A 72,089-nucleotide genomic window follows, 5' to 3' on the forward strand; every position below is an offset into this window, starting at 1 on the left:
CACACAGTACACACACAGTGTACACACACACAGTGTACACACACACAGTGTACACACAGTGTAAACACACACAGTGTACACACACACAGTGTAAACACAGTGTACACACACACAGTACACACACAGTGTATACACACACAGTGTACACACACAGTGTACACACACACAGTGTACACACACAGTGTATACACACAGTGTACACACACAGTGTACACACACACAGTGTACACACACAGTGTATACACACATTGTACACACACAGTATACACACACACAGTGTATACACACAGTGTACACACACACAGTGTACACACACACACACAGTGTACACACACAGTGTACACACAGTGTAAACACACAGTGTACACACACACAGTGTAAACACAGTGTACACACACACAGTACACACACAGTGTATACACACACAGTGTACACACACAGTGTACACACACACACAGTGTAAACACAGTGTACACACACACAGTGTATACACACACACAGTGTATACACACACAGCGTACACACACACAGTGTACACACACGCACAGTGTACACACACACAGTACACACACAATGTATACACACAGTGTACACACACACACAGTGTACACACACACAGTGTACACACAGTGTAAAAACACACAGTGCACACACACAGTGTAAACACAGTGTACACACACACAGTGTACACACACACACACAGTGTACACACAGAGTGTACACACACACAGTGTACACACACACAGTGTATACACACAGTGTACACACACACAGTGTATACACACAGTGTACACACACACACAGTGTATACACACATTGTACACACACAGTGTACACACACACAGTGTATACACACAGTGTACACACACACACACAGTGTACACACACAGTGTATACACACATTGTACACACACAGTATACACACACACAGTGTATACACACAGTGTACACACACACACAGTGTACACACACACAGTGTACACACACAGTGTATACACACAGTGTACACACACAGTGTACACACACACACAGTGTACAAACACACAGTGTAAACACACACAGTGTACACACACACACAGTGTACACACACAGTGTACACACACACAGTGTACAAACAGTGTACACACACAGTGTACACACACAAACTGTATACACACAGTGTACACACATAGTGTACACACACAAACTGTATACACACAGAGTGTACACACACACAGTGTACACACACACACAGTGTATACACACAGTGTACACACACACACAGTGTACACACACACTGTACACATACAGTGTATACACACAGTGTACACACACACAGTGTACACACACACAGTGTACACACACACACATTGTGTACACACATTGTGTACACACACACAGTGTACACACAATAATGTCCACGTTGTTGTAGCTGAGCCCACGCACCCAAGGGAGGGAGCAATGAAAATGAATCTAAATCAACTTAAACTCCAATCCCGCTCTGTGACGTCACCACTCAGCATTACTTCATTGGCGTGAAACGCCAGGGGGAGGTGTACCTCGATAGTGACGTCATGTCACCAAGGTATTCCACCGCGCTCTTGAGCGTGACGTCACCTCCGCTTGGGTTACTGCCGATTGCGTTTCAATTGCCAATCCTTATTTGGGCAAAGCTACGCCCAGTGACTGGTGGCTCATTAACATAATGTATTCGTTAAAGCCGTCGCGAGTTTATTGCGACGGGTTCAGCACCCACGACATAACGGGAGGTAACATTATCACAAATTATTAATTATTTAATTCATTCAGCTACGGAGCCGCTCATTGTGGGAGGGGCGTGTCTCGTACCCCGGATGGACGTCATGTCACCTTCTGCCGCGTGACGTCACGACGTAACAGGAAGCTATCGCTTCCTGCACTAAAATCCGAGGTGAGAAATTCTCATTGCGATTGTGGTTGTTGTGGTGGTGGTGGTTGTTGTTGTTTACCAAGGTAGAGCCTCTCTCTCGTAGGGATGTCAGTTGAGTAGCAGCGAGCATGGGAATCGATGTCCAGGTTGGAACTTTACAACGCGGGGCCTAGCCACGCGGGGCCTTGCCTCCTGCCCTCGCCTGATTACATTCACTTTAATTATCTCGCTTAAGTTTAATTTGTCTTCACCCGGCTCGCCACTTTGTAACTTTGTTTTATTGTAAATATTCACGCAGTTTTTATTTTCTTTTGTTAGCAGGCCAAGCCCGCTTGAGCTGCTATACCGCTCTTGTTATCAGAAGCGACCTGCCCACAACAACACAAGGTGAGGCTTTGTCAACGTGTGTGAATGTTTTGACTTAAAACTTTGGTGACTGCAGGAATTAATATTCTTGGTTTATTCGGTAAAGTCACGTAGATAGAAAATTTAATGAAAATAACAGCTAATAAAAATAATTGTAAATAAAGCAAAAAAACTCACGTTTTGATCGCAACACAAGTGGTCTTTATTTAATGTAATTGTATTATCTGTTATTGTTATTTTCTATCTACGTAACTTTACCGAAAGAAACAAGAATACGTGTGTCAATGTCTATCGGTCAAAGACGCTAAACGGAGAGACGCGCAAACTCCAAATATACAGCAGGCGTCAGGGTCGGGATCGAACCCACGACTTCCTGTACACCAGGTGAGGTAGTTAACATCTCACCACGGAGAGAGGCACGCAAACTCCAGTTAGCCTCGGATATGTTCGTTGATCCTCAATTAATTACTTGGTGGAGTGAGAAAGCATTCATGCCAAGCAGATGAAGGTGGCCAGGCATGATTCTAGACACGCCACCGCCTGTTTACCCAGTGACAGCATACAGTTTGTGTTTGCAGTAAAGTCTATTAACTCTGTTGAACACGAAGGTTATATCAAAGCAATAGTTTGTTTTTGTTTTCCTCTGGAACTCTTTATAAGAATGGAAACTGGAGGTGAACACAGCACACACATTCAGCTGAAGTCGGAACTGTTCATCCCAGCATTTAAGGACATCTGAGCCTGGATTCACACCTCTAAGTTGCGATTGAACATTAATTTCTGCATAACACAAATGGTATTGTTTTCAACACCCTTTGCTATGTCAGCCGAATTGAGCTTTCATAAATATTCCTTTTGTAGTCAGACAGCCGAAATTGTGTGCTTAGAGTTTTGAGTTAACATTCATGTTGAAGATATGAAGGCTCTCAGGCATATTTATGACATTTTCCCTCTCATTGTGTGCCATAGCAGCCCGTGGAGAGAAACCCTTCAGGTGCACTCTGTACGTGAAGGCGTTTGCACAGTCACCACATCTTAAAGTACACCAGAGAACACACACGGGAGATAAACCCTTCAAGTTGCAGTGTGTGCGTGAAGGCATTTGCACGTTCATCAAATCTGATGAATTTGGGAAACTTTTTCACATCATATATTAATATATTAATAAGTATAGACGTGTAAGTCACGTGTGCATTCCTCTGTACCTGACGTGTAGATGGTGTGGATATTCTTTTTTTATGTCTGCAGCTGACGCTTCCTCTGCAGAATTGGTCTGATGGAGCAAAGGCACTCAGCGCAGCTCGGTACGACAAGTCAACAATGCGACCAGCGTGCATACAGCATGGACCGGACTGGAAATTTGACACGGCACCAGAGAACTCACACGGGAGAGAAACCCTTCAAATGTACTGTGTGTAACAAGGCATTTGCATGGCCATCAGTTTTTCAGAACCACCAGAGAACACACACGGGAGAGAAACCCTTCATGTGCACGATGTGCGGGATGGCGTTTACACAGTCATGTAATCTTGTAACACACCAGAGAACACACATGGGAGAGAAACCCTTCAAGTGCAGTGTTTGTGGGAAGACATTTTCTGGTTCATTTGTTCTTAAAACACACCAGAGAACACACACGGGAGAGAAACCCTTCAAGTGCAGTGTGTGTGGGAAGGCATTTTCATGGTCATCTGCTCTTAAAAAGCACCAGAGAACACACACAGGAGAGAAACCCTTCAAGTGCAGTGTGTGTGGAAAGGCATTTTCAAATTCATCTCATCTTCAAAGACACCAGAGAACACGCACGGGAGAGAAACCCTTCAAGTGCAGTGTGTGTGGGAAGACATTTTCAGATTCATTTGCTCTTAAAACACACCAGAGAACACACACAGGAGAGAAACCCTTCAAGTGCAGTGTGTGTGGAAAGGCATTTTCCAATTCATCTGCTCTTAAAACACACCAGAGAACACACACGGGAGAGAAACCCTTCAAGTGCACTGTGTGTGGGAAGGCATTTGCACAGTCATCTGCTCTTAAAAAACACCAGAGAACACACACGGGCGAGAAACCCTTCAAGTGCACTGTGTGTGGGAAGGCATTTGCACAGTCATGTAATCTTGTAACACACCAGAGAACACACACAGGAGAGAAACCCTTAAATTGCACTGTGTGTGGGAAGACATTTTCATATTCATCTCATCTTCAAAGACACCATAGAACACACACGGGAGAGAAACCCTTCAAGTGCAGTGTGTGTGGGAAGACATTTGCAGATTCATTTGCTCTTAAAACACACCAGAGAACACACACAGGAGAGAAACCCTTCAAGTGCAGTGTGTGTGGAAAGGCATTTTCACATTTATCTACTCTTAAAAAACACGAGAGAACACACACAGGAGAGAAACCCTTCAAGTGCAGTGTGTGTGGGAAGACATTTTCAGATTTATCTACTCTTAAAAAACACCAGAGAACACACACGGGAGAGAAACCCTTCAAGTGCAGTGTGTGCGTGAAGGCATTTGCACAGTCATCTGATCTTGTAAAACACCAGAGAACACACACGGGAGAGAAACCCTTCAGGTGCAGTGTGTGTCGGAAGACATTTTCAGGTTCATTTGCTCTTAAAACACACCATAGAACACACACAGGAGAGAAACCCTTCAAGTGCAGTGTGTGTGGAAAGGCATTTTCAGATTCATCTCATCTTCAAAGACACCAGAGAACACGCACGGGAGAGAAACCCTTCAAGTGCAGTGTGTGTGGGAAGACATTTTCAGATTCATTTGCTCTTAAAACACACCAGAGAACACACACAGGAGAGAAACCCTTCAAGTGCAGTGTGTGTGGAAAGGCATTTTCAAATTCATCTGCTCTTAAAACACACCAGAGAACACACACAGGAGAGAAACCCTTCAAGTGCACTGTGTGTGGGAAGGCATTTGCACAGTCATCTGCTCTTAAAAAACACCAGAGAACACACACGGGCGAGAAACCCTTCAAGTGCACTGTGTGTGGGAAGGCATTTGCACATTCATTAAATCTTCAAGTACACCAGAGAACACAGAAGCATCACAAGATCCACAAGGAGTGGAGTCTGAAATCAGCTTGTGAAAGTCAAAGTTCCGCAATGAGCCCATCCCTCATGAAACAAGAACCGGACGAAAATCCCAGCTTGGACACTTTTAAAGGTATCGAGGTGAAATATGAAGAGGTGATGGTGAAGAGGGAAGAAGTGATGGTGAAGAGGGAAGAAGTGATGGTGAAGAGGGAAGAGGTGATGGTGAAGAGTGAAGAAGTGAAGGTGAAATGTGAAGATGAAGATGAAACTCCAAAATGGGACCTTGACATCGATGGAGGCAACGTGAAGCAGGAGGAGAATTCTGACTGTGAGGCAGAGCGAGGCAACTCCCAGCAGTTTGTGGAAGTGGAGGTGTGGGTGGACTTCCTAGACAATACAAAGTCAAGTGGAGACCCGGTAGATGTGTAAGCCAGAGACAATGTCGCTACAATAGATGCACCTTTGTGATAGGCCTTTAATGACAAGAATGTGAAGTTGAACACTCAACTCCTTGGTTCATCCTGCAGAGTAAGAGCGGCCAGTCTTTGTGGACCTGTGGGTTGGGTCAATCTCTCACCAGGAGCGAGAGACAATAAGCTCCCAAGCATTCACTATGTTATAATATTTGCATTTACATGGTGCTTGCTTAACCGCCTCAGCAACACGGAGATTTGTGTCGTACCTCGTCTGAAACACTCGAAGAGCATCCCCAAGTAGCAGCTGCCTCTGTGTGGCACAAGGTGGTGGCCCTGCACCGGCCTGCATGTGGACAAGAGCCTGTCAGTAGGGGGCGATGATTGATGCGTCATCTCAGTTATGTAGTTTGTAGGTAATCTTGATTCGAAGCTTTCGTGACTGCAGGAATCCACACTCTTGAGTTCTTTCGGTAAAGTCACCACGTGGGTAGAAACATAACAGATCACGGCGTTTAGATCGCAACACAAGCAATCGTCATCAGGTGGGACAACCACAGCAAGAGAAACTGCTGAAGTAGTAGGCGCCTACTCCAGCAGTTTCTTATTGCAGCTGTGCTTGTCCCACCTGATGACGATTGCTTGTGTTGCCATCGAAGCGCCCTCATCTATTATTTGTAGTGTAATGTTTAGAATTTGCTACATTTTGACCCAGGCGCCAGCATGCAACGGCCTACTCGTTTTGAATGACGCAATAGTATGTTTTACATACACTGTGAAGCAGACGGTGCGTATTTGTAAAATAACGTCTTGTTAATACGATGTAACGTGATGCAGTCAATTTCGCTGCAGTAATTCAATGTTAATATGCCCGTCAATGATTTAGAATTAATACTTGTCTGATTGTGCGCGTGCATGTAACATTTTGTATGAGGAACAAACATTGAATAAGTGATGTTAGGACAAAGTGTGTGTGTGTTTGGAAGTAACCTGTACAGAGAACTCAGGTGAGACCCGTTGTTCTTGTGATACAGGTCAAAGGGTACTTTTGTGTTTCACGAAGCGTCTGCCTCTGGAGCAACTCATCGTCTTTGAAATAGGGAGCACGCTCGGATCATTCATCAGTTACAAGGCATACCACTTAAAAGTTACACGTATAGGAGGAGGTACATTCTCTACAACACGAATTGTAGTTTTGTCTTACGTGTTGACGTAGATTTTGTCTAAGACTATAAATGCTCCTTGCTGATTGACGTCTGGATGTTCGTTACCTATCGGTTGAAGCAAACCCCACTGCTGTTGTTGAGACGCTGTGCACCATTTAATGGTCTAACACATTGACGGCCTTCAGGCCAGGAAAGTCACAACATTTGCACACGAAGGACGCATTCACGCAAGCACCCCATGCTCCGTTTTGAAGCTTTAAAATGAAACATCTTTGAATTGTGTTGTGTTTTCAATTAGATTATTTTATTTCCTCATTAAAAGCTTGTATCAATTTACATCTGGAAGACTTCATTGAAAAGGACATTTCGTGTGAATTTTCTCTCGTCATTAAGTGGATGGCCTTGCCGGGGGTTCGGTTCAATGCGGACACACAGTGTACACACACACACAGTGTACACACAGTGTAGACACACACAGTGTACACACAGTGTAGACACACAGTGTACACACAGTGTACACACACACACAGTGTACACATAGTGTACACACACAGTGTACACACAGTGTACACACACACAGTGTACACACACACAGTGTACACACAGTGTACACACACTGTACACACACAATGTACACATACAATGTACACACACACAGTGTAGACACACAGTGTACACACACACAGTGTGCACACACAGTGTATACACTGTACACACACAGTTTACACACAGTGTATACACACTGTACACACACAGTGTACACACAGGGTACACACAGTGACACAGTGACACACACAATGACATAGTGACACAACAACAACTGCCATTCGCCACTAAGTGGTGGTGACGTCACGATGCTTGTGCCAGGCACAGTGACACACAGTGACACAGTGACACACACAGCGACACAGTGACACACACAGTGTACACACACACACTGTATACACAATAATGTCCACGTTGTTGCTGAGCTCACACACCCAAGGGAGGGAGCAATGGAAAATGAATCTAAATCAACTTAAACTCCAACTCTGTGACGTCACCACTCTGCATTACCTCATCGGCGTGAAACACCAGGGTGAGGTGTACCTCCCTAGTGACGTCAGGTCACCAAGGTATTCACCCCTCGCCCGTCCACCGCGCGCTTGAGCGTGACGTCACCTCCGCTTGGGTCACTGCCGATATCGTTCCAGTGGCAATCCTTATTTGGGCAAAGCTACGCCCAGTGACTGGTGGCTCATTAATATAATGTGTCCGTTAAAGCCGTCGCAAGTTTATTGCGACGGGTTCGGCGCTCACGCTCCCATCCCTCGCAGTTTGGGCCGGCTCATTAACATAATTTATTCAATTTTGATTTAAAGCTTTCGTGACTGCAGTAATTCATATTCATATTCTCGGTAAAGTCACGTTGAAGAGAAACAACAAAATAATAAAAAATATATATTATTTTATTATTTTGTTGTTTCTCTTCAACGTGACTTTACCGAAAAAACTAAGCATATAATTTATTCAGTTAGAGAGCCGCTCGTGGGAGGGAAGTGACGTCATACTACTTCCTGCTGTCGCGAGGCAACGGGAAGCTGCCGTGTGCGCGCTTGCACTGAAATCCGAGGTGAGAAATTCTCATCGTTGTGGTGGTGGTCGTTGTGGTGGTTGTTGTTGTTGTTTACCAAGGTAGAGCCTCGCTCTCTCTCGTTGGGATGTCAGTTGAGTAGCAGCGAGCATGGGAATCGATGTCCAGGTTGGAACTTTACAACGCGGGGCCTAGCCACCCGGGGCCTTGCCTCCTGCCCTCGCCTGATTTGCATTCACTTTAATTATCTCGCTTAAGTTTAATTTGTCTTCACTCGGCTCGCCACTTTGTAACTTTGTTTTATTGTAAATATTCACGCAGTTTTTACTTTCGTTCTTTTGTTAGCAGGCCAAGCCCGCTTGAGCTGCTATACTGCTCTTGTTATCAGAAGCGACCTGCCCACAACAACACAAGGTGAGGCTTTGTCAACGTGTGTGAATGTTTTGACTTAAAACTTTGGTGACTGCAGGAATTAATATTCTTGGTTCTTTCGGTAAAGTCACGTAGATAGAAAATTAAATGAAAATAACAAGAAAAATAAATAAATGTAAATAAAGCAAAAAAACTCACGTCGTTTTGATCGCAACACAAGTGGTCTTTATTTAATGTAATTGTATTATCAATTATTGTTATTTTCTATCTACGTAACTTTACTGAAAGAAACAAGAATACGTGTGTCAATGTCTATCGGCCTGGTATACTTCCTGTATACCAGGTGAGGTAGTTAACATCTCACCACGGAGAGAGACACGCAAACTCCAGTTAGCCTCGGCTATGTTCGTTGATCCTCAATTATTTGGTGGAGTGAGGAAGCATTCATGCCAAGCAGATGAAGGTGGCCAGGCATGATTCTAGACACGCCACTGCCTGTTTACCCAGTGACAGTGTACAGTTTGTGTTTGCAGTAACGTCTATTAACTCTGTTGAACACGGAGGTTATATCATAACAATAGTTATTTTTTGTTTTCCTCTGGAACTCTTTATAAGAATGGAACAGGAAGTTAACACAGCACGCACATGCAGCTGAAGTCAGAACTGTTCATCCCAGCATTTAAGGACATCTGAGCCTGGATTCACACCTCTAAGTTGCGATTGAACATTAATTTATGCATTTCTGCCTAACACAAATAGTATTGTTTTCAACACCCTTTGCTATGTCAGCTGAATTTAGCTCTCATAAATATTCCTTTTGTAGCCAGACAGCTGAAATTGTGTGCTCGGAGTTTTGGGTGAACATTCATTTTGAAGATACGAGGGCTTCCAGGCATGTTTATAACCATTTGCCCTCTCATTGTGTGCCATAACAGCCCGTGTGATGAATTTGGGACACTTTTCCACTATATCATGAATATATGAATAAGTATAGACGTGTAAGTCACGTGTTACTGTGTATATATGCTTTCCTCTGTGCATCGATACTGACGTGTAGATGGTGTGGATATTATTTTTTTCTGTCTGCAGCTGACGCTTCCTCTGACGCTTCCTCTGCAGAATTGGTCTGATGGAGCAAAGGCACTCAGCGCAGCTCGGTAGGACAAGGCTCCAATGCGACCGGTGTGCATACAGCACAGATCGTACTGGAGATTTCACACGGCACGAGAGAACTCACACGGGAGAGAAACCCTTCAAGTGCAGTGTGTGTGGGAAGGCGTTTGCACGTTCATCTCATCTTGTAGAACACCAGAGAACACACACGGGAGAGAAACCTTTTAGGTGCACTCTGTGCGGGATGGCGTTTGCACAGTCACCACATCTTAAACTACACCAGAGAACACACACGGGAGAGAAACCCTTCAGGTGCACGATGTGCGGGATGGCGTTTACACAGTCATGTAATCTTGTAAAACACCAGAGAACACACACGGGAGAGAAACCCTACAAGTGCAGTGTGTGCGTGAAGGCATTTGCACAGTCATCTGATCTTGTAAAACACCAGAGAACACACACGGGAGAGAAACCCTTCAAATGCAGTGTTTGTGGGAAGGCATTTTCACAGTCATCTGCTCTTAAAAAACACCAGAGAACACACACGGGAGAGAAACCCTTCAAGTGCAGTGTTTGTGGGAAAGCATTTTCACAGTCACCTGCTCTTGTAATACACCAGAGAACACACACAGGAGAGAAACCCTTCAAGTGCACTCTGTGCAGGAAGGCGTTTGCACAGTCACCACATCTTAAAGTACACCAGAGAACACAGAAGCATCAGAAGATCCACAAGGAGTGGAGTCTGAAATCAGCTTGTGAAAGTCAAAGTGCCGCAATGAGCCCATCCTTCATGAAACACGAACCGGAAAAAAATCCCAGCTTGGACACTTTTAAAGTTATCGAGGTGAAATATGAAGAGGTGATGGTGAAGAGGGAAGAAGTGATGGTGAAGAGTGAAGAAGTGATGGTGAAGAGGGAAGAAGTGAAGGTGAAGAGGGAAGAAGTGATGGTGAAGAGGGAAGAAGTGAAGGTAAAATGTGAAGATGAAGATTCAACTCCAAAATGGGACCTTTACATCGTGAAGCAGGAGGAGAATTCTGACTGTGAGGCAGGGCGAGGCAACTCCCAGCAGTTTGTGCAAGTGGAGGTGTGGGTGGACTTCCTCCGAGACAATCCAAAGTCAAGTGGAGACCCGGTAGATGTGTAAGCTTGAGACGATGTCGCTCCAATAGATGCACCTTTGTCACAGGCCTTTAATGACAAGAACGTGAAGTTGAACACTCTGTTCCTAGGTTCAACCTGCAGAGTAAGGGCGGCCAGTCTTTGTGGATCTGTGGGTTGGGTAGATCTCTAACCAGGAGCGAGGTACAATAAGCCCCCAAGCATTCACTATGTTATCATGATAATTGTATTTACACGTTGCTTGCTTAACCGCCTCAGCAACTCGGATTTTTGTGTTGTACCTCGTCTGAAACACTCGGAAGAGCATCCCCAAGTAGCAGCTGCCCCTGTGTGGCACAAGGTGGTGGCCCTGCACCGGCCTGCATGTGGACAAGAGCCTGTCAATAGGGGGCGATGATTGATGCGTCATCTCAGTTGTGTAGTTTGTAGGCAATCTTGATTCGAAGCTTTCGTGACTACAGGAATCCACACTCTTGAGTTCTTTCGGTAAAGTCACCACGTGGGTAGAAACAATAGATCACGGCGTTTCGATCGCAACACAAGCAATCGTCATCAGGTGGGACAACCACAGCAAGAGAAACTGCTGAAGTAGTAGGCGCCTACTCCAGCAGTTTCTTCTTATTGCTGCTGTGCTTGTCCCACCTGATGACGATTGCTTGTGTTGCCATCGAAACGCCGTGATCTATTATTTGTAGCGTAATGTTTAGAATTTGCTACATTTTGACCCAGACGCCAACATGCAACGGCCTACTCGTTTTGAATGACGCAACAATAGTACGTTGTACATACACTGTTAAGCAGACGGTGCGTATTCGTAAAATAGCTTATTGTTAACACGATGTAACGTGATGCAGTCAATTTCGCTGCAGTAATCAATGTTAATTAGAATTAATACTTGTCTGATTGTGCGCGTACATGTAACATTTTGTCTGAGGGTCAAACATTGAATAAGTGATGTTAGGACAAAGTGTGTGTGTGTGTGTTTGGAAGTAACCTGTACAGAGAACTCAGGTGAGACCCGTTGTTCTTGTGATACAGGTCAAAGGGTACTTTTGTGTTTCACGAAGCATCTGGAGCAACTCATTGTCTTTGAAATAGGGAGCACGCTCGGATCATTCATCAGTTACAAGGCATACCACTTGAAAGTTACACGTATAGGAGGAGGTACATTCTCTACAACACGAATTGTAGTTTTGTCTTACGTGTTTACTTAGGTTTTGTCTAACTGGGACTACAAATGCTCCTTGCTGATTCACGTCTGGATGTTCGTAACCATCGGTTGAAGCAAACCCCACTGCTGTTGTTGAGACGCTGTGCACCAATAATGGTCCAACACATTGACGGCTTTCAGGCCAGTAAAGTCACAACATTTGCACACGAAGGACGCATTCACGCAAGTACCCCATGCTCCGTTTTGAAGTTTTAAAATGAAACATAATTGTGTTGTGTTTTGAATTAGATGATTTTATTTCCTCATTAAAAGCTTGTATCAATTTACATCTGGAAGACTTCATTGCAAAGGACATTTCGTGTGAATTTTCTCTCGTCATTAAGTAGATGGCCTTGCCGGGGGTTCGGTTCAATGCGGACACACACAGTGTACACACACACAGTGTACACATAGTGTACACATACACAGTGTACACACACAGTGTACACACACTGTGTACATACACAGTGTACACACACACTATACACAATGTACACACACAGTGTACACACACAATGTACACACACAATGTACACACATTGTACACACACACAATATGTACACACAGTGTACAGAGACAGTGTACACACACAGTGTACACACATAAGTGTACACAGAGTGTACACACACTGTATACACAGTGTACACACACAGTGCGTATACACAGTGTACCCACACAGTGTACACACAGTGTATACACAGTGTACACAGTGTACACACACACAGTGTACACACACACAGTGGGTACACAGTGTACACAAACAGTGTACACACAGGGTATACACAGTGTACACACACACAGTGTACACACAGTGTACATACAGTGTATACACAGTGTACACACACAATGTACACACACACAGTTTACACATACAGTGTACACACACAGTGTACACACACAATGTACACATACAGTGTACACACAGTGTACACACACAGTGTACACACACTGTACATACAGTGTTCACACACTACACACACACAGTGTATACACAGTGTACACACACACACAATGTACACACACACAGTGTACACATACACAGTGTAGACACACACAGTGTACACACAGTTTACACACACAATGTACACACATAGTGTACACACACAGTGACGAGTGTCGCTGTCTTCCTGCTGTCTCCACAGCTGCCGTGACGAGTGTCGCTGTCTTCTTGCTGTCTCACAGCTGCCGTGACGAGTGTCGCTGTCTTTCTGCTGTCTCACAGCTGCCGTGACGAGTGTCGCTGTCTTCCTGCTGTCTCACAGCTGCGGTGACGAGTGTCGCTGTCTTCGCGCTGTCTCCACAGCTACCGTGACGAGTGTCACTGTCTTCCTGCTGTCTCACAGCTGCCGTGACGAGTGTCGCTGTCTTCCTGCTGTCTCTACAGCTGCCGTGACGAGTGTCGCTGCCTTCCTGCTGTCTCTACAGCTGCGGTGACGAGTGTCGCTGTCTTCCTGCTGTCTCCACAGCTGCCGTGACGAGTGTCGCTGTCTTCCTGCTGTCTCTACAGCTGCCGTGACGAGTGTCGCTGTCTTCCTGCTGTCTCTACAGCTGCCGTAACGAGTGTCGCAGTCTTCCTGCCGTCTCACAGCTGCCATGACGAGTGTCGCTGTCTTCCTGCTGTCTCACAGCTGCCGTGATGAGTGCCGGTGACTCCAGGTTGTCTCTGGCCGCTGCTGGAGCTCACAGGAACATTCTGGTGAGTCGCTTTTAGGGGGGCTCACCGGTGCTCTGTGTACTACTATACACTGTACACTACTATACACTGTACGCTATACTATACACTGTACACTGCACACTATACTATACACTGTACGCTATACTATACACTGTACACTATACACTGTACACTATACTATACACAACTATACACTACATTACTATACACTTCACAACTATACACTGTACACTATACACAACTATACACTACATTACTATACACTACACAACTATACACTGTACACAACTATACACTACAATTACTATACACTACACTACTATGCACTACATTACTATACACTACACCAGGGGTCGGGAACCTTTTTGACTAAGAGAGCCATGAAAGCAAAAAATTTGGAAATTTATTTCAGTGAGAGCCATATAATATATTTTAAAAGTGAATTCAACTAAATGTCAGTATAATAAGCCTCTGAATTTATTCTTTTAAATAATGTTGTTATAACACTCACCATTAATGTGACTTCTGGTGCTGCATGGATTTGCTGATGTCTTTGTAGTCGGGTTGGTACTTGGTGAGGTTAAGCTTCATGCAAGCGTTGAGGCTTTCATCCGTTAAACGTGATCGTAGGTTGGACTTGATGTTTTTAAGATGTGAGAATGACTGCTCACATGCATACGTAGATCCAAACATGGTCAATACAGCAATACTCACACGCTGCAGTGTGTGGTATGTGACAGGAAGCGCGTTCCAAGTTTTGAGAATCAGCTGGTCTTCGGGTTGGAGTTTTTTCATTTCTGTCCACATGTGCTTGCTCGCCAACTCCGCTTTCTATCATGTGATTCTTTCCAAATCTTCATTCAGTGACTTGAACTTATTCACCCACATGTCTGAGGCCTTCAGGTCAGCCACTTCTGCTTCAAAATCTCTGACGGAGACACCAGGGATGTAATTCAGGTCGGCTGTGTTCAGTGAACACTCGTTTGGATGGGTGATGAACTTAAAAAGACGAGTGTGCTCACGAAATTCTCCAAAGCGTGCTTTAAAGGACTGTAGGAGACTGGATGTGCAGCCAGCTAGCTGGTGGAGATCAAGGTTTTGAATGGGCTCACTTGCTGTGCATGCATCTTTAAATTGGCTCAGTTTTTCAAAATGTAGTAAACGACCTGTTCCAAGATCCGTGATGAAAAGCTCCAGCTTGTTTTCAAAAGCAAATACAGCTTGTTGAAGGGATAACACTGTATTTCCAATGCCTTGCATTTTCACGTTGAGCTGGTTCAGATGTTCAGTCAGATCTACGAGATAGTAAAACTTGAGGAGCCACTCGGTGTCGGCTAGCTCAGGATGCCCGACGCCTTTCATTTCAAGGAAAGTCCGGATTTCGTTCAGGCAAGCCGCAAAATGGCTAAGCACCTTCCCTCTTGACAACCAACGCACATTGCTGTGCAAAAGCAGACCAGGATAGTTATTTACAACTTCATCCAGCAGTGTTTTAAACTGGCGATCATTTAAGGCTCGGGCAACAATAAAGTTGATCACACGAATGACCAGCGACATCACTTCGCCAAACTGCCTGTCACACATATGAGCACAAAGTGCCTCCTGGTGTATAATGCAATGGAAACTTAGGATGGGTCTATTTTCATGTTCACGGAGAAGCGCCACAAATCCTTTGTTTTTCCCCACCATACACGGAGCACCATCAGTACACACTGAGAGAAGTTTATCCATAGGTAGACTTTTTTCTTGAGCAAACTCCATGAAAGACTTGAATAAATCCTCACCTCTTGTGGACCCTTTTAATGGCAGAACAGCAAGACTTTCTTCGCGCAGTGTGTCACCAACAGCATATCTTGCAATCACGCTGAACTGCGACAAATGGCTCACGTCTGTTGACTCATCCAAAGCCAGAGAAAAGAACGGCGCTGCATTTATGTCCTTCACTTGCGTTTCCTCCACTTTGTTTGCCATCACGATGGTACGATCATGAATAGTTCTTGCCGACAGAGGCATGTCTTGTATCCGTTTGATTATCTTGTCTTTGTTCGGAAGATCATCAAAAAGTTCATTGGCTACATCCAGCATGAACGTTTTAGCATACTCGCCATCTGTGAATGGTTTTCCGTTCCTCACTATTGCTAAAGAACCAGCAAAGCTAGCCGAATTATAGTCACCTTGCCGGGTCCATACGCGGAGTTGCTGCTGGCTAGCTTGCACCCTGCTCAGAAGCTCTTGGCACGCTTTCTTTCTGCTGTCTCCCGCAGGGTATTTTGATGCAAAGGTAGCGTGGCGCGTGTCGAAGTTCCGCTTTACATTCGACCGTTTCAACGATGTAATTTTGTCATTGCAAATTAGACACACCGCAGAACCCGCTCTCTCCACAAAGGCGAATTCTTCGGTCCATTCGTCCTGAAATGTACGATACTCGTCGTCTTTTTTTCTTTTCGCCATCTTCTTCGTCGAAGGGTTAGCTTTGAGCTAATGACCGAGCAGACGCAGTCTCAGACTGATTCAAAAGGGGGCGTTTACCTGTTTTACCCAGCAACGGCAAACGTAGGCCAGTATCATCCAATTAAAATAATGGACAATTGCTCCTGCAGCCCTGAACAGGACATGCGCAGTGAAAAATCGATGGATGGATTAAAACAAGTGAGAATATTTTGTTTTATCTGCGAGCCATATGCAATCATCAAAAGAGCCACATCTGGCTCGCGAGCCATAGGTTCCCGACCCCTGCGCTACACTATACCCTACACTACTATAAACTACAGTACTATACGCTACTATACACAATGCACTACTATACACTACAATGTAATATACACTACTATACACTACAATCGGTCCTGGGCCTCCCCTAGGTTGACTCAAAAGAGTAGCTGGTGTAGCGGTGTGTCGTAGTAAACAAAGCCACGGGGGAGACAAAGGCGGTTCGGCGTGGTGCTGGCCACCCACCCCCTCATGTGCCACAGTGCCGGCAGCCTTGATAGGTGCTTCTCTTCGCTAACAGCACTTGCTCCTATAGCCTGCCGAGGCTACACGGGGGACCTTTGTGTCTGTGTGAGTGATGACATGTGGCTCCGTGATGCCTCTGTCCGCTGGGACGCAGCTGAAGCCGGTGCCTGCGATGCTTCGTCTGCTGCAGTCGGTCGGTGTCGAGGGCGACACATTCACGTGGGAGCAGGTGGGTCCCATCACGGCCACCAACACCATCATCATCTGCGTGGCTAGGAGATGTTGACTACCTCGCCTGGTGTACAGGAGGTCGTGGATTCCATCGCGACCCTGACACCTGCTGTATAATTTGGATTTGCAGGATTATCACAGATGGCTACGTGCGGTGCGAAAGAAGTTCAACATAGTACAGACGTTACACTCACCCACCCACTCACCCAACCACTCGTCCACCCACTCATTCACTGACCTACTCACTCAGCCACCCACTCACCCAACCACTCACCCACTCCATTTAACCACACACTAACACTCACTCATCCAACCACTCACTCATCCACTCACTCACCCAACCACTCACTCTACTCACCCTCTAACCCATCCACTCACCCTCTAACCCATCCACTCACTGACTAGTCCATCTCTTCCGCCCATGCCACTAAATCACTGATCCACCCACTCACTGATTCTCTCACTGATCCACACACCCACTCACTCACTCACCTACTCACTCACCTACCCACCCACTCACCCACTCAATCACTCAACCACCCACTCACTCACTCACCTACCCACCCACTCACCCACTCAATCACTCAACCACCCACTCACTAACTCATCCACTCACTCACCCACTCACTCACCCACCCACCTACTCACCCACTCAGTCACCCACTCGTGTGTGTGCATGCATGCGTGTGTGTGTGCATGTGTGTATGTGTGTGCGTCCCACGTAGGCGCACCACTACGTGGGACAATACATCAAGCGGAGACAACTTTACGATGTAGAGAGGCCGTACCTGGTGAGGTGTGGCGGGGACCCCCTGGGGGAGGTGTTTGGTGTGGAGGGATTCTCACTCAGAGATCCCAGGTGAGGGAGATAGAAAGAGGGTGGAGAGAGATTGGGTGGGTGGGTGAGTGTGGGTGAGCGGATGAGTTATTTAGTGAGTGAGTGGGAGGGAGGGCGAGTGAATTATTTAGTGGGTGGGTGAGCTGTTTAGTGAGTGGGTGAGTGATTGAGTGGATGAATATTCTTTGGTTCTTTCACTAAAGTCACGTAGATAGAAAAATTATAATTTAAAAAGTGAAATAAAAATAAACAAACACGAGAGAGAGGGGTGGAGAGAGAGAGGGGCGGTAGATAGAGCCTGCATCCAAACCCAGCCTGGATCTCCCTGTCTCTCTCTTCCAGACACTCGGTGGCAGCGCTGTTCGTGAAGTCATTCTCCATAGTGACGGCCGACAGCCGGCGAGGTGAAGTTCCCCTCCCTCCTCCTCCTCACCCCCTCCTCCTCACTCCCTCCTCCTCACTCCCTCCTCCTCACTCCCTCCTTCTCACTCCCTCCCCGGGTTCATAGCGCGACGTAGCGCTAACTACAATACCGCTACCCATATACAGTCACACACTCACTCACACACTCACACACTCACTCACACACACACACATTCACTCACTCACATACACACACTCACACATTCACTCACTCACACTCACATATTCACTCACTCACTCACACACACACTCACACACACTCACACATTCACTCACTCACACACACTCACACACTCACACACACTCACACACTCACACACACTCACACATTCACTCACTCACACACTCACACACACACACTCACACACACTCACACATTCACTCACTCACATACTCTCTTCTTTTTCTTCCCCTTCAGCCGGTGTCAACGTCACCACCACCTCCACCACTTCCTCTCCATCTTGCGCTCCAGCCGGTGGTGTTGGTGTGGGTGGTGGTGGTGGTGGTGTGGGTGGTGGTGTTGGTGTGGGTGGTGGTGTGGCTGGTGGTGGTTGTGATGATGGTGGTGTAGGTGGTGGTGTGGGTGGTGGTGATAGTGGTGGTGTAGGTGGTGGTGTTGGTGTGGGTGGTGGTGGTGTGGGTGGTGCTTGGGGTGTGGGTGGTGGTGGTGTGGTTGGTTGTGTTGGTGTGGGTGGTGGTGGTGCTGGTGGTGTGGGTGATGGTGGTGTTGGTGTGGGTGGTGTTGGTGGTGTGGGTGGTGCTGATGGTGTTGTCGTGGGTGAGTGCGTGGTGTGCCGGAGTGAGCCGCATAGCTGCACGTTAGTTCACGGCGACAGCGGCCACCTTGCCACGTGCCGCCGCTGCGCCTTGGAGCTGCAGCAGCGTGGCATGGCCTGCCCACTCTGCCGCAGGGAGATCCACTCTGTGGTGCACACGTTCCTGTCCTGACACGACACACACACAGAGACAGACACACAACAACAACAACCGCCATTCGCCACTAAGTGGCGGTGACGTCACCACGACGCTTGTGCCAAGCTATGTGCACCCTGAGGCCACGTGAAGTGTCGAACGCCCGCTGGCAGGAGGTCACGGGGCAGACCCAGGTGCCACGGGTCGACTGACTGAGATCACTGGCTGATGCACCACCTGTGCCCCCTACTGTGCCAATCTGTGCTTTAGCCACCCGGCGCTCCGCTCGTTGTTCTGAGCGTCGCTCCTCCGCCCTCCGTTGTTGTTGGAGGGCGACTACCTCCAACTGCCCAGTAGCATCCTTCACGAGCCTCCACAGAAGCCGATCTTGACACCGCTGGTACCAGTCATCGGCAAGTCCACTCAGCTCCACCTCCTCCTGTACCACATCACTCCATCTCTTCTCTAGCCCGTGCCGCACCCGCTTAGCCCCCTCGATCCGGCCGAACAAAAGCTGTTTCGGCATGCGGTGGCTGGGCATGCGGGCTACATGACCCAGCCATCGCAGCCTTGCCCGCCGGAGGAGCTCACCGATGGGACCTTGCCCAGATCTTTCAAGGATTTGTGAGCTCCTCACACAATCCAGTCTGGTTAAACCCAGGATGGATTGTAGGCAGGCCAGCCTAAATGTTTCTAACCGGCGAAGATGTTCCATTAGGGGGGTCCACGTTTCGCAAGTGTAGAGAAGGGAGGGAATGACCGTGGCCGAGAAGACCTGAAGCTTAGTGCGGAGCGACAGACCAGGTAGCTTACACACAGCGTTATGCAACCGATGAAAAGATATTGCCGCTCGACTGATTCGGAGTGAGACCTCTGCTGTTAAACTGGAGCCAGTCATAAGCACACTGCCCAGGTATGGGAAACTCTCCACTCTCTCCACAACTGCCCCATCACCGATTGGGAGTTGTGGGGGTGGAGTGTCCGATGGTACAAAATACCCAGGCAGGTGCTTAGTTTTGGTGGGGCTGATGGTAAGGCCCCACCTCTTAGTGGCACGCTCCAGTCTCAGCAGCAGCAGCGTATCCAACTCCTCCTCTGACTGAGCAGCTATTACCAAATCATCAGCATACATAACGTGGTTGAGCAATAGGGAGCCATCCCTTGACCGCACCCGGGCATCGATCAGCCTCCCATTATATCTGTACCATATGGAGATTCCCCCGGTACAGCTATTGAAGGCTTCACGAACTACGTGGTCAAAATAGATGTTAAATAATGTGGGAGCCAGAGGACATCCCTGTCGCACCCCAAGGTGTACAGAGAATGGCTCTGACTCCCAGCCACGTAGTTTTACCCGGGCCCGCTCACCATCATGAAGGTCCTTAATGATCGTGAGCAGAGGGTCAGGTACTCCAAAAGCACGAAGAACAACCCAGAGCCCAGGCCTACTGATGGTATCATAGGCCTTGACCAGGTCAATAAAGCAGAGATGTAGGTCTTGTTGGAATTCCCTACACCTCTGCTGTAGCAGACGGACAGAAAATATGGCATCTGTGCAGGACCGCCCTTTCCTGAAACCGCATTGGGGCTCCGCAAGCCTCTCCTCAGCGTGCCTGGCAAGGCGATGCTGAATAATCCTTGCCAGGACCTTTCCCGGCACACTGAGGAGTGAGATGCCCCTGTAGTTGTTACAGTCTGTGCGGTCCCCCTTCTTAAAAAGGGGGACCACCAGGGCATCCTTCCAATCCTGCGGAACCCGTCCAGTGGTCCAGACCGTTGTTATGATGTCATATAGGGCAGTCTGTGCACAAACGCCACCCTCAGCATTTCGCTTGGGAGATCATCTCTGCCCGCTGCCTTTCCTGGTCTCAGACTCCGGATCGCCTTCAGTACTTCCTCAACAAATGGCACCTCAGCCAGCCACTCACAGGGGGTGACTTCTTCCAATATTTGAGGCACCGCAGCCACAGCAGGGTCATCCTCACTTTGTGCCACGATGTTTTCCTGGCTGAGGGATTTTCCCTCCCCCAGGACCTCACAGAAATGCTCAGCAAATCTGCAAACCTGTTCCTGGGGGTCGGAGATTGGATCACCGTTTTTTCCCCTAATGATGGTAATAGTAAACAGACACACACACACAGACACACAGACACACACACACAGACACAGACACACACACAGACACGCACAACAATAACAACAACAACCGCCATTCACCACTCAGTGGCAGTGATGTCACCACGACACTTGTGCCAGGCTATGTGCACCTTGAGGCCACGTGAAGTGTCGAACGACCTCTGGCAGGAGGTCACGGGGCAGACCCAGGTGCCACGGGTCGACTGACTGAGATGATATACACACACAGAGACACACAGAGAGACAGATACACACAGACACATATACACACAGACACATACACACACAGAGACACAGAGAGACAGATACAGACAGAGAGAGACACATAGAGAGACAGATAGATACACAGAGAGCGTTTGTTAATGTATGTCTCCTTAAGGACAATTTAATGTTCATATTTTTACCTCAGAATGTAAAAAAAATGTTCCTCAATGTTCAAAATATTTTTTGTTTACCTCAGAATATTTATAAAAAATATTTAACCTCAGAATGTTATTTTTTTACCTCAGAATGTAAAAAAGATTTGTTTTTACCTCACAATATAAAAAAAAATGTTTACCTCAATGTAGAAATTCTATTCTTTTACCTCACTCACACTCTTGAATGCGTTTATTGCCGTTTAATATATGAAACTTTTGCACATTTAACCTCATCGTTTCCTGTCATCACTTTACGAGTTCACCGTGTGTGTGTGTGGGGAGCGTTGGTGCGGCAAAGCAAACCCCTCCAGTGAAGGTCCCCCGTGTGGCCTCTAACAGACTGTAGGGGCAAGTGTCTCTTAGCAGCTCGCAGCAGCTGCGACCACCGTCACGACAAAATTATCTTACATCCACGTCCACCCTCTGTGTATATTCACACGTACGTGGGAGACGCGCTAACCCATCCCTAGCGATCCGAGCGGTGCGTCTTAAGAGTGCGAGGATTATTCTCCTGGCCGCTCTAACGCTGTTGCCACGTGACGAGCGACCTGACGGAGCTGCTTTCACTTGGTGCAGGGCAGGCCGCTCGCGTGGACCAAGATTGGCACAGCAGCTCAGTGGGGGGCCCCCTTACACCCTGGTGGCAATACACTTAGTTTAGTTTTACTTAGGTCTCTGTTAGTGTGGGTCTCTGTGGGTGTGGGTCTCTGTTAGTGTGGGTCTCTGTGAGTCTATGTGGGTCTTTGTGAGTGTGGGTCTCTGTTAGTGTGGGTCTCTGTTAGTGTGGGTCTCTGTGGGTCTATGTGAGTGTGGGTCTCTGTGAGTGTGGGTCTCTGTATGTGTGGGTCTCTGTGAGTGTGGGTCTCTGTGAGTGTGGGTCTCTGTGAGTGTAGGTCTCTTGTGAGTGTGGGTCTGTGTGGGTCTCTATGAGTATGGGTCTCTGTGAGTCTGTGTGGGTCTCTGTGAGTGTGGGTCTGTGTGGGTCTCTGTGAGTATGGGTCTCTGTGGGTCTATGTGGCTCTCTGCGAGTATGGGTCTCTGTGGGTCTGTGTGGGTCTCTGTGAGTGTGGGTCTCTGTGGGTGTGGGTCTCTTGAGTATGGGTCTCTGTGGGTCTATGTGGGTCTCTGTGAGTATATGTGGGTCTGTGTGGGTCTCTGTGAGTGTGGGTCTCTGTGGGTGTGGGTCTCTTGAGTATGGGTCTCTGTGGGTCTCTATGAGTATGGGTATATGTGGGTCTGTGTGGGTCTCTGTGAATATAGGTATCTGTGGGTCTATGTGGGTCTCTGTGAGTATGGGTCTCTGTGAGTCTGTGTGGGTCTCTGTGAGTGTGGGTCTCTATGAGTATGGGTCTATGTGGGTCTGTGTGGGTCTCTGTTAGTGTGGGTCTCTGTGGGTCTGTGTGGGTCTCTGTGAGTGTGGGTCTATGTGGGTCTGTGTGGGTCTCTGTGAGTGTGGGTCTCTGTGAGTGTGGGTCTGTGTGGGTCTGTTAGTGTGGGTCTCTGTGGGTCTATGTGGGTCTGTGTGAGTGTGGGTCTATGTGGGTCTGTGTGGGTCTCTGTTAGTGTGGGTCTCTGTGGGTCTGTGTGGGTCTCTGTGAGTGTGGGTCTATGTGGGTCTGTGTGGGTCTCTGTGAGTGTGGGTCTGTGTGGGTCTCTGTGAGTGTTGGTCTATGTGGGTCTGTGTGGGTTTCTGTTAGTGTGGGTCTCTGTGAGTGTGGGTCTCTGTGAGTGTGGGTCTGTGTGGGTCTCTGTGAGTATGGGTCTGTGTGGGTCTCTGTGAGTGTGGGTCTCTGTGAGTCTGTGTGGGTCTCTGTGAGTGTGGGTCTGTGTGGGTCTGTGTGGGTCTCTGTGAGCGTGGGTCTGTGTGGGTCTCTGTGAGTGTGGGTCTCTATGGGTCTGTGTGGGTCTCTGTGAGTGTGGGTCTCTGTGGGTCTGTGTGGGTCTCTGTGAGTGTGGGTCTCTGTGGGTCTGTGTGGGTCTCTGTGAGTGTGGGTCTCTGTGGGTCTGTGTGGGTCTCTGTGAGTGTGGGTCTCTGTGGGTGTGGGTCTCTTGAGTATGGGTCTCTGTGGGTCTATGTGGGTCTGTGTGGGTCTCTGTGAATGTGGGTCTGTGTGGATCTCTGTGGGTCTCTGTGAGTATGGGTCTCTGTGGGTGTGGGTGAGTGTGGGTCTCTGTTAGTATGGGTGAGTGTGGGTCTCTGTGAGTGTGGGTCTCTGTTAGTGTGGGTCTCTGTGGGTCTCTGTGAGTATGGGTCTGTGTGAGTATGGTTCTGTGTGAGTGTGGGTCTGTGTGGGTCTCTGTGAGTGTGGGTCTCTGTGGGTCTGTGTGGGTCTCTGTGAGTGTGGGTCTCTATTAGTGTGGGTCTGTGTGGGTCTCTGTGAGTGTGGGTCTCTGTTAGTGTGGGTCTCTGTGGGTCTCTGTGAGTATGGGTCTGTGTGAGTATGGTTCTGTGTGAGTGTGGGTCTCTGTGGGTCTGTGTGGGTCTCTGTGAGTGTGGGTCTGTGTGGGTCTCTGTGAGTGTGGGTCTCTGTGAGTGTGGGTCTGTGTGGGTCTCTGTGAGTGTGGGTCTCTGTGTGTGTGGGTCTGTGTGAGTCTCTTTGAGTGTGGGTCTCTGTGAGTGTGGCTCTGTGTGAGTCTCTGTGAGTGTGGGTCTCTGTGAGTGTGGGTCTGTGTGAGTCTCTGTGAGTGTGGGTCTCTGTGAGTCTGTGTGGGTGTCTGTGTGAGTCTCTGTGAGTGTGGGTCTGTGTGGGTCTCTATGAGTATGGGTCTCTATGAGTCTCTGTGGGTCTCTGTGGGTGTCTGTGTGGGTCTCTATGAGTATGAGTCTCTGTGGGTCTCTCCCTCCCCCCCCCTTTATCCCCTGGCCGTCGCCTCCCCCTCGGGTGCGGCCACGCCCACACCTCATCCAATCAGGAGTCTCTGGCTCACGGATGACGCGTCACCTCCGGCTTCCGGCGCTCAGCAGCACTTCCGGGGGCGTGGAGAGTCCTGGGAGTCGGCGGCTGCGTCACGTGACGACTCCCACGTGGCTGCGTGCTGCCCGCTCCGTCCGTAGTTACCGTGAAAGACTTGAGACTTGCTGTATTTAGACTATATCGTGACATATTGAGGCGTTTAAACAATCACGGTTTGTTACTTGAACGATTTCCCTTCCCGCCGTGTAATAATGGACAGTATTTGGTAAGACTTTGTTTTGTTTTTCATCATAACGGGACACATTTTTTACATTATTCCACATGCATAGCGGGGGGTAGGGTGTGAGCTTGAGACGTTTGGAAGCCGGTTTAGCATGAGCACTTTTAAGATTTCGTCAATAATGTAATCGGTGTTGCTCAAGCAAATGCATTATGAAGTTTGCACACATGTCAATAACAAATTGCATTTATTTTTTACACATGGGAAAATGTGTTCATTTTTTTTTGCAAAAAATTGCAAATGTAGTTTCTTTTCCAAGTGTTGTGAAAATTCTGCCTTTATTCTTAATGCTCTGTTGAGCACGAAGTGCCCGTGGCGTAACCTGTGGTAATCTCCATATATATGAAAGGCAAAGTTGTGATTGTGTGTGTTGTCTGTACTTCTCCACATGCAACACACTGGAAATTTGCCATGTGGGTGCTTTCCAGACTGTACACCATGCACAAATTATGAAAATACACTTTTGTATATTTTTTTAGGGGGGGGGGGGCTCAATAATGTATTTATTTTTTGCATGGCAAGTGAGCTGTGACGTCAAATCTGTCACGTGACCACTTGTGTGCACCCAGCACGTGCCTGTCCGAGTAATAAACTCCACTTGTGAACACTTGTGTGTACCCAGCACGTGCCTGCCCAAGTAATAAACTCCACTTGTGTGTACCCAGCACGTGCCTGCCCGAGTAATAAACTCCACACGTGAACACTTGTGTGTACCCAGCACGTGCCTGCCCGAGTAATAAACTCCACACGTGAACACTTGTGTGTGTACCCAGCACGTGCCTGTCCGAGTAATAAACTCCACTCGTTAACACTTGTGTGCACCCAGCACGTGCCTGTCCAAGTAATAAACTCCACTTGTGAACACTTGTGTGTACCCAGCACGTGCCTGTCCGAGTAATAAACTCCACTCGTTAACACTTGTGTGTACCCAGCACGTGCCTGTCCGAGTAATAAACTCCACTCGTTAACACTTGTGTGTACCCAGCACGTGCCTGTCCGAGTAATAAACTCCACTCGTGAACACTTGTGTGAACCCAGCACGTGCCTGTCCGAGTAATAAACTCCACTCGTGAACACTTGTGTGTACCCAGCACGTGCCTGTCCAAGTAATAAACTCCACTCGTGAACACTTGTGTGAACCCAGCACGTGCCTGTCCGAGTAATAAACTCCACTCGTTAACACTTGTGTGTACCCAGCACGTGCCTGTCCGAGTAATAAACTCCACTCGTGAACACTTGTGTGAACCCAGCACGTGCCTGTCCAAGTAATAAACTCCACTCGTGAACACTTGTGTGTACCCAGCACGTGCCTGTCCGAGTAATAAACTCCACTCGTGAACACTTGTGTGAACCCAGCACGTGCCTGTCCAAGTAATAAGCTCCACTCGTGAACACTTGTGTGTACCCAGCACGTGCCTGTCCAAGTAATAAACTCCACTCGTGAACACTTGTGTGCACCCAGCACGTGCCTGTCCGAGTAATAAACTCCACTCGTGAACACTTGTGTGTACCCAGCACGTGCCTGTCCGAGTAATAAACTCCACTTGTGTCTACCCAGCACGTGCCTGTCCAAGTAATAAACTCCACACGTGAACACTTGTGTGTACCCAGCACGTGCCTGCCCAAGTAATAAACTCCTGAGCACGAGGCGCGAGCGACTAACCAAGACATGGACAGAAGCGAGTGGTGGCAAGGCGAGTTGGCAGACGACGTCTACCGCGTCCTTCGAGAGAAGGTATCCGCCTCTCTCATTAATAGGCCTCCTACACGCAGACGCAAATCCCACGAACTGATTTACACGGCACGTACGTTTGAGTGCTCGACTCGCAGTGGGAAATTGCAAGTTCAATCCTGGCCAGCGGGTCGACCCGGCCCCCTATCTCTCCGGGGACTATAACACGAGCGATACGGTACCTTGTGGAAGAATAAAAGTGGCTGTGCTCTGGAGGTACGGATCTCCACACCTTATGGTTTTTTTTCATCATAGGCTGAGGACTACCGAATGAGTTCTTCGCCATCTTTCACTCGCTTGAACAGGGAGACAATTTGGCCCGTGGCTTTTGTCACTCTTGGTTTGCATGACGGCGAAAATTAACTGCTGTGGCCCACCGTAACCGGGCACGTCGCCTCCTTAGACCCCCAGAATAATCTATTATCATTTCAAAACACCTCTTGACCCAACTCCACAGCGTCCCAACTGCCCTCCCAACCCCCGTGTCCTCGTTTTTTTTCCCCCCTCGCAGGAGCTGTCGCTGCCTCGGTTTTGCGCACGCTCGCCCCAGCTGCACCTCCGTCGCCACTTCGTCGACCTCCTGGCAACGCTGAGCGAGCGCCTGCAGCTGAGTGTGGCCACGCACCACCTGGCCATCGCAATGTTAGACGTGTTCATGGACCGCCACGACATCACCGTCCGCTGCCTCTACACCTGCTCAATCTGCTACCTCATTATAGCAGGTCGGTCAATCGCTCACGTGACCCACCCACCCACCCGATCACTCGCTCATCTCTCGCTCGCACGCTTGGTCGCTTGCTCACCGTCGGCATGCGTGTCCCTGACACCCTGCGCAGCCAAGTTCGAGGAGATGGATGAGCACGTGCCGCGACTGGACTGGGTGAACCGGTTGGAGGTGATGATCAAGCAAGGGCTGAGTCTGTCCAAGGAGGAATTGCAGCAGACGGAGGTAGCTGCATGCCCCTGTTAATTCGGCATGCAATGTTTCACCCCCCAGAACCGTTCCGTGCATTGTCATGATTCAAGGTCGCGATTTGATTCAAGAAACCAATTGTTTTGTCTTGTTACTTTACAATCTTACTCTTTGGGTCTGTCGGTAAAGTCACGTAGATAGAAAAATAATTAAAAAAATGACGACGTTTCGATGGCAACACAAGCAGTCGTCCTCAGGTGATTGCTTGTGTTGCGATCGAAACGTCAAAGACCCAAAGAATATGAACACATCATCTCTGTTTCATGCCAACTAATTATTCTGTAGACAATTTGAATGTACAGCCCGAATTTGAATATAGAAGCGTGTCTTCTTACTAGATAACAGGAAGGCAAAAGCTGCAGAATAACATTACCACAGCAGACCTGACAAATGAACGTGGAGTGGTGCTCATTTATTTGCACGGCGCTCCAACAAGTGCAGGAAATTCTCCCTTCCTATGGTGGGGCTCAGTCTCTCCGTAAAACAATCACCCCGTGACGATTTGCTTGCGTTGCGATGGAAACGTGATATTTTTTATTAATTTTTCAATCTACGTGGCTTTTACCGAAAGACCCAAAAGAATATGACGGCCATTGCATTTACCCGTGCAGACGAAGGGCCGAGTTGACTCCTTGACCAGACATTTGAACTGTTTGCGAGCCATGCACCAACCCGACTAGTTAAGCAACCATTGGAAAGATGTTCTAAATCGAACCAAACATTAAACTAATTTTCAATGGTACAGTATATTTTTCAAGTAGTGGTACCCCAAACTTTCGCAGCTCTTAAATTCCCCTTTCACACCATCAATAGGTAAACTCCCCCCCCCCCCCGCGCCAACCGGCAAGTGCACCCGCATGTACACCACTTCTATGCTAAGTCGGCCAATCAAATGCTATTTTTTATGCTAATTCCTTTGTCAAGGCACCTTGTTTCCTCGCACACAGCTTAAAGGTCGCGGTCTGAGCGTGGCTCTGTTTCACTCCAGCGCTGTCCTCGAGACCGCCTGATCCCTTCACCTGATGAAGGCCACTTGTGTTGTGGCCGAAACGTCGTGATTTTTGTTGTTTTATTTTTTACCTACGTGACTTTACCGAATAGAACCAAAGAGTATGGATCCTTGCAGTCACGAAAGCTTTAAATCTAGAATAGTTAAATAAACCCTCCAGGCAACACACAGCAGCGTGGCGGACTGAATGCTTCACGGAGTGGTGGCAGCTGTGCCGTGCCAGCCCACTCTCCCGTCTGCCTCCCCCCTGCACAGTTCCTGCTGCTGCGTACACTCGACTGGAACCTGTGCACGCCCACAGCGGCGCACTTCGTGGACTACTTCCTGTGGCTGTCGCGGCGTGAGGACGCCCCGGCTGGAGGCTCGTCCTACCGGCACGCGTACACCATCAAGTACACGGCCCACTTCCTTCAGCTCGCCCTGCAAGGTGCTCGCAGAGCTGTAGAGGAGCGCTTCGTAGGCACCGGCCTTGCAGCGCAAAGGTGACCAGCGACAGAAGGGGCAGTGCCTGAAACGTCACCGAATATATATTTTTTTGTCCAACGTCGGAATGTTTGTTCAAATGTTCAAGTGTCGTTGGCCCAACGTTCCTCGTTCACTGGGTGCTTGTGCGTTTAAGCGTCTGTGTGTGCCTGCCTGTCATTCCTGTGTGCAGGGTAGAGGTGGCGTAGCGGTTAGCGCTACGCTGCGCTACGACCCTGGACACCCTGGTCCAACGCCCGCTCACGGCTATCACTGGTGACGATTATCTGAACCGGTCCTGGGCCTCCCCTAGGTCGACTCAGCCTCAAATGAGTAACTCAATGCGGTGTGTAAACATTGGGGAGACAAAGGCGGCCGGGCGTGGTGCTGGCCACCCACCCCCTCGTGTGCCGTGCCGCCCTTCATAGGTGGTGCTGCTCGCCAGCAGCACTTGCCCCTACAGTCTGTTAAGGCTAAACGGAGGGTTTTTGTCTTTGTTTGTGTGTATGCAGACCACATATTCCTGAGTTTCCGTCCATCCGTGGTGGCGGCTGCAAGCATAGCATTGGCCCGTATAGAAGTGAAGCTGCCCTCTGCGTGGACTCTGTACATGCAACACTTCACTGGCCTCGCCTGGGAGATGATCCTGCCGTGCGTGGAGCAGCTGATTTGGTGATTTGCACGACAAAACAACACAAAGCTCTCCTAAGTGACCGTTTAAGAGACCTATTAAGGCTGAGTTGTGGCTCACGAGGCAGCAACGTGCTCTTTTCTCTCCACAATTTATGTTTACAAACCAATACCGGTTACCCGTTAAAGCCGAATTTACCCAAGGTAAATTGAATACAGGTTATGCGTCGCTGCCCAAACGATCACTGCTGCCCAAAACCATCACTGCTTTAAGATTAACTGTTAGTCAAAGTGAAAGCTGTCTCCCAGGTCAAATGAGCGATGTCGGTGGGACCGAGGTAGTCGTGTCGATTCAACATTCACACGGTGGAGGCCAGTGTCTCCAGAGGACAAATACTGTTGTCAAGTTGGCATGACGAGAGACTACTAAAAAACACAACGAGTATGCCATTTTCTTTGGTTCTTTCGGTAAAGTCACCACCACGTAGAGTGAGAATAAAATAATAAAATAAAATAATAAAATTCTCACGACGTTTTGGCCACAACGCAAGCGGCCGTCTTCAGGTGAATGGTACAGACCTGTTTGCGTTGTGGCCGAAACGTCGCGAGAATTTTATTGTGTTATTTTATTTTATTCTCATTCTACGTGGCGGTGACTTTACCGAAAGAACCAAAGACGATTAATCCTTGCAGTCACGAAAGCTTCAAATCGAAAAGAGTATGCCATTGTGCAACAGATGGCAAATATTTTAAACAATATCCATGACGACTAAATGAAGCTGATATGTGGATTCCTGTGCGTGCGAATTTCACGTCCTAGTCCATCACGGATGCCCTGAGACTCGGTGAGGGGCCCCAGCATTACCCATGGTGCCTTGTGACTCATTGGTAATTGGGCCCTTATGGCTAAGGTTTCTCATCACCTTGCTGAATTAAATAAGCAGATGAACGCTGAACGAGTAGACATTCTTACGGTGCTGTTGCTGGCTTCTTAGCATTTTGAGCCTGTGCTTAGCGACCGTTATTTAAACTTAACAACATTAAGTTGCACACTCTTAATTTTTAGAGATTGGGGAGTATGCTTTTCAGATTTTGCCCCAGGGTTGTTTCCACTTATGCTATATTGAGGACAAACTACTACAAACGACAGTACTATGCAGTGGTGTTAATTACTGCAGTACATCCCATGTGTTTTTATTGATGTCAAATTATTATATTGCTGTCAAGGGCACGGTGTGATATTGGGTTCAAGGATTACAAGATGGCTTGAACCTAACATGATTAGACACACAGGCATGGACCTGTGTGTGTCAAGATGGGCTTGAACCTAATATGATTAGACACACAGGCATGGACCTGTGTGTGTCAAGATGGGCTTGAACCTAACATGATTAGACCCACAGGCATGGACCTGTGTGTGTCAAGATGGGCTTGAACCTAACATGATTAGACCCACAGGCATGGACCTGTGTGTGTCAAGATGGGCTTGAACCTAACATGATTAGACACACAGGCATGGACCTGTGTGTGTCAAGATGGGCTTGAACCTAACATGATTAGACACACAGGCATGGACCTGTGTGTGTCAAGATGGCCTTGAACCTAACATGATTAGACACACAGGCATGGACCTGTGTGTGTCAAGATGGGCTTGAACCTAACATGATTAGACCCACAGGCATGGACCTGTGTGTGTCAAGATGGGCTTGAACCTAACATGATTAGACACACAGGCATGGACCTGTGTGTGTCAAGATGGGCTTGAACCTAACATGATTAGACCCACAGGCATGGACCTGTGTGTGTCAAGATGGGCTTGAACCTAACATGATGAAACCCACAGGCATGGACCTGTGTGTCTGTTCTAACTCTACGTCCTCCCCCTGTGTTCGAACTCTTCAGTAAATACAACTTCAACAGGAAGCAGGTCATGGAGCTTCAGGAAAATCCTGCTGTCCACTCTGAGCAGCCCTCCCACTCAGCCTCAGCCATACCACGTGTGCCTCGTCACCAGTCAACTCAACAGCAGCAGCAGCAGCCACAGCCACTACAGCAGCCACAGCAACAGCAGCAACTGCAGCAGCAACAGCAGCAGCCACAGCAGCAGCAACAGCAGCAACAGCAGCAGCAACAGTAGCAACAACAGCAACAACAGCAACAGCAGCAGCAACAACAGCAACAACAGCAGCAGTAACAGCAGCAGCAGCAGCAACAGCAGCAACAGCAGCCACAGCAACAACAGCAGCAACAGCAACAACAGCAACAGCAGCAGCAGCAGCCACAGCAGCAACAGCAGCAACAAATGATGCAGCAGCATCAGCAGCAGCAGCCACAGCAGCAGCAGGAGGAGCAGAAGCGCTGAGTGCCCACGCCGTGCCCCCCACGCCGTGCCCCCCACGCCGTGCCCCCCCCCCCACGCTGCCTCGTGCCGGCCAAGCATCTGGTGCCCAAGTCGGTGCAGACGCCACCTGTGGAGGTGGGTCAGGAGATGGAGTCGTCGTCGCCGCCGCTGCCGCCGCCGTTCAGCAAAGAGACCCTTGGCAACATTTGGGATGACCACGATTTGGCCGCGCAAGCCGCGTGTCAGCAGGAACCTGGCCATTGAGCCGCACAACAGATACATCGGCGGGCTGTGCGGCGCTTGATGTTGCGTTTTCGGCAGGGCACCGATTTCAGGAATGCAGAACGTGGAGCGAGTTGTCGGTCAAAGCTCAGCTCGTCAGAGCTTTGGTCGGCAAGCTGGGGGGGTGGGGGGTGTTCAAGGAGGCTGTAGATTACCAGCAACGAAAGCGTCGCAGAATCTTCGCGATGGTTGCAAATTTCAATTAATGAGGCGTCGTGCCGCACGCAATCCCGCGAATATCGCAAACCGACTTCCGCTGGTCAAGAGGCCAGCCGAACGCCGACAAATAGTGGGTCGGCCTGCAGTTAAAAGCCACGCTGTTGGGGCCCGGCTCCGCTCTGGCCATTTTATGTTTGGCCATGAATTCAAATGGCCAAAGAGACATAGTAAGAATTGTCTTCAAGCCTAAGTGAGCATTGGTTGATGCTTATTTTCACGGGAGTTTCTCAGCCAATGAAGGTATTTTTTAAGGACATGTCTGTGAAGCGATCGTTGCCGTTCCACAAAGCGGTACTTACTGCATCAATCCCGGAGGATTAATTGGTCGCGAAAGCCTACGTGTTAAACTGGAATAATTGTAGAATCCACCTCTGTGTGCGAATTGAACTGGCGACTATCTGGTTATAGGTTGGACACTTTTATCACTGCGCTACACTGAACAACATTACCAAATACACTGAACATAATGTGCCATCTGTTTAGCCGTTAAAAGAATTGAGGAGAAAAAAATAACCATGCGTGGATTTTGTACCAATCTCATGTCTCTGTTGCGGGGCATAGTGTTAGCCCAAAGCCACCCAGACGCTTCCATTAAACAGTGCGAACTGTGTCTGCTACTTGTTTTTATATATTGCGACCTTGTCACTTATGCATCTCTCAGAAAGAATGTGTATTAATGAAATTACGTGTAATTGTAGGGATGACAAAGTCAGGTTCGCAGTTTTCTGCATCGACATGTGAAAGATGCTGCTACGGACAGGTGTAATGCTGTAATTTCATTGTGGATAATTATGTACACTTTAAATGGGCACATTTAATCCTGTGTGTGACTGGGTGACAGCATTTAGATTCAGAATTATCTCTTGCATGTGAGACAAGGGAATCATTCATTGTTTTAGACTATTAATTTAGAGAAAATTGTGTTACTGATAAAACTGTCTTCCTGCTCAAACGATCATGGCATGATATTCGTATTTGTGGTCCTGATCCAGTGTTGGTAATTCCTTTAATATCACCATCAAAGAGTATTTAAACCTGTAATTGACGAAAAAATCTGATCATAACAGCGCAGGTTGTAAAATCATGTTTTACTTGCAAATAAACACCAACGGTTTCTTCTTAAGCAGTGCATTGTGGTTCTCTTACCTTTGGTCACTGTCAAAATAAATCTGAGCAAATCTGACCGACTGTCAGGTAGCACCAATACAGAGATGGGTAACTCTAGGCCCATTTAGTCATTGATCCGACTCATCAGTGTGGTATCATCACCAATTCAGAGAGGGTAACTCTAGGCCCATTTAGTCATTGATCAGACTCATCAGTGTGGTATCATCACCAATACAGAGATGGGTAACTCTAGGCCCATTTAGTCATTGATCAGACTCATCAGTGTGGTATCATCACCAATACAGAGATGGGTAACTCTAGGCCCATGTAGTAATTGATCAGACTCATCAGTGTGGTATTATCACCAATACAGAGATGGGTAACTCTAGGCCCATTTAGTGATTGATCAGACTCATCAGTGTGGTATCATCACCAATACAGAGATGGGTAACTCTAGGCCCATGTAGTCATTGATCAGACTCATCAGTGTGGTATCATCACCAATACAGAGATGGGTAACTCTAGGCCCATGTAGTCATTGATCAGACTCATCAGTGTGGTATCATCACCAATACAGAGATGGGTAACTCTAGGCCCATTTAGTCATTGATCAGACTCATCAGTGTGGTATCATCACCAATACAGAGATGGGTAACTCTAGGCCCATTTAGTCATTGATCAGACTCATCAGTGTGGTATCATCACCAATGCTCACTGCAGTGAAGACTGCCTCTGGCAAGCCACACATGTAGAGTTACCACTTTCACACCGCGGGGTCAATTAGCTGGGCTAATTCAAAGCAAGTTCGAGAAAAACACAATACAAACTCAGCGTATGATGTCACGCTACTGCTAAGGCAAGATGAGCCCATCATAATAGTAACACTGTGTGTCTGTGTACACCTATGTTAATCACACTGTGTGTACACCATGTTAACCACACTGTGTGTGTACACCTATGTTAATCACACTGTGTGTGTACACCTATGTTAATCACACTGTGTGTGTACACCTATGTTAACCACACTGTGTGTGTACACCTATGTTAATCACACTGTGTGTGTACACCATGTTAATCACACTGTGTGTGTACACCATGTTAATCACACTGTGTGTGTACACCTATGTTAATCACACTGTGTGTGTACACCTATGTTAACCACACTGTGTGTGTACACCTATGTTAATCACACTGTGTGTGTACACCATGTTAATCACACTGTGTGTGTACACCATGTTAATCACACTGTGTGTGTGTACACCTATGTTAACCACACTGTGTGTGTACACCTATGTTAATCACACAGTGTGTGTGTACACCATGTTAATCACACTGTGTGTGTGTACACCATGTTAATCACACTGTGTGTGTGTACACCATGTTAATCACACTGTGTGTGTACACCATGTTAATCACACTGTGTGTGTACACATGTTAATCACACTGTGTGTGTACATCTATGTTAACCAAATGCCAACGTTGGCTCAACGTTGCATGTTTACTGGGTTTGAATTAAAATGTTGTGTTCTCGATGGAGTAATTTCTGCCCCTCTAAAATTTTTCAACGCTTTTACCGAAATTGATTCCCCTGTTTGCCGTGGTCAAATTCTTGTAATAAAAATGTAGTCTACTACATTTAATACAGGCTATGACAATGCATAGCCTGTATTAAAATCGGCGTCAATTCATCAATTTATTTCCTCCTTTCCAGCAATTAAAAATAAGATTTATGGACGGCATCTTTACATTTTTTTGTGCAGGTGGGAAAAACGCCGCGGTCCCTAAACTGCGGAATCGTCTCGCGCGACGAGCAGGCGCCGCGTGTCTGAGGCGCGCCTGCTCCGTGCGCGTGTTAACGAGTTACGGACAGCATCACACACACACACAAAAGTAGCACGTTGAAGATTAATCTATAAAGTAATCAATCAATTAAGCGGCTCTTTTAAAGCAATTATAAAAAAATTGTATGGACGGATTATTAATTTGATGTTTATTTGGCTAGGTCAATGAAACGCCGCGGTCCCTAAAGTGTGGAATCGCCTCGCCGGAGAAGCAGGCGCCACGTCCTTCTCTCACGGCGGTGAGTTATAAACTTTTTAATTATTGTTGTTATTATTATTGTTATTATTGTTAATCTTTAAAGCTTGTGATCAAAACGTCGTCCACTTCCCGTTGTCCACTCGACTGCTTCTTCTTTACCTTTTAGCGCACTTTAAAATAAGAAGGCGTTGTTTAAGAATAAAACGTTGTTATTGTGTGTAAAGCGTTTCCAGGGTAGTCCTCGACTTACGACGGAGTTGCGTTACAGCAACCAACACCGTAACTCGGAAATATCGTCCTTAGCCTAGCCGGGAGTCTTACAGAATGGTGATAATTTAGCAAAAACAGAGATAATTTACAGTAGTGCAGTATAAACTATATACCGCATGTATTTATTACAATACTGTATTGCACAGTGAAATGTAAAGTTAAACAAACAAGGTAAATTCTTAGACTATGAGCTGCAATTTAATATAAAGTTTTTTCCAGGAAACAATCCTATCTAAGCTATAACAACTTTAAACATGCATTGAACGTAGCGTATCGTATGTTGTACTGTACTCGCCAAGATTCGTACCTCGCACGTCGCTGCGTTTGCCTGCCGCGTGAAATTTAAAATATTTTAACAATTTTGCCTTATCGTAAGATCGTAATAGCGTAAGTCGGGGGTCGTCGTAAGTCGGGGATCGTCGTAAGTCGGGGACCGTCGTAAGTCGGGGACCTCGTATGCTGCCCTGCAGGCTGTCACCACCTGGTATGTCACCTCGTGTGTTGTCATCACCACGTGTGTTGTCACCACCACGTGTGTTGTCACCACCTCGTGTGTTGTCACCACCACGTGTGATGTCACCACCACGTGTGATGTCACCACCACGTGTGTTGTCACCACCACGTGTGTTGTCACCACCACGTGTGTTGTCACCACCACGTGTGTTGTCACCACCACGTGTGATGTCACCACCTCGTGTGTTGTCACCACCACGTGTGATGTCACCACCACGTGTGATGTCACCACCACGTGTGATGTCACCACCACGTGTGATGTCACCACCACGTGTGATGTCACCTCGTGTGCTGTCACCACCACGTGTGATGTCACCACGTGTGCTGTCACCTGTTAATGAACTCCGCGTTCAAATCCAATTAAAATTAGTTTTATACATTTGTGGCGGCCCATTGTAAAACCTAAACACACTGAGATGTCTCAGAATATTGAAGTCAGCAACCCCCCCCAAAGTCAAAATCCTGGCTCCTAGCCCACTGACCCTCCTCCACCTACAACACGTGGAGATCCCTTTATACAGCAGTGGCTTGGCAAAGAGTTGCAAATAATGATTGTTTTATATTTTTATTATTTTATTGTTTCCCTTCTACGTGGTGACTTTCCCGAAAGAACCAAGAATATAATAATAAAACAATAGTAATATAATAATAAAATATTATAATAACATTTAATATATAATATAAAATATATAATAATAAAATATTTTAATTGAATATTATAATAGTAATATAATAATATAATACATTTTGATTTAAAGCTTTCGTGACTGCAGGGATTCATATTCTTGGTTCTTTCAGTAGAGTCACCTGCACGTAGAAGGGAAACAATAAAATAATGAAAATATGAAACAATAAAATTGTTCTTGCTGTGGTTTTTCTTGCTGTGGTTTTCACACCTGATGATGATTGCTTGTGTTGCAGTCGAAACGTCGTGATAATTTTATTGTTTTACATATTTTTTTATTGTTCCCTTCTACGTGGTGACTTTACCGGAAGAACCAAGAATAATATAATAATAGGGGTTATTCCTCTTTTTTTTCTGGCAATAAAAAGAAAGCCGTCCCTTGGTGTGGACCAATCAGTTTGAAGGACAATGCATCAAATATTATCATAGTATTTATGTTTTGTTTACATTTTGACTGCAGGTATTGTGGTTAATGCAGTAACATGAATCCTTGTTAAAAGGTTTCAGTTTTGTTGCCAGAAAAAAAGGGGAAACCCCCCTCCCCCTATTATTGTTATTATTATTGTTATTATTATGATGATGCAGTGATCACCTTTGTGTTCGGTGGTTTTGACTGTAGCCGCGGCGAGGATGACCCAGAGTCTGCGTGAGGATTTTATGGTCCTCCTGCATAGACCCAGATGTTGATGAGGCCTGTCAACCCCCCTGCCAGCACCACCACCACCACCATCACCACCACCATCATCACCATCATCACCACCACCACCATCACCACCCTCACCATCACCACCATCATCACCACCCTCACCACCATCATCACCACCATCACCACCATCATCACCACCATCACCACCATCACCATTACCATCACCATCACCTCCATCACCACCACCATCACCACCCTCACCACCACCACCACCACCCTCACCACCACCATCACCACCATCACCACCACCATCACCACCACCACCACCATCACCACCATCACCACCATCATCACCACCATCACCACCATCACCACCACCATCACCACCATCATCACCACCATCACCACCATCACCATTACCACCACCCTCACCATCACCATCACCTCCATCACCATCACCACCACCATCACCACCCTCACCACCACCACCACCCTCACCACCACTATCACCACCATCACCACCACCATCACCACCTTCACCACCACCATCACCACCACCCTCACCATCACCACCACCATCACCCTCACCACTGTTGTATACGGCCCCTTTTTCCACAATTAATATCCATAAGAATATTTACGGATGCATACACATAGATTTCTTTTTCCCTTCTTTTGTGACAAACAATATATATTTTTTAATAATGAATAAAACTCGTAAGCCAGAAAAACAAAAAACCAGATGTCGGTCATAAACAGGCCATATATATAAAGAAATAATAAAACTCTCAAGGCGAGGATGTAACAGCTATCGGCAAAAATCTCCAGATGAACAAGAGTTTGATGGGCCCCTTAGGAAAGGTCCCTCCGAGGTCAGAACACCAAGAGAGTAGACACGGAGACGCCAACAGGGTAAATCGTATACAATTTTTTTGTTTCTTATTTGTCGGTAAAACAAAAATATATAATTAAAAGGCAACAACAAGAATAAGATCAAATTAACGGTCCTAACGCTCACTCCAATTAAGACCAGGCCACCAGATACATCAGTGAATTATTATCCGATAATTAATTCGCTATCAAATGATTTTCACCTTTAATACTTACTGTTAAAACAAAGCTTGGAGACAAATACCGAGTCACATCAAAGGTTTTCGAGAAGGAATGAGACAATGGGCAAACTTGCGAAAGAGTTTAAACAATATCCCAAGCAACCCCGACCACCTTTGTCTCTCGCAACGCGGAGAAGCAGGAATTACACCTTATCACGAGGGGCCATCTGGAAAAGCCAGCCGGGTTTGATGAGGAGGCACACCCCACCCCACACACGGCAATCAGGCAAACAAAGTTTTAAAGAAATTGCAATATAACATTAATAATAACGTGTTCACCTTACACGACATTCCATTATAGAACCTTACAGAACCAAGGGATATGGATTCCAACAATCAAGAAACGGACCTCTTAAACTCAGGATGATAATTATTTTTCTTTTTAATAATTCCATCATAACAATTCGAACCTCGGTAAAACCGAGAGGTGGCGGGAGGACGTAGTTACAAACACGAGTCTTGGCGAACATGGGACCAAATGGTATTTGAGAAATATAAGTCGAAAGTATAAAGAGGTGCTCCCGACCACCTTTGTCTCTCCCGAAGAGCGCGAGAGAGGAATTTCACGCCAGGGCAAACAGATCGTTATCGCGGGGACCATCTGCCACACACGGGACTTAGTAGTGGCCCCCACCCCACCCTGCACACGGGCAGCAAAAGAGCGAGCGAGCTTTAAGTTAAACTGTCACACATTTATAAACACACAAAGTGACGAAAATTAATAAACTAAGTAAGAGCCAAGGTAACGGGGTGGATTAGGCTGGTAGAATGTGGAGTCGAAATGATATTTGCAAAGTATAGAGAGATGGGAAGATCCCGGCCACCTTTGTCTTTCCCTGCAGCACGTGATAAAATGCATATGCTCGGAAGAGCATCTTCACTTGGAAATAAATCAAATACTATGAATCACAAGCAGGATCATAACTGTGTATGATAAGATACCAACTGTGATGTGAAATGTTAAACTTAAAAAAAAATCTTAACCATTTCTTTGTGCGTCGAAAACGTGTACGAAAAGGGGGGGGGAACCCGCCCCTCTCTCTGGGTGGATGGAGTAGACAACCAGACGCCTTCAAGATGAATCGAAGTGTCTGCTGTCTTGATGTTTATGGCTTGAGGAAAGACCCGAACAGAACCGTGTCATAAATGACACACACACAAACATACACACTGACACACGAACCCCCTCCACCACCGACACACGAACCCCCCCACCGACATACGATCAGATCAAAGATAGCTCCGCCTCGTGAGGGGGAGCCGAGAAGGAGAGAGATTTTTGGCATAAAAAGGAGCCGTTTCAGCATTGAAATCAGCTCATCAGCCCTCGGGGCCAGCTCAACAGAAGAAGACTCATCTCAACTCAGCTCAACAGAAGAAGACTCATCTCAACTCATCTCAGCAGAAGACCCGCTCAACTCATCTCAGCAGAAGACCAGCCATCACCGACGCCGGAGACGCCTCTACAACTTGCCGAATTGGCGAGTGTCGCCGATTGGCGTCCCGCTGCCGCTGTTAGCGGCCAGCGCCACCACGAGCGAATCGTGAGCCTGCAATCTACAACCGCCGACGACGGAGCACCAGCGTGCCAGCTGCTCGCAGACGCACTGCGCGCATTACCTACCGTCCGCGTACAACCGCGCCGCTGCGGGCGTGCTTCTAACGCCGTCTACCAGACGGTCATCGCAGCTACAACAACGTATCTACTCGTTCACCAACGTCCGTCGGGTCCGAACCAACTACTGAAAGAAGAATCAACTGATACGTATGATACACTGCCCCCCACTACACGACAAACCAGACGTCTGCTTGACGCAAAGAATCGATTCCGAACATTGGCCTACTCTTTCACCACTCATACCATTCAACACACACACACGGGTCATTAACAAAGCCTAAAACCTCAAGCCATTGAACCATCCGTGATTGTGGAAACATCGCAACGACCGAGTGAATAATCCATCGTTTTTAAGAGTGTTCATAATTTTCCTCTGTAATATTGTGCTGGGGCTGTACTTCTAACCGCATAAATTACCAACTGACCCATTAACAAGGATTAATTCTTGGCACCTCACCACGGAGCGCCGCTCGCGGGGGTGAAGAGCGTGCTCAACCGGTTCCCTGTCAGGGATCTGGCCACAATTAATTAAAAGATTGGCCTGAGATAAGGATCTAAAAAGGAAACATCGCCACCCATTGAGTCGCGTTGAGAAGTCGATTAGAAATACTTGAGTCGTTCGTTAATATTTTTCTTTCTACATAATCTTGCTGGTATCCACGAATGAAATAACGAATTCAAACGCATATTTGTGCCTCCAAGAATAATACTGGTTGGAGTGCCCTTTCAACGAGTAGCGTTGCATAATAATCAGTCATCCTATTGTTAACAACGTGACAATAATTGCATTAAGGGCCGCGCATGATCAATGACCGAATGCTGTGTTGTGTGACAATTCAAGTAACGAAGCATTGCGGCCATCGAGTGGTGTTGATAAGGTAATTAGAAGTATTTCAGTCGAACGCTTTAAATTCATAATCGTTATGAATCAATGAACGAACATCAACGTGGTACTGTGTTGACGATTTCAAGCATAATAACTTCGCATATCAGAATGTATTAAGGATTGGATACGAATCAAAGACAAAGTGCCGTGTTGTGTAACAATTCAAGTATACGAGTTTGCATATTATAAAGTTAAGGTTTGATAGAATAGTTCGCATGTTTTTAATCTCTCTCTCAACAACCGATCGATTGCGTTACGCGTCGGGAATTAACCACAGGTGCCGCTATCGAGGTGAAACAACGCAATCGTGATGTTATCATGTTAACGCTGTGTTGAAATTCCAAATCCCGAGATTGAGTTTTCATATTATCCAAAAATTAAAGTTAGCTAGAAATAAAATTGATTAAAGCAGAAGGTTTGTGTGTGATTCTTCCTGAAATCCTGCATAATATTGTTCTGCGAATGAGATCTGAATCCTGGGGACCTATCATAAGCACACTATCACCACACATAATCCATAACACACATAATTCATAATGTTCAATCGAGAGTAATCGTATCCTTATCGATAATACGGAATTAAAGAGCAGAGTCGAATCGACTCTCTCTCATTCACGCTCACAACGCCTACGTCACTGCATACGATTAATTGCGTTATTCCAATTCATAACACAATCCTCGTCACCGAGGCTCGACCTGATAATCCATAACGACCTGCATTATCATAACCACGCCCACTCGCATAAATTAATACGATTATCTCTCGAATCAGCATAATTTATGCGCATAATTACACTGATTAACACAATTTCGGATAAATTATGCGAATCTCAAATTTCATTTAATTTTCATTATTTTCATCAATTTTCATAACACCTATATATACAACAATGTTTACTACACACCGCACCAGGGTACTCAATTTGAGGCTGAGTCGACCTAGGGGAGACCCAGGACTCGTTCAGATAATCGTCACCGGTGCCGGTTGCCGTGAGCGGGAATCGAACTCGGGACGCCGGGTTCGTAGCGCAGCGTAGCGCGTACCGCTGCACCACCGCTCAGCACGCACGCGCGTGCACATTCACACGCACACGCGCGCAAGTAAAATGGATAATCGCGAGCCGCTACGCACCTCGTCAAAGCATTTGACTTCATAGTCCAGAACGATGCCATTGGGCTGCTCCGGCTCGGCCCAGGTCAACAGGACGGCGTCTTCAGAGACGATCTCCGTGTGGACACGCACCACGGGTGACGGTGCTGCGGGCAATCACAGCACGTGGTCACGCGCTAACTCGTTTGTTTACCCCCCTGGCCCCCGTCTCGAGGTGCGGTGAGTGACAATCGGTGTGCGTTTCCCCTTGCTGCTGAATGAAATACGAGTTGCGGTGAGATGTTCAAACACCAAGCAGACGGACGCCGCTTTGCGAGCCATCAACTCAACTTGCAACAGCCACACACGCGGTGCTTTGTGGTGAACATGCGAACATGGCTATGATGATGATAATAATAACAGATGATGCATTGTCTTTAAGAATAATAATTAGAGTGGTATATGCATTAAGAATAATATAATTATAATGTTACATGTGTAGTGGAGTAACGCGCGCGCTGGGGGGGGTTTGCAGGCGGTGTGCACGGATGTGTGAGGTCGCATCGGGGCGAACAGGAGCAGCGAGAGACGCCCAAATAAGATGCAGAGCGGTGATTGGCTGGCTGCAAATGCAGGCGGACAACTAAGATGCAGAGCGGTGATTGGCTGGCTGCAAATGCAGGCGCCCAATTTAGATGCAGAGCGGTGATTGGCTGGCTGTAAATGCAGGAGGACAATTTAGATGGAGAGCGGTGATTGGCTGGCTGCAAATGCAGGCGGACAACTAAGATGCAGAGCGGTGATTGGCTGGCTGCAAATGCAGGCGGCCAATTTAGATGCAGAGCGGTGATTGGCTGGCTGCAAATGCAGGCGGACAACTAAGATGCAGAGCGGTGATTGGCTGGCTGCAAATGCAGGCGGCCAATTTAGATACAGAGCGGTGATTGGCTGGCTGCAAATGCAGGCGGACAATTTAGATGCAGAGTGGTGATTGGCTGGCTGCAAATGCAGGCGGACAACTAAGATGCAGAGCAGTGATTGACTTGCTGCAAATGCAGGCAGCCAATTTAGATGCAGAGCGGTGATTGGCTGGCTGCAAATGCAGGCGGCCAATTTAGATGCAGAGCAGTGATTGGCTGGCTGCAAATGCAGGCAGCCAATTTAGATGCAGAGCGGTGATTGGCTGGCTGCAAATGCAGGTGGACAACTAAGATGCAGAGCGGTGATTGGCTGGCTGCAAATGCAGGCGGACAACTAAGATGAAGAGCGATGATTGGCTGGCTGCAAATGCAGGCGGCCAATTTAGATGCAGAGCGGTGATTGGCTGGCTGCAAATGCAGGCGGACAACTAAGATGCAGAGCGGTGATTGGCTGGCTGCAAATGCAGGCGGCCAATTTAGATGCAGAGCGGTGATTGGCTGGCTGTAAATGCAGGAGGACAATTTAGATGTAGAGCGGTGATTGGCTGGCTGCAAATGCAGGCGGACAACTAAGATGCAGAGCGGTGATTGGCTGGCTGCAAATGCAGGCGGCCAATTTAGATGCAGAGCGGTGATTGGCTGGCTGCAAATGCAGGCGGACAACTAAGATGCAGAGCGGTGATTGGCTGGCTGCAAATGCAGGCGGCCAATTTAGATACAGAGCGGTGATTGGCTGGCTGCAAATGCAGGCGGACAATTTAGATGCAGAGTGGTGATTGGCTGGCTGCAAATGCAGGCGGACAACTAAGATGCAGAGCAGTGATTGACTTGCTGCAAATGCAGGCGGCCAATTTAGATGCAGAGCGGTGATTGGCTGGCTGCAAATGCAGGCGGCCAATTTAGATGCAGAGCAGTGATTGGCTGGCTGCAAATGCAGGCAGCCAATTTAGATGCAGAGCGGTGATTGGCTGGCTGCAAATGCAGGTGGACAACTAAGATGCAGAGCGGTGATTGGCTGGCTGCAAATGCAGGCAGCCAATTTAGATGCAGAGCGGTGATTGGCTGGCTGCAAATGCAGGCGGACAATTTAGATGCAGAGTGGTGATTGGCTGGCTGCAAATGCAGGCGGACAACTAAGATGCAGAGCGGTGATTGGCTGGCTGCAAATGCAGGCGGCCAATTTAGATGCAGAGCGGTGATTGGTTGGCTGCAAATGCAGGCGGACAATTTAGATGCAGAGCGGTGATTGGCTGGCTGCAAATGCAGGCGGACAACTAAGATGCAGAGCGGTGATTGGCTGGCTGCAAATGCAGGCGGCCAATTTAGATGCAGAGCGGTGATTGGCTGGCTGCAAATGCAGGCGGACAATTTAGATGCAGAGTGGTGATTGGCTGGCTGCAAATGCAGGCGGACAACTAAGATGCAGAGCGGTGATTGGCTGGCTGCAAATGCAGGCGGACAACTAAGATGCAGAGCGGTGATTGGCTGGCTGCAAATGCAGGCGGCCAATTTAGATGCAGAGCGGTGATTGGCTGGCTGCAAATGCAGGCGGCCAATTTAGATGCAGAGCGGTGATTGGCTGGCTGCAAATGCAGGCGGACAATTTAGATGCAGAGCGGTGATTGGCTGGCTGCAAATGCAGGCGGACAATTTAGATGCAGAGCGGTGATTGGCTGGCTGCAAATGCAGGCGGCCAACTAAGATGCAGAGCGGTGATTGGCTGGCTGCAAATGCAGGCGGCCAACTAAGTTGCAGAGCGGTGATTGGCTGGCTGCAAATGCAGGCGGACAACTAAGATGCAGAGCGGTGATTGGCTGGCTGCAAATGCAGACGGCCAACTAAGATGCAGAGCGGTGATTGGCTGGCTGCAAATGCAGGCGGCATTGTCTTTAATCATAATATAATTATCATGTTTTTGCATAGCATTTAAGAATAATATTATTATAGTGTTATATGCATGTTATAGCTTTTTAAAAAGGAGAATGTATTTAAAAATATATATTTTAAAAAACCATTTAAAAAAAGATAGAAAAAAAATATTCGACAAAAGCGACTAAATATCTAAAGATGAAAAAGAGATTTCAAAAAAAGAAAGACGATGGCCGTGAGCGAGAGGAGGAGGGGGGGGGACGACGACTCACGATCCCGTGACGTGGCGACGTGGACGGCCGCGAACGCCGAGGGGACGCCGCTCAGGCGGGAGACGCCGTTGGTGGCGTGCACCTCCAGGGTGTAGGCGGCGTTCTCACGCAGGCCGCTCACCTCTACCGAGGCGTTCGTCAGCGGGAGCGGAGGCCGGAACCTCACGGCCGGGCCACACGGCGGCGCCGGCTCCTGGCCCCTCTCCCCACCCCCCCCCCCCGCCGGGGGGGCGGGTGGAGCCGGCACACGACGGGGTAGGCGAGGTCGGAGCGCCCGCCGGGATTCGCCGGCGGGCTCCACCGGAGCGTCACCGAGGCGGCGGCGGAGAGCGGCGAGGTGACGACGTCCCTGGGGGCCGACGGCGGCTCTGGCCGGGGGGGGGGGGGGGGGCGGAACGGAGTTTATAGAGTAGTGTAGTAGGTAGTGTATAGTGTAGTGTATAGTGTAGTGTATAGTGTAGTGTATAGCGTAGTAGTGTATAGTGTAGTGTAGTAGTGTATAGTAGTAGTGTATAGTGTAGTGTATAGTGTAGTGTATAGTGTAGTGTATAGTGTAGTGTAGTAGGTAGTGTATAGTGTAGTGTATAGTGTAGTAGTGTATAGTGTAGTGTAGTGTATAGTGTAGTGTAGTAGTTTATAGTGTAGTGTATAGTGTAGTGTAGTAGTGTATAGTGTAGTGTAGTAGTGTATAGTGTAGTAGTGTATAGTGTAGTGTAGTAGTGTAGAGTGTAGTGTAGTAGTGTAGTGTAGTAGTGTATAGTATAGTGTAGTAGTGTATAGTGTAGTGTAGTAGTGTATAGTGTAGTAGTGTATAGTGTAGTGTATAGTGTAGTGTATAGTGTAGTGTATAGTGTAGTGTGTAGTGTAGTAGGTAGTGTATAGTGTAGTGTATAGTGTAGTAGTGTATAGTGTAGTGTAGTAGTGTATAGTGTAGTGTAGTAGTGTATAGTGTAGTGTAGTAGTGTATAGTGTAGTAGTGTATAGTGTAGTGTATGGCGCATAGTGAACGAACTTGCACAGGCCACAGACTGGGGCTCGCCGCTGGGCCGGAAGTATCCATCGTGGCAGGTGCAGGACGTCGCTCCGATGACGCTGCCCGTGCTGTGTGGCGGACACCGGGAGCAGGAGCTGTCTTGGGCCGTCTCCTTATAAGAGCCCTGCTCACACACTGCACGCACAAAGGTCCCGCCCCCCGACCTGTAGCCTTTACAGACTCAGTTTAACACCTTTATTATGAACCTTTACAGACTGTTGGTGCTGTCAGTAGCGAGAGATGGGGAGAGAGATGAGCAGATGGGGAGAGAGATGAGCAGATGGGGAGAGAGATGAGATGGGGTGGGTGAGAGAGTGCGTGGGTGGGTAAGTGGTTGGGTGAGTGAGAAAGTGGGTGAGTGAGTGGATGAGTAGGTATGTGGGTGGGTGAGTGGGTGGGTGAGTGGGTGAGTGGGTGAGTGGGTGAGTGAGTGGGTGAGTGAGTGGTTGGGTGAATGGGTGAGTGAGTGAGTGGGTGGGTGAGTGAGTGGGTGGGCGAGTGAGTGAGTGGGTGGGTGAGTGGTTGAGTGAGTGAGTGGGTGAGTCAGTGGTTGAGTGAGTGAGTGGGTGGGTGGATAAGTGGTTGGGTGGGTGGGTGGGTGAGTGAGTGAGTAGGTGGGTGGGTGGGTGAGTGAGTGGGTGAGTGAGTGGGTGAGTGGGCGAGTGAGTGTGTGGGAGGTCCGCTGGATCTTTCCACATCTCTCTCGAGGGTAAGCGATGATGAATCTACTAAAACAAATCCCAACGCGTCACCTTGGCAGGCGTTCCCCGCCTGCTGGTACCCGGCACGGCAGACGCAGCTCCCGGGGTGGCCCTCCCACTCGCCGTCGGCGTTGCAGAACATCGCCGGCTCCGGCTCCCCCTCGGGCCGGAGCGCGTGGCCCACGCACGCCCCCGTCACCTCCGACAGCGCCCACGGCCCGTCGCCGGCGGCCGGAGCGTCGGGGAACTCGGCGAGGCGGACCACGAGGGCCGGGCAGCGCCTGCGGTAGACGCGCACGGACGCCAGCCACGCGCAGGCCCCCGTGTCGCGGAACGCCAGACGGAGGCCGCCCCGGGAGAGGGGCCCCACGTCGCCCGCCGCCTCGACCTCCGACCCGCCCGAGCCGAAGACGTCGACCTTGGAGAAGAGCCGCCGCTCGTCGTCGGCGAAGACCCCAGCGGCGACGTCGCCGGGGTCGTCCGACTCCCGGTAGTAAACGTCCAACGCGTCGTCGTCGCAGCCGGCGGCGGAGGCGGCGGCGGCCGGGAGGCGACGGGGGCACCGGCGCCGTAAGCCGAAGCGGATCTCGAGGAAGACGCGGCGAGCGTCGCCGCGCGGGATCCAGGCGGTGCGCAGCCACTTGTCCTGCCTGGGCACGGCGGGGCGGCACTGCGCCTGGTACAGCCTGGGCCTTGAGCGTTGGCCACTCGTAGGCTGCTGCCACTGCGGTCGTGGTGAGGGGAGAGGGAGTGGAGTGTGGGAGGGAGTGTGGGGGGGAGTGTAGATGTCACAGTGATTCTGAAACATTGTTCTCCACTCCTTGAATCAATTTTTATAACCTGTAAACCGTTTTACTCGCCTCGCGAGTTCGCGTCGCTCATTTTGGTCGGAGTTTATTTGCCGCCGTGTCCTCAGGTTAAAGAGGCCCAACGCATGCTCGCCGATCAGATTCTGAGTGTGGAGCGAGCAAATCCAGATTCGTTGGTTATCGTACTTGGCGACTTTAACAAAGGTAATCTCAGCCACGAACTCCCCAAATACATACAATTCATTAAATGCCCAACCAGAGAAGGGAACACTCTGGATCACTGCTACTCTACAGTCAGTAGAGCCTACCACGCCGTCCCCCGAGCCGCACTAGGACACTCTGACCATGCCATGGTCCACCTGATTCCTGCATACAGGCAGAAACTAAAACTCTGTAAACCTGCTGTGAGGACATCTAAACAGTGGACCAGTGAGGCTGTGGAAGATTTGCGGGCGTGCTTAAACTGTACTGACTGGGATATGTTCACGACTGCTACCAATAGTCTGGATGAACTCACAGAGGCTGTGACGTCCTACATCAGCTTCTGTGAGGACTGCTGTATCCCAACACGTAACAGGGTGAACTTTAACAACAACAAGCACTGGTTCTCAGCAAAGCTCAGAAGGTTGAGGTTGGAGAAGGAGGAAGCGTTTAGGAGTGGAGATAGAGACAGATTCAAGGAGTCGAAGAACAGGTTTAGCAAAGCGGTGAGAGAGGCTAAACGACTGTACTCAGAGAGACTAAAACACCAGTTCTCTACTAACGACTCTGCTTCTTTCTGGAGAGGGCTCAGACAGATCACCAACTACAAGCCCAGAGCTCCCCACACCACTAACGACTCCCGCCTGGCCAACGACCTGAACGAGTTCTACTGCAGATTTGAAAGACAATTGGACTGTCCTGAACTACCCCTTCCCACTCAAGAGGCCCCATCCCCCACCCATACTACAGAGACGACTCTCTCCTTTCAGGAGGGAGAAGTTAATAGACTTTTCAAGAGGCAGAATCCACGCAAAGCAGCCGGGCCGGACTCTGTCTCTCCAGCCACCCTCAGGCACTGCGCTGACCAGCTGTCTCCGGTGTTCACCTACATCTTTAACACCTCCCTGGAGACATGCCATGTACCAGCCTGTCTCAAGTCCTCCACCATCATCCCTGTGCCCAAAAAGCTAAGGCCAACAGGACTAAATGATTTACGACCGGTCGCCCTTACATCTGTGGTAATGAAGTCTTTTGAGCGCCTGGTCCTGGCACACCTCAAAGCCATCACAGACCCTCTCCTGGACCCCCTTCAGTTTGCCTACAGAGCCAACAGGTCTGTGGACGACGCAGTTAACATGGCCCTCCACTTCATCCTACAGCATCTGGACGCCCCAGCATCCTGCGCTAGGATCCTGTTTGTGGACTTCAGCTCTGCCTTCAACACCATCATCCCTGCCCTGCTTCAGGACAAGCTCTTCCAGCTGAACGTGCCCTACTGGATCACAGACTTCCTGTCTGACAGGAAGCAGTGCGTTAAGCTGGGAACACAAGTCTCTGACTCCAGCTCCATCAGCACCAGAACTCCTCAGGGCTGCGTCCTTTCCCCACTGCTCTTCTCTCTGTATACCAACAGCTGCACCTCCAATCATCTGTCCGTCAAACTCTTGAAGTTTGCGGACGACACCACCCTCATTGGGCTGATCTCTGGTGGGGATGAGTCTGACTATAGGTGGGAAGCTGACAACCTGGTGACCTGGTGTAGCCAGAACAACTTAGAGCTAAATGCTCTAAAGACAGTTGAGATGGTTGTGGACTTCAGGAAGAATACAGCCCCACTCACCCCCATCACTCTGTTAGACTCCCCAGTCAAAATTGTAGAGTCCTTCCGCTTCCTGGGCACTATTCTCTCCTGGGACCTCAAGTGGGAACTGAACATCAGCTCCCTCACCAAGAAAGCTCAACAGAGGATTTACTTTCTATGGCAGCTGAAAAAATTCAACCTGCCAAAGACAATGATGGTGCAATTCTATACAGCAATCATTTAATCCATCCTCACCTCCTCCATAACCGTCTGGTACGCTGCTGCCACTGCCAAGGACAAGAGCAGACTGCAGCGTATCATCCACACTGCTGAGAAGGTAATTGCCTGCAATCTACCAACCCTCAAGGACCTGCACACGACAAGGACCATGAGGCGAGCGAGGAAGATTGGGTTTCCTGCCGGTAAGGCAGGAAACAGGAGCACGGCGGCCCTTCCCCGCCCGGTGAGGAGTGCAGCGGCGGCAGCTCCCACACTAGTGGAGAGTCTGGGGGCGTCGGTACTTCGCGGGCAGGGTCGCAGGCAGGAGAGATTCCGGGGGCCGATGACCCTAACATAATCATCATCAGGTGTGAAAACCACAGCAAGAAATTTTGAAAAAAGTGGCGTTTTTTTTTTACGTTAGCACCACGGAGAGCGATTTGGCAGTTCAGAAGGACGAGTCCATCTATGTTCGGAAAAGAGGAGGGGGGAGACGAAAAATAATGGATGAGGTCTGAAAGCCACCGTAAGCGTGAACAATCAATTAAGACCCGAAATGGTTTATCAAATCCTTCCAATGATTGCTAAGCCAGAATCCATCTTCTCGGTTGAAATTGTCTCTGTGTTTGTATATGTGAATAGACTCATGAACGAATCTCTCATGGTAGCCAGATGGCTTGCAAAGAACCTCTGTCTTGGAGAAGTCAATGTCATGTGAGCCTACTTAATTATAACAGTGATCTGCCACGGCCGAGGTGTTGGTCCTACCGTGTTTCAGGTCTGCTTTGTGTTCACGAATGCGGTCCGAGACATGTCGTTTGGTTTCTCCAATGTAACTACTCCCACCGAGGCAACTTAGTGTTGTCTGTATTTATTTAAAGTTGCGCATTTTGATGATGTGACGTCACATTTCTCAAACCTCCCTCTCTCGTCACGCATCGTCACAAATGTCTGACCCCGCCCCCTAAGTGCGTGACGTCATCTATGGACGCCCCTCCCCCCCCGAACATCCACAGAGGTCTCGTGGCCTCCACGCTCGACTCACCCCGTCGGGCGGGGAGGCGACCCAGCCGAGGTCGCCCTGCGTGGTCTCCGTGTCGAGCAGGTCCACTGCGGCGGGGTGGGTGGGTGGGGGGAGAGACACGCGCACGCGCGCACACAGAGAGAGACGAAGTTTCAAGTTTGTTAGGTACGAGCTGTACTACCCGGCTACGCCCGGGACGAGGATTCACCACGTCCCCCCAGTGGCGATGTTCACACAGCAGAGCAGGTACTCGTTTGATGCCGAGTCGACCTAGGGTAGGCCCAGGACCGGTAAAAAAATAATCGTCACCGGCGGTGGCCGTGAGCGGGAATCGAACTTGGGTCACTACACTACAACGCGTTACGCTTCCACGTGCGCGGGTCACATGACAGATTTGACGTCACAGCTCACTTGACGTGCAAAAAAAATAGATGCATTATTGAGCTACCCCCCTAAAGAAAAAGCAAAAGTGTATTTTTATAATTTTAGGATGGTGTACAGTCTGGAAAGTACCCACGTGGCAAATTTCCAGTTTGTTGCATGTCGGGAAGTACGCTAAACATTTTGAACAGACACTCACAATCACAACTTTGCCTTTTATATCTATGGAGATAGCGCTGTGAGCCATGCGGCTCTCAAGTCGGGTGCAGCCGCAACAAACAAAATATGAACACAGAACATCTTAAAGCGACAACGCGTAACAGAAACATCCTGGAAAAAAACAGCAAATATTTAATATAAAACGCCGCGTGCAAAAAATCCCCACCACCGTGTACACGACGGCTGTCACGGACTGCCGGGGCAAGTGCTGCTGCTGCTCGCGAGTAGCAGCACCTACCAAGGCTACTGGCACTGTGGCACACGACAGCGTGGGTGGCCAGCACCACGCCCGGCCGCCTTTGTCTCCCCAGTGGCGATGTTTACTACACACCGCACCAGGTTACTCATTTGAGCTTGAGTCGACCTAGGGGAGACCCAGGACCGGTTCAGAGAATCGTCACTGACGGTGTTGGCCGTGAGAGGGAATCGAACTTGGGTCGCCGGGTTCGTAGCGCAGCGCGCTAACAGCTACATACACACACACAACCGCCATTCGCCACTAAGTGGCGGTGACATCACGACGCTTGTGCCAGGCCATGTGCACCTTGAGGCCACGCTGGCAGGTCACGGGGCAGACCAAGGTGCCACGGGTCGACTGACTGAGATGACCGAAATGACTGGCTGGTGCACCACCTGTGCCCCCTACTGTGCCAACCTGCTGTGCTTTAGCCACCCGGCGCTCCGCTCGTTGTTGTGAGCGTCGCTCCTCCACCCTTCGTTGTTGTTGGAGGGCGACTGCCTCCAACTGCCCAGTAGCGTCCTTCACGAGCCTCCTCCACAGAGGCCAATTTTGACACCGCTGGTACCAGTCATCGACAAGTCCACTCAGCTCCACGTCCTCCCGTACCACATCACTCCATCTCCTCTCTAGCCCGTGCCGCGCCCGTTTAGCCCCCTCGATCCGGCCGAACTAAAGCTGTTTCGGCATGCGGTGGCTGGGCATGCGGGCTACATGACCCAGCCTTGCCTGCCGGAGGAGCTCATCGATGGGACCTTGCCCAGATCTTTCAAGGATTTGTGATCTCCTCACACAATCCAGTCTGGTTAAACCCAGGATGGATCGTAGGCAGGCCAGCCTAAATGTTTCCAACTGGCGAAAATGCTCCATTAAGGGGGTCCACGTTTCGCAAGCGTAGAGAAGGGAGGGAATGACCGTGGCCGAGAAGACCTGAAGCTTAGTGCGGAGCGACAGACCAGGTAGCTTCCACACAGCGTTACGCAACCGATGAAAAGATATTGCCGCTCGACTGATTCGGAGTGAGACCTCTGCTGTTAAACTGGAGCCAGTCATAAGCACACTGCCCAGGTATGGGAAACTCTCCACTCTCTCCACAACTGCCCCATCACCGATTGGGAGTTGTGGGGGTGGAGTGTCTGATGGTACAAAATATCCAGGCAGGTGCTTAGTTTTGGTGTGGCTGAAGGTAAGGCCCCCATCTCTTAGCGGCACGCTCCAGTCTCAGCAGCACCGTCTCCAACTCCTCCTCTGAATGAGCAGCTATTACCAAATCATCAGCATACATAACGTGGTTGAGCAATAGGGAGCCATCCCTTGACCGCACCCGGGCATCGAACAGCCTCCCATTATATCTGTACCAAATGGAGATTCCCCCGGTACAGACACACACACTCACAGACACACACTCACACGTACTCAGACACACACTCACACGTACACAGACACACACTCACACGTACATACATGTACACACACTTACAGACACACACTCACACGCACACACGTACACAGACACACACTCACACGTACACACGTACACTCACACGTACACAGACACACTCACGTACAAGATAAGACAAAGATCCCCATATAGCCTTAACAGACTGTAGGGGCAAGTGCTGTTAGCGAGCACCTATGAAGGCCGAAACGGTACACGAGGGGGTGGGTGGCCAGCACCACGCCCGACCGCCTTTGTCTCCCTAGTGGCAATGTACTCATTTGAGGCTGAGTCGACCTAAGGGTGGCCCGGGACCGGTTCGAATAATCGTCACTGGTGTTGGCCGTGAGCAGGAATCGAACCCGGGTTGCCAGGTTCATAGCGCAGCGCGCTAACCGCTACACTATCGCACATACATACACACGTACACACACGTACACACACTCACACGTACACAAACACACACACTCACACGTACACAGACACACTCACACGTACACAGACACACTCACGTACACACACATACGCACATACGTACACACACGTACACAAACACACACTCACACGTACACACACGTACACACTCTCTCTTCATGTGGTCGCGTGGATTTTTCCCTTTCCCTCCGTGTCCTCCGCTTCCCCCACCACCCCCATCCCCACATCGAGAATTGACGTGGCCGCCACGCGGGGCATCATCATCAGTTTGTGGTCACCGCTTGCTGTGCATCATCTCAGCACGCGGTGAGACGCTTCGAGCGGCGTCGTCTAAACAAGCGAGCAGCCTCGCCTGCTAGCGTCAAAGGCTCCGTCGGAGCGCTCCGTCTCGGCGAACGAGTTGACTCCGCGGGGAACGAGAGAGACGCGGAGAGAGACGCGGAGCTTTCAAAGAGCCATCGTTGTGCGGAGCCACGAGCCGCTTTGTGTTTTTGTCACCTTCAGTTTATCAGATGTTTTTTTTCTTCAGTTTCAGTTTATTTTGGTTATAGCCCCTGTGAGCCGTTCGGCTCTTGAATCGGGTGCAACCGCAACAAACACAAAAACACGAACGAGAAAACAGAGTGACTATGTGGTGACTGTGCAAACAGAAAATCCGTGAAAAAAAACGCCAGCAAAAATATTCCTGAAAAAAGCACCGTACACCACCAACGCTGTGTGTGTACCACCAACACTGTGTGTACACCACCAACACTGTATGTACACCACCAACACTGTGTGTACACCACCAACCCCTGGTGCACCACCAACCCCTGGTGCACCACCAACACTGTGCACCACCAACGCTGCGTGTGCACCACCAACACTGTGTGTACACCACCAACGCTGTGTGTACACCACCAACACTGTGTGTACACCACCAACACTGTGTGTACACCACCAACGCTGCGTGTGCACCACCAACCCCTGGTGCACCACCAACGCTGTGTGTGCACCACCAACCCCTGGTGCACCACCAACCCCTGGTGCACCACCAACGCTGTGTGTACACCACCAACACTGTGTGTACACCACCAACGCTGTGTGTACACCACCAACGCTGTGTGTACACCACCAACACTGTGTGTACACCACCAACGCTGTGTGTGTACCACCAACCCTGGTGCACCACCAACGCTGCGCCCACCTTCGTAAGCAGCGGCCACCGCCAAGACGGCGACGATGCCAACGGCGACAGGAGATGGAGCCAGACTCCTGCAGCTGCGGAGGGGCGCGGAGACGGAGCCTGGGGACATTGCTGCTGGTGCTGGTGGTGCTGCTGTTGGTGGTGGTGCTGGTGGTGGTGGTGGTGCTGGTGGTGCTGCTGTTGGTGGTGGTGCTGCTGGTGGTGGTGGTGCTGGTGGTGGTGCTGGTGGTGCTGGTGGTGGTGGTGCTGCTACTGGTGGTGGTGCTGCTGCTGGTGGTGCTGCTGCTGGTGGTGGTGGTGCTGGTGGTGGTGCTGGTGGTGGTGCTGGTGGTGCTACTACTGGTGGTGGTGCTGCTGCTGCTGGTGGTGCTGCTGCTGCTGGTGGTGGTGCTGCTGCTGCTGCTGGTGGTGCTGCTGCTGTTGGTGGTGCTGGTGGTGCTGGTGGTGGTGCTGGTGGTGGTGGTGCTGCTGCTGGTGGTGGTGATGCATGGATCGGCTCGGTTCACCAACCCTCCTCTTTTCCTCCTGCGAGGGAGACGAGCAGGCGAGAGGATTTAAAAGAATGGAATGAGTCAGAGTGAGTGGGGTGTGTACGATTAATGATTGACCCAGCTGGAGAAGACGCCAATGAATTATTAACCCTGGCAGAAGTGAAGGTTTGTTGAGGCTTTCGGCTCCCCTCCCACCTCCCTCCATCCAAAACCACTCCACACATCTCTCTCCTTGTGTGTACGTGTGAGTGTGTGTACGTGTGAGTGTGTGTACGTGTGAGTGTGTGCACGTGTGAGTGTGTGTACGTGAGTGTGTGTACGTGTGTACGTGTCAGTGTGTACGTGTGTGTACGTGTGAGTGTGTGTACGTGTGAGTGTGTGTACGTGTGTACGTGTGAGTGTGTGTACGTGTGAGTGTGTACGTGTGTGCACGTGTGAGTGTGTGTACGTGTGAGTGTGTGTACGTGTGAGTGTGTGTACGTGTGAGTGTGTACGTGTGAGTGTGTGTACGTGTGAGTGTGTGTACGTGTGAGTGTGTGTACGTGTGTGTATGTGTGAGTGTGTGTACGTGTGAGTGTGTACGTGTGAGTGTGTGTACGTGTGAGTGTGTGTACGTGTGAGAGATACACGGGGAGAGATACACGGGGAGAAATACAGGGGGAGAGATACAGGGGGAGAGATACACGGGAGAGATACACGGGGGAGAGATACAGGGGGAGAGATACAGGGGGAGAGATACACGGGGAGAGATACAAGGGGAGAGATACAGGGGGAGAGATACACGGGGAGAGATACAGGGGGAGAGATACAGGGGGAGAGATACATGGGGAGAGATACACGGGGGAGAGATACAGGGGGGAGAACTACAGGGGGAGAGATACACGGGGAGAGATACACGGGGAGAGATACACGGGGGAGAGATACAGGGGGAGAGATACACGGGGAGAGATACACGGGGAGAGATACAGGGGGAGAGATACAGGGGTAGAGATACACGGGGAGAGATACACGGGGAGAGATACACGGGGGAGAGATACACGGGGAGAGATACACGGGGAGAGATACAGGGGGAGAGTTACACGGGGGAGAGATACACGGGGGAGAGATACACGAGGAGAGATACACGGGGGAGAGATACACGGGGAGAGATACACGGGGAGAGATACACGGGGAGAGATACACGGGGGAGAGATACAGGGGGAGGGATACAGGGGGAGAGATACAGGGGGAGAGATACACGGGGAGAGATACACGGGGGAGAGATACACGGGGAGAGATACACGAGGAGAGATACACAGGGAGAGATACACGGGGAGAGATACACGGGGAGAGATACACAAGGAGAGATACACGGGGAGAGATACAGGGGGAGAGATACACGGGGAGAGATACAGGGGGAGAGATACACGGGGAGAGATACACGGGGGAGAGATACAGTGAGGGAAAAAAGTATTTGATCCCCTGTTGATTTTGTACGTTTACCCACTGACAAAGAAATTATCAGTCTATAATTTTAATGGTAGGTTTATTTGAACAGTGAGAGACAGAATAACAACAAAAATCCAGAAAAACGCATGTCAAGAATGTTACACAGGGAGAGATAATGCAATCAATTTATAACATTCTTGACATGCGTTTTTCTGGATTTTTTGTTGTTGTTATTCTGTCTCTCACTGTTCAAATAAACCTACCATTAAAATTATAGACTGATCATTTCTTTGTCAGTGGGCAAACGTACAAAATCAACAGGGGATCAAATACTTTTTTCCCTCTGTATAAAGCGCCTGCATGTTTGTTCGGGTGTGGTCTCAGGTCGAGTTGGGACTTGAGCTGTGTGTGTGTAACATAATCACATCCTGTATGTGTGTGTAACATAATCACATCCTGTGTGTGTGTGTGTAACATAGTAACATCCTGTGTGTGTAACATAGTCACATCCTGTATGTGTGTGTGTAACATAGTCACATCGTGTGTGTGTGTAACATAGTCACATCGTGTGTGTGTGTGTAACATAGTCACATCCTGAAGCTGTGTGTGTGTAACATAGTCACGTCCTGAAGCTGTGTATGTGTGTCACATAGTCACGTCCTGAAGCTGTGTGTGTAACATAGTCACATCGTGTGTGTGATGTGTGTAACATAATCACATCCTGTGTGTGTGTGTGTAACATAGTCACATCCTGTGTGTGTGTAACATAGTCACATCCTGTATGTGTGTGTAACATAGTCACGTCCTGAAGCTGTGTGTGTAACATAGTCAGATCCTGAAGTCAACACGGGGAATGGGTTTACAAGTTGTGTAAGATCCTGTAGATGTAGATGCCAACTTGGGAGGTTGAACTTACGAATCTCGGTCCGAACAGGCCGACTGGACATATGGACAGGGGTTTGTTCTTATCGCTGAAAGTTCGTAAGTCGAATGTTTGTAAGTAGAGGAGTCCCCGGATACCACGATGTTAATTACGTGCGTGAAATAGCGCTCAGCAAAGCCCCCCACACTGAGTCTGGAGACTTTTTCTGGAGCGTGCCGCTTTGCAATTCTTCTTTGCCGACACCAACAAGTTTTTGGGCTCCGTGTGGGGAAACAAAAATGACAGCACCCAGAGAAACCCCACAAATACAAAAGTGTCACACTAAACACCACCATATTCCGAACCGCTGAAGGTTTTAGAATTCAAGTACTAACCGCGTTCGACCCTGCTTAGCCTCTGAGATCCGATGAGATCAGGTACATTTAGTGTGATTTGGTAACAGGCAGAATTTTAATTTTTGTTTTTTTACGGAAAGGAAATGCACGCAAAGCCCTTCATCAATCTACTGGATGGATGAGGCCCTGTCCACGCCACGGAGTTCGTGCGGGGTTATTTGACCATACTTCGCCAGAATGGTCAACGAGACTTTCTGAAGGCGAGGAGCATGGACGTGGGATGCAGCGAGCAGCCCCGCCGTGAGTCCTTGGCACAATCCACACTCAACCCGCTTAGCTTCTTAGATATGACAAAATCGGGCGCATTATGGGCATATTCAGTCACATGTCATACTTAGACCATTCAGTTCCGTCAAAACACATCGGGCGAGGAGAGAGCAACGCGATAGATCAGGGGTCACCAAACTTTTTTCACAGCGGGCCGGATAACTGATAGAATGACGAGCGCAGGCCGCAAAATCATTCTGTTCAATACTTGGGGGCGGGAAAGATGCGTGTTTGTGTTGCCATGGAAACCATGGTAACGTGTTGCCATGACGTTGCCATGGAAACCACGGTAACGTCAGAGCGTAGGCGGAGCTACCACGAGCCGGGGAAGTACTTGGGATGGCGCGAAATAAGCAAACGTTACAATAAACAAGAACATCTAGATACAATAATTTACAATTTAATATAATAAATTTAAGGCACATAGCAGTCAGGAGGTCTCTGCACGCGTGAAGATCTCCTAGTATTCTAAACATAATATTTAAATTTAAATTGTATCACAACGTCTCGTGTTCCATACGTTTTATCAACCAAATTCAAGCACCGTCGGCGGGCCTGATGGACTTACGTCGCGGGCCGGATCCGGCCCGCGGGCCGTAGTTTGGTGACCCCCGCGATAGATTACGTTACAATGCTTCCTCTCACCTCCTGCAGGGCTCCAAGCGACTTCTCAAGCTGCTGCACCTCACGCTCGAGCTTCCGGCAGCGCGTCGCCCGCCCGTCCGCCTCCTGCCGAGCGGCCAAACCCACCCTCAGGTCGTTCTGCAGGCACTCGCAGCGAGCCCTTGGCTCGCCCCCGGCCGCTTCCGACGCGCTCGGCGCGGGCTTCGGCCCGCGAACCCGCGCCGCGTCGTCGTCGTCCTTCCTCCTCCCTCCGCCGTCCCGCCTCAAGGCGGCCGCGTCCTCCTCGCCCCGCGAGCGCCTCGCCCCCGTCGCCAGCTCCTCGACGCCCACGCCGCCCGCGCGCCTCTGCGACTCGCGAGGGGACCCCGTGGAGTCGTCTCGCGCGGCACCGGCGGCGGCGGCGGCTCCCTCGGGGTACTCGCGGCCAACGACGACGCCGGCGCCTCGTTCCGGCCGGGCTCCACGCGCCGCCGCCGCCGCCGCCTCCGCCGCCGCCTGTTCTCCGGACACGGTGCGTCAACGTCCTTCGGGCGCCGCGCTCGGCCCTGGCGAGCCTGTTCCCCCGCCGCCGGCAAAGTCAGCGGCCCGCCGCCGCCGAGGAGGCCGTCCGAGGTGCAGGCGTGCCCGGCGGGGAACAGGTCTTCTCCCGCCCAGTGGTTCAGGCGGCGTCTCGCGGTGCGAGGGACATTCATGGTCACGGGACGTGATTTGGGAAAGGCAAATGGGACCTCTCGTCAGTCGGCTCGTTCGGCTCAAAGTTGACGGTGGGTCACGCCGTCCCTTAAAAGGCAAACAAAAAAACCACGACCATTTCATTCCCTTCAACGTGACTTTACCGAAAGAGCCAAGAATATGAATTAATGCAGTCACGAAAGCTTTAAATCAAAATAACAACCTCGGCGCGTTTCGTATTAAAACTGGCGGCAATGCTTTTGCGGTATTCGAGTCACGACTTCCAGATGACGACGGCAAGCGACGCGCTCCGGACTGCGCTTCTGCGGCCGTCTGGAACGCTCTTCCCTTCCGACGTCAGGAAGCCACCGGAGCTATGCCACTTGTTAATTCGTCTCGATTGACAAACTCGTTTTTCTAGTTCTAGATTTGAAGCTTTCGTGACTGCAAGGATCCATACTGTTTGGTTCTATTCGGTAAAGTCACGTAGGTAAAATATAAAACAACAAAAATCACGACGTTTCGGCCACAACACAAGTGGCCTTCATCAGGTGAAGGGACCAGACTGTCTCGAAGACTTTCACTCCAGCGCAGTCTTCGAGACAGCCTGGTCCCTTCACCTGATGAAGGCCGCTTGTGTTGTGGCCGAAACGTCGTGATTTTTGTTGTTTTATTTTTTACCTACGTGACTTTAACGAATAGAACCAAAGAGTATCATTTCTTTAGAAGTGCTTCTGCTGTGTCTAGCTTGTTTGTCCTTCCTCCCACCCCCGCACCTCCGATTATCGCGGTTGGCTACGTACGGTGCAAAAGAAGTTCAACGTAGACGTGCGGTCGATCATCGATAATGATAATCCGACGGCTTCGTGGGGCGTGTGGATGCGCCGGATTTTAAATACCGACGGATAATCACTGTGCACGGACTGTACTCACTGTGCCCGGACTGGACTCACTGTGTCTGTGATGGACTCACTGTCCACGGACTGGACTCATTATGCCCGGACTGTACTCACTGTGTCTGTGATGGACTCACTGTGTCTGTGATGGACTCACTGTACCCAGACTGGACTCACTGTGCCCGGACTGGACTGACTGTGCCCGGACTGGACTCACTGTGTCTGTGATGGACTCACTGTGCCCGGACTGGACTCACTGTGCCCGGACTGGACTCACTGTGTCTGTGATGGACTCACTGTGTCTGTGATGGACTCACTGTGCACGGACTGGACTCATTATGCCCGGACTGTACTCACTGTGTCTGTGATGGACTCACTGTACCCAGACTGGACTCACTGTGCACGGACTGTACTCACTGTGCCCGGACTGTACTCACTGTGTCTGTGATGGACTCACTGTACCCTGGACTGGACGCACTGTGCCCGGACTGTACTCACTGTGTCTGTGATGGACTCACTGTGTGATGGACTCACTGTGTCTGTGATGGACTCGCTGTGTCTGTGATGCACTCACTGTGTCTGTGATGGACTCACTGTGTCTGTGATGGACTCACTGTACCCAGACTGGACTCACTGTGCACGGACTGTACTCACTGTGCCCGGACTGTACTCACTGTGTCTGTGATGGACTCACTGTGTGATGGACTCACTGTGTCTGTGATGGACTCGCTGTGTCTGTGATGCACTCACTGTGTCTGTGATGGACTCACTGTACCCAGACTGGACTCACTGTGCACGGACTGTACTCACTGTGCCCGGACTGTACTCACTGTGTCTGTGATGGACTCACTGTACCCTGGACTGGACGCACTGTGCCCGGACTGGACTCACTGTGTCTGTGATGGACTCACTGTGTGATGGACTCACTGTGTCTGTGATGGACTCGCTGTGTCTGTGATGGACTCTCTGTGTCTGTGATGGACTCACTGTGATGGACTCACTGTGTCTGTGATGGACTCACTGTGTCTGTGATGGACTCACTGTGTCTGTGATGGACTCGCTGTGCCCCGGACTGGACTCACTGTGTATGTGATGGACTCGCTGTGTCTGTGATGGACTCACTGTGCCTGTGATGGACTCACTGTGTTTGTGATGGACTCACTGTACCCGGACTGGACTCACTGTACCCGGACTGGACTCACTGTACCCGGACTGGACTCACTGTGCCCGGACTGGACTCACTGTACACGGACTGGACTCGCTGTGCCCCGGACTGGACTCTCTGTACCCCGGACTGGACTCTCTGTACCTGGACCGCGTGGTTTCGTGGTTTTGGTTTTGCCGGGAAACTCGCTGAGCTGACGCTTGCCGTCGCAAGCCAATCGCCGCATCGATTCCTCGACATCTAAAGTCGGCGCGATTCCTCCCCGTCGAATCCTGCTTGATGAGAAATCGACCAATCGCCGAAGAGATTCTACGTCCCGCGCCCGGCGATTTTCGACCGTCGCTGAATCGACCATCGCGATTCCATGAGGCGACTCCGACCTCCGCCGACTCCGTGGCCCACGGGCAAGGCGGCCGCCGCTTTCCTGGTGACCACACGGAGCAGCAGGAGGGCCTGGGTCGTGCGCCAGGGAGGCTGGGTGAGACACGCGCTGTGGAAACGTGACACAACCTGCTGTGGACACGCGCCACCTGCTGTGGACACGTGACACCACCTGCTGTGGACACGTGACACCTGCTGTGGACACGTGCCACCCGCTGTGGACACGTGCCACCTGCTGCTGGTGCACACACAGAGACACACACACAGAGACACACACACACACAGAGACACACACACACACAGAGATACACACACACAGACACACACAGAGACACACACACACACAGAGACACACGCACAGAGACACACAGAGACACACAGACACACAGAGACACACACACAGAGACACACGCACACAGACACACACACACACAGACACACAGAGATACACACACACAACACACAGACACACAGAGACACACACACAGAGACACACGCACACAGACACACACACACACAGAGACACACAGACACACAGAGACACACACACAGACACACACAGAGACACACGTACACACAGAGACAACAACAACAACCGCCATTCGCCACTAAGTGGCGGTGACGTCACCACGATGCTTGTGCCAGGCTATGTGCACCGTGAGGCCACGTGAAGTGTCGAACGCCCGCTGGCAGGAGGTCACTGGGCAGACCCAGGTGCCACGGGTCGACTGACTGAGATGACTGGCTGATGCACGACCTGTGCCCCCTACTGTGCCAACCTGCTGTGCTTTAGCCACCTGGCGCTCCGCTCGTTGTTCTGAGCGTCGCTCCTCCGCCCTCCGTTGTTGTTGGAGGGCGACTGCCTCCAACTGCCCAGTAGCATCCTTCACGAGCCTCCTCCACAGAGGCCGATCTTGACACCGCTGGTACCAGTCATCGGCAAGTCCACTCAGCTCCACGTCCTCCTGTACCACATCACTCCATCTCTTCTCTAGCCCGTGCCGCGCCCGCTTAGCCCCCTCAATCCGGCCAAACAAAAGCTGTTTCGGCATGCGGTGGCTGGGCATGCGGGCTACATGACCCAGCCATCGCAGCCTTGCCTGCCGGAGGAGCTCACCGATGGGACCCTGCCCAGATCTTTCAAGGATTTGTGAGCTCCTCACACAATCCAGTCTGGTTAAACCCAGGATGGATCGTAGGCAGGCCAGGCTAAATGTTTCTAACCGGCGAAGATGTTCCATTAGGGGGGTCCACGTTTCGCAAGCGTAGAGAAGGGAGGGAATGACCGTGGCCGAGAAGACCTGAAGCTTAGTGCGGAGCAACAGACCAGGTAGCTTCCACACAGCGTTACGCAACCGATGAAAAGATATTGCCGCTCGACTGATTCGGAGTGAGACCTCTGCTGTTAAACTGGAGCCAGTCATAAGCACACTGCCCAGGTATGGGAAACTCTCCACTCTCTCCACAACTGCCCCATCACCGATTGGGAGTTGTGGGGGTGGAGTGTCCGATGGTACAAAATACCCAGGCAGGTGCTTAGTTTTGGTGGGGCTGATGGTAAGGCCCCACCTCTTAGTGGCATGCTCCAGTCTCAGCAGCAGCGTCTCCAACTCCACCTCAGACTGAGCAGCTATTACCAAATCATCAGCATACATAACGTGGTTGAGCAATAGGGAGCCATCCCTTGACCGCACCCGGGCATCGATTAGCCTCCCATTATATCTGTACCATATGGAGATTCCCCCGGTACAGCTATTGAAGGTTTCACGAACTACGTGGTCAAAGTAGATGTTAAATAATGTGAAATAATGTGGGAGCCAGAGGACATCCCTGTCGAACCCCAAGGTGTACAGGGAATGGCTCTGACTCCCGGCCACGTAGTTTTACCCGGGCCCACTCACCATCATGAAGGTCCTTAATGATCGTGAGCAGAGGGTCAGGTACTCCAAAAGCACGAAGAACGACCCAGAGCCCAGGCCTACTGATGGTATCATAGGCCTTCACCAGGTCAATAAAGCAGAGATGTAGGTCTTGTTGGAATTCCCTAGACCTCTGCTGTAGCAGACGGACAGAAAATATGGCATCTGTGCAGGACCACCCTTTCCTGAAACCGCATTGGGGCTCCGCAAGCCTCTCCTCAGCGTGCCTGGCAAGGCGATGCTGAATAATCCTTGCCAGGACCTTTCCTGGCACACTGAGGAGTGAGATGCCCCTATAGTTGTTACAGTCTGTGCGGTCCCCCTTCTTATGGTGGTCCCCCTTCTTAAAAAGGGGGACCACCAGGGCATCCTTCCAATCCTGCGGAACCCGTCCAGTGGTCCAGACTGTTGTTATGATGTCATATAGGGCAGTCTGTGCACAAACGCCACCCTCCCTCAGCATTTCGCTTGGGAGATCATCTCTGCCCGCTGCCTTTCCTGGTCTCAGACTCCGGATCGCCTTCAGTACTTCCTTAACAGATGGCACCTCAGCCAGCCACTCACACGGGGTGACTTCTTCCAATATTTGAGGCACCGCAGCCTCATCCTCACTTTGTGCCACGATGTTTTCCTGGCTGAGGGATTTTCCCTCCCCCAGGACCTCACAGAAATGCTCAGCAAATCTGCAAACATGTTCCTGGGGGTCGGAGATTGGATCACCGTTTTTTCCCCTAATGATGGTAATAGGTGTGGCGCTGCAGGTTACTTTTTTGATGGAGTTAAATAGAGATTTGTGATCACGGGCCACTGAGGCAGACTCCATCTCCTCAGCAACCCGCGACCACCACCCATCCTTGCAGCGCCTCACGGCTCTCCGAACCTCCGAGCGAAGGCTGCGGTAAGCCTCCTCATTCTCTGACGTGGGATTCTGTAGCCGATAGCAGTGGGCCTGTCGCTTTTTCTCAACCATCCTGAACACCTCCTCTGTCAGCCAGGGTCTCTGGGGAGGTCTGGACCGCGTACCCAAAGCAGCCATTGCAGCTGCATGAGTCACAGTCCTAAACCTCGCCTATTTACCCTCGACATCAGGAGGAATCGGGGACGATGCCAATCCCAGCCGCAAGCGATGATGAAATTCTCGCTTGCAACTTTCATCAGATAACTGAGACCAGGCCACTTTAGGTCAGAATGGGGTCCTGGGTGTACACCCACCACCGGAGTGGAAGAATGGCAGGCGCATCTTACAGATGACTAGTCGATGGTCAGAGGGCAGATCAGCTCCACGGTAGGTCCTGGTGTCAAGGACATGGGCTCGCATCCGCTGGTCCGTCACTATGTAGTCCAGCACACACACACAGAGACACACACACAGACAACACACAGAGACACACACAGATACACACACACACAGAGACACAGACAGAGACACACACAGAGACACAGACACAACACAAATGTCTCCCCGTGTAGTCTCCCTGACGGGCTGCGTGAGGCTGACAGAGCCCGCGCGTCTTTGTGGGCCTCAGGCTGTGAGGGCGAGAGGTCGGCTCCACTCTCTCACTCACCGCCCCCCGTTGTGTCGCTCGCTCTCGTTCACGTTTTTGTTTTATTATAGTCGTAGTAGTTGTTGATATTACAGTATTAGTTATTATAGCAGTTCATGTTTTATTACTATTGTAATTGTTTATATTATTGCTGTTGTAAGTTGTTGATGTTATTATTAGTGTTATAGTTATGATTGTAGATGTTGTTGTTATTATAGTAGTAGTTATACTTATGATTATAGATGTTGTGGTGATGGTGGTGCTGGTTGTTAGTCTCCTCAGAACACACAGCCGCCTTCTCCCGCCAAAACGCGACACTTTGGTGGAGGGAGAGGGTCGTGGGCGAAACCAACACGGGCAGCGGGCGAGGGAGGGGTGAATGCCACCGGCAAACTTAAATTGTTTTAATTTAGGGGGGTACACAGCAAACCCCACCGTTCACTAACGCCAGCGAGCCCCTCTTGCTTCTTTTCGCTATGGATGAAATAATTAAACATCAAACAAATTCGCTACATTTATTCAGCGCGTCTTGAGTTTTGATGCTTTTCATACCCCTCCCCCTCTTCCGGGCTATGCTTGGTATAGTCTGAAACGCAGCAGCGCCTTATCTAGTCTATGCTATTTACCATGGGCCTTAATCGGGCTATGAAATAAAGTTCAATGTCACGTGCAATGGAGCTGACCAATTAAAAAAAACACCCACAAAATATCAACACCACGTGACTCGTGGTGGGAGGGGGGTTGCCATCTTGGTAAGGGAGAAGCCACCACACACCCCCCTACCCAAGATGACCGCCCAAACGTTGTTTGACTGGTTGTTGGGGAGAACCTCTGATAGCCAATAGCGACTATTAGGCGACTATTCACACTCGACTATTGCGGAGCTGTAGAAGCCCATCACGCTTTTACCCCGTCGTGGTCTTTGCGCAGGCAAAGTGAGTTCTCAGGCCCGTACGGGCGTACAGCCGTTTCAATACGGGCAAACAACAATACAAATCCGTGTCGATTTGTTTGTGTTTCTTCCTTGTGATGGGACTTGGTAGGATTAACGTTGAGATTTATAAGGGGCACGGGGTGATCAGTAAGGTCTGAATTGGTCTGTAATAAGGTAGGACACTGATAAAGGGTTGACAGCTGTGTAGTGTATAGTGTAGTATAATGTATAGGATGAACGTTGAGATTTATAAGGGGCACGGGGTGATCGACAAGGTCTGAATTGGTCTGTAATAAGGCAGAGCGCCGATAAGGGGTTGACAGCTGTGTAGTGTATAGTGTAGTATAATGTATAGGATGAACGTTGAGATTTATAAGGGCCACGGGGTGATCAGTAAGGTCTGAGTTGGTCTGTAATAAGGTAGGGCACTGATAAGTGGTTGAGAGTTATGCTACTGACACTAACGGTGTGACTATGCATATGTAGTCGTTCAGAGTGTTCAACGTCGGCCTGGGTGCTGCGGTCGTCCAGGCGGGCACCGTTCTGGCCCACGCAGCGGCCGCGTGTCGCGGGAAGGCCGGCGAGGCGACCACAGATGTCTCGTGGCCACGGTGAAGCGGAGGAGCGAGCCGGGCGAATCATGGATGGACGCGCTGCGTTGCAAGAATTCCGATTTTATCCGGCGAGCGGCGGGGCGAATTTTCAAAACATTTTCAGTCAGGGTAAATATGACACTTTGGCCGCACGTCCCTGATGGCAGCACCGCATTGACACGGGCAACGCCGCTTCCGTACGCCAGAATTCACACGGGCTCAGTCGTCAGGAGGAGGACCACGTTCGCCACTGCGGTCGACGAGGGGAGCTCACGTTGGTCCCGTTAAGAAACACGATGGGAGTCTGCGGCTTCGCGCGGATTTACGCCAATTGAACAAGGTCTCCGTGGCAGATGCACACCCGCTCCCACGGTTGGACAATTCATTGGATGCCCTGTCGGCCGTGTGGGTTTTCTACCACACTTGACTTGTCGTCATGGTGTTGGCAGTTGCCTCTTGATGAGAGCTCTAAACCAAATCCTGTGTTCTGAACACCTCGGGCTCTAAATTTTGATTTAAAGCTTTCGTGACTGCAGTGATTCATATTCTTAGCTCTTTCGGTAAAGTCACGTTGAAGGGAAACAATAAAATAATAAAATATATATAAAAATAAAAATTCTCACGGCGTTTCGACCATAACGCACACGGTCATCATCAGTTTGTGTTATGGTCGAAACGTCGTGAGAATTTGTATTGTTTATATATATTTTATTATTTCATTGTTTTCCTTCAACGTGGTGACTTTACCGAAAGAGCTAAGAACACCTCGGGCTCTGTTCCAGTTTAATTGTCTCCCGATGGGACTCCACTCGGCTCCTGTCACGTTCCAGCGACTCACGCAGCTGGTCCTATCAGGCCTCCAATGGGACTCGCGCCTCGTTTATTTGGACGACGTGATCGTCTTCGGACGCACGTTCCAGGAGCAGCTGCAGCGGCCGCGATCGGTGTTTGTTCAAAGTTCGGGCGGCCAATCTTACGTTTGAACCACAGTCAAGTGTCACCTCCTGCAGACATCGGTTCGCTACTTGGGGCGCGTCGTCAGCGAGTCCGGGGATAGCCACGGACCCCAACAAAACTGCGTGCGTGCGCAACATGGCCAACCCCCACGTCGGTGGGTGACGTTTGCAGATTTGTCGTATTACCGCCGCTTTGTGCCCAAATTTTGCAAAAATTGCAAACCGCTCCACGCTCTCACCGCGAAAAGGCCAAAGATTTCGGTGGGGGGGGGGGGGGGGGTGGAGGAGGAGGAAACCTCGTTTGTCGCGCCGGGGGACGGCCTCGTGACTGCTTTGTGATGTCATACACCAACGTGCATTGAGGCCCTTGTAAGGACTGCTTTGTGACGTCATACACCAACGTGCATTGAGGCCCTTGTAAGGACTGCTTTGTGACGTCATACACCAACGTGCATTGAGGCCCTTTTAAGGACTGCTTTGTGACCTCATAAACCAACGTGCATTGAGGCCCTTATAAGGACTGCTTTGTGACGTCATACACCAACGTGCATTGAGGCCCTTGTAAGGACTGCTTTGTGACGTCATACACCAACGTGTATTGAGGCCCTTGTAAGGACTGCTTTGTGACGTCATACACCAACGTGCATTGAGGCCCTTGTAAGGACTGCTTTGTGACGTCATACACCAACGTGCATTGAGGCCCTTATAAGGACTGCTTTGTGACATCATACACAAACACACCACATCCGGGGGCTCGCTCTAATGAGTTGAAAAACATTCCAAGGGGCAATTCAGTGGCCCTGTATCTACACAAGTTTTTTGGGACGACCTCCGGAGGGAGAAATACAAGTGCGCATTAACTTATTGTCCAAGGGATAGGCTGACCGGGTGTTCAACTCCCCCCACTCGCCTCGGCACTCTCGCAGGCCAATGGCAATTTCTGGTTCGGACTGCAGAAGGTTGGAATCGCACCACCAGGAGCAGGCAACAAGCAGCAGTGGTAGTGGTGGATGGATGAATTTTTATTATGAACGGGTGTTGATTTACCTTGCATCAACACCATCATCAACATCACTAACAACATTCAAAACATCATCAACATCAAAATCATTAACACCATCTTCAACATCATCAACATCGTCTCTCTCTCTGTCTCTTTGTGTCTCTCTGTGTATATCTCCCCGTCTCTTTCCCCATGCCTCTCCCTATCCATCTCTCTGTGTGGCCATGTATCTCTCTGTCTCTCTGTGTCTCCGCTGTCTCTGTGTCTCTGTATTTCTCCCCGTCTCTTTCCCCATGCCTCTCCCTATCCGTCTCTCTGTGTGGCCATGTATCTCTCTGTCTCTCTGTGTCTCCGCTGTCACTGTGTCTCTCTCTCTATTTCTCCCCATCTCTTTCCCCATGTCTCTCCGTCTCCAACTCTCTCTCTCTCTGTCTCTCCATGTCTCTCTCTGTCTCCCTGTCTGTGTCTATCTCGCTTTCGGTTTGAGCGGTCGATGTCCCGCAGAGGGCGGTGGAAATGATAAAACATTTTTTTTTTTTACAATGAACATTAAGTAAATACAATTAAACATCCCGGCATCGAGTTGCAGTTTGTAAAATTAACTCTCAAATTACGATTCTCGCTACGCATCATCACACGGCGGATATACGCACAATCGTCGTGTTCGGCAAAGGAATGACAAATCCTCTTCAAGTCAAAATATTAAAATATGATCGCCCGTGAAGAACCAACGGTGAACGAGCAGTTAACAATGAACACCGGCAAAGTGGCTCAGTGGAAAAGGGGGCCAGATTCAATCCCTGGTTGACTCAGCCCATCATCATCACAACTAAAGTGAGCACCACTCTGCAGGGAAGTGAACCTGCAGTGTGCCACAGCTACCGCGCTCCTTTCCTCTCGCACATCCAGCCCTCTCACTATCTCCTTCATTTCTACCCCACACCTCTCCCTCCCTCCCCCCCGCTCACCCTCTCCTTACAGCACCCCGTGTCCCTCTCACTCTCTCCCTCCCTCCCTCTCCTGGCCTCCCTCAGGGCTCCTAATCGGAACGAATCTCCCCAACAATCTCAACAGACCCCTCTGCCTCTCTCCCTCTCCACCTCCTCTCCCGCCCTCCCTCTCTCCACCTCCTCTCCCACCCTCCCTCTCTCCACCTCCTCTCCCGCCCTCCCTCTCTCCACCTCCTCTCCCACCCTCCCTCTCTCCACCTCCTCTCCCGCCCTCCCTCTCTCCACCTCCTCTCCCGCCCTCCCTCCCGCTCTCTCCCTGTCGGTTCCTAATCGGCACGACCCTTCCCGGCAGCCCCACGGCGCCCACGGCCGCGGCGATCTGCCGCAGCGTCCGTCTCTGCTCCGCCGCCGCCCCCGTCTGCGGCCGCCCCCCCTCCACGTCCCGGCGGCCTCCCTCTCTCGCTCTCCCCACCTCTCGCCTCGTCGCCTCCACCGCCCTCTCCACCAGTCTGTCGACCGTCCTCTCGTTTGCCCTCGCGGCAATATCAAACCGAGCTTGCTGCACCTCGGTCCTTGGCCGCGAGTCGCCGACCCTCTGATCCACTCGCCTCCTCGCGTCTGCCTGTCTGTCCCACGCAGCCCTCTCCGCCTCCAGCCTCTCTCTCCCCGCCTCCTCCCTGTTGAGCGTCCTCTCTTCGCCAATGGCTCGTCTCACCCACGCCGTCAGCAGCCTGGCTCTCTCCGCGTTGGGCATCGCCATCTTCACGTCCTCCCCGCGGGGCACCGACCGGTTCACCAGCCTCCTCACGGGCATCTCTCTCCGCCACTGGTCCCTGTCTGCGATGAGCCCCTGTCGGGCCCGCACGCCCGCAGCAGCCGGCTCTCTCCTCGGCTCCCTCTCGACCCCCCTCTCTCCCCCTCGCCTCGCTTCCTCCTCCCTGCCGCGTCCTCTCCTCGCTCCCCCTCCCCTCTCCATGGCGCTCCTCTGGATGCCGCTTCGGCCCACACACGCTTCCCGTACCGTCACAAACATCGCCATCATCGTCAAAACACACGTACACACACAGATACACACGCAGATACATACACACACACACAGACACACACACAGATACACACGCAGACAAACACATGTAACAATAACCGCCATTCACCACTAAGTGGCGGTGATGTCACCACGACGCTTGTGCCAGGCAATGTACACCCTGAGGCCACGTGAAGTGTCGAACGCCCGCTGGCAGGAGGTCACGGGGCAGACCCAGGTGCCACGGGTCGACTGACTGAGATGACTGGCTGATGCACCACCTGTGCCCCCTACTGTGTCAACCCGCTGTGCTTTAGCCACCCGGCGCTCCGCTCGTTGTTGTGAGCGTCGCTCCTCCGCCCTCCGTTGTTGTTGGAGGGCGACTGCCTCCAACTGCCCAGTAGCGTCCTTCACGAGCCTCCTCCACAGAGGCCGATCTTGACACCGCTGGTACCGGTCATCGGCAAGTCCACTCAGCTCCACGTCCTCCTGTACCACATCACTCCATCTCTTCTCTAGCCCGTGCCGCGCCCGCTTAGCCCCCTCAATCCGGCCGAACAGAAGCTGTTTCGGCATGCAGTGGCTGGGCATGCGGGCTACATGACCCAGCCATCGCAGCCTTGCCCGCCGGAGAAGCTCACCGATGGGACCTTGCCCAGATCTTTCAAGGATTTGTGAGCTCCTCACACAATCCAGTCTGGTTAAACCCAGGATGGATCGCAGGCAGGCCAGCCTAAATGTTTCTAACCGGCGAAG

The 72,089-nt window shown here is 49.9% G+C and overlaps 3 protein-coding genes across 3 annotated transcripts; 2 read left to right on the forward strand and 1 right to left on the reverse strand.

Moving 5' to 3' along the window:
* Positions 1 to 17,042: 17,042 nt before the first annotated feature.
* On the forward strand, positions 17,043 to 22,217 carry LOC142912126 (E3 ubiquitin-protein ligase Mdm2-like). Its single transcript, XM_076060444.1, has 4 exons — positions 17,043 to 17,141; positions 17,869 to 18,002; positions 18,324 to 18,380; positions 22,211 to 22,217. Exons 1-4 carry the CDS (start codon positions 17,043 to 17,045, stop codon positions 22,215 to 22,217), a joined length of 297 nt encoding a protein of 98 aa, XP_075916559.1.
* Positions 22,218 to 24,855: 2,638 nt separating this feature from the next.
* On the forward strand, positions 24,856 to 27,875 carry LOC116937337 (cyclin-J-like). Its single transcript, XM_032944400.2, has 4 exons — positions 24,856 to 25,051; positions 26,678 to 26,801; positions 27,310 to 27,520; positions 27,635 to 27,875. The coding sequence occupies exons 2-4, from the start codon at positions 26,736 to 26,738 to the stop codon at positions 27,766 to 27,768; spliced, it is 411 nt and encodes a 136-aa protein (XP_032800291.2). The 5' UTR covers positions 24,856 to 25,051; positions 26,678 to 26,735; the 3' UTR covers positions 27,769 to 27,875.
* Positions 27,876 to 42,729: 14,854 nt separating this feature from the next.
* Positions 42,730 to 55,618, reverse strand: LOC142912127 (ephrin type-A receptor 4-B-like). The gene is made up of 6 exons (XM_076060445.1): positions 55,209 to 55,618; positions 51,333 to 51,397; positions 47,528 to 48,200; positions 46,755 to 46,910; positions 45,743 to 46,110; positions 42,730 to 42,848 (listed from the first exon to the last, which is right to left on the reverse strand). Exons 1-5 carry the CDS (start codon positions 55,315 to 55,317, stop codon positions 45,905 to 45,907), a joined length of 1,209 nt encoding a protein of 402 aa, XP_075916560.1. The 5' UTR covers positions 55,318 to 55,618; the 3' UTR covers positions 42,730 to 42,848; positions 45,743 to 45,904.
* Between the last annotated feature and the right edge of the window lie 16,471 nt (positions 55,619 to 72,089).

This window comes from Petromyzon marinus, unplaced genomic scaffold (genome assembly GCF_048934315.1).
Source record: "Petromyzon marinus isolate PM22_M1 ecotype Great Lakes invasive population unplaced genomic scaffold, UKy_Petmar_22M1.pri1.0 PM_G_Scaffold_19, whole genome shotgun sequence".
Lineage (NCBI taxonomy): Eukaryota > Metazoa > Chordata > Hyperoartia > Petromyzontiformes > Petromyzontidae > Petromyzon > Petromyzon marinus.

What these genes read in the sequence shown, in the direction of transcription:
- LOC142912126 (XM_076060444.1), top strand. Translation starts at nt 17,043, where the DNA reads ATGCCTCTGTCCGCTGGGACGCAGCTGAAGCCGGTGCCTGCGATGCTT. An exon ending in ACACATTCACGTGGGAGCAG is followed by an intron (nt 17,142 to 17,868) that starts GTGGGTCCCATC and finishes CGTCCCACGTAG; the next exon opens with GCGCACCACTACGTGGGACA. An exon ending in TTCTCACTCAGAGATCCCAG is followed by an intron (nt 18,003 to 18,323) that starts GTGAGGGAGATA and finishes TCTCTCTTCCAG; the next exon opens with ACACTCGGTGGCAGCGCTGT.
- LOC116937337 (XM_032944400.2), top strand. Translation starts at nt 26,736, where the DNA reads ATGGACAGAAGCGAGTGGTGGCAAGGCGAGTTGGCAGACGACGTCTAC. An exon ending in ACCGCGTCCTTCGAGAGAAG is followed by an intron (nt 26,802 to 27,309) that starts GTATCCGCCTCT and finishes CCCCCCTCGCAG; the next exon opens with GAGCTGTCGCTGCCTCGGTT. An exon ending in CTGCTACCTCATTATAGCAG is followed by an intron (nt 27,521 to 27,634) that starts GTCGGTCAATCG and finishes CACCCTGCGCAG; the next exon opens with CCAAGTTCGAGGAGATGGAT.
- LOC142912127 (XM_076060445.1), bottom strand. Translation starts at nt 55,317, where the DNA reads ATGTCCCCAGGCTCCGTCTCCGCGCCCCTCCGCAGCTGCAGGAGTCTG. An exon ending in GGTGGCCGCTGCTTACGAAG is followed by an intron (nt 51,398 to 55,208) that starts GTGGGCGCAGCG and finishes ACCCCGCCGCAG; the next exon opens with TGGACCTGCTCGACACGGAG. An exon ending in CCAGTCTGTGGCCTGTGCAA is followed by an intron (nt 46,111 to 46,754) that starts GTTCGTTCACTA and finishes CCCCCCGGCCAG; the next exon opens with AGCCGCCGTCGGCCCCCAGG.